Source organism: Pristiophorus japonicus, unplaced genomic scaffold, assembly GCF_044704955.1.
Source record: "Pristiophorus japonicus isolate sPriJap1 unplaced genomic scaffold, sPriJap1.hap1 HAP1_SCAFFOLD_484, whole genome shotgun sequence".
NCBI lineage: Eukaryota > Metazoa > Chordata > Chondrichthyes > Pristiophoridae > Pristiophorus > Pristiophorus japonicus.
Window position 1 is genome coordinate 318,521 of NW_027254389.1, and position 71,646 is coordinate 390,166.

A 71,646-nucleotide genomic window follows, 5' to 3' on the forward strand; every position below is an offset into this window, starting at 1 on the left:
CAGTTTACAGGGAGCTTTACTCTGTATCTAACCCCCTGCTGTACCTGCCCGACGAGTGTTTGATGGGACAGTGTAGAGGGAGCTTTACTATGTATCTAACCCCGTGCTGTACATGACCTGAGATTGTTTGATGAGACAGTGTAGAGTGCGCTTTATTCTGTATCTAACCCCGTGCTGTACCTGCCCTGGGAGTGTTTGATGGGGACAGTATAGAGGGAGCTTTACTCTGTATCTAACCCCGTGCTGTACCTGCCCTGGGAGTGTTTGATGAGACAGTGCAGAGGGAGCTTTACTCTGGATCTAACCCATGCTGTACCTGCCCTGGGAGTGTTTGATTGGACAGTGTAGAGGGAGCTTTACTCTGTATCTAACCCCGTGCTGTACCTGCCCTGGGAGTATTTGATGGGACAGTGTAGAGGGAGCTTTACTCTGTATCTAACACCGTGCTGTACCTGCCCTGGGAGTTTTTGATGGGATAGTGTTGAGGGAGCTTTACTCTGTATCTAACCCCTGCTGTACCTGCCCTGGGAGTGTTTGATGGGACAGTGTAGAGGGAGCTTTACTCTGTATCTCACCCCATGCTGTACCTGCCCTGGGAGTGTTTGATGGGGACAGTGTAGAGGGAGCTTTACTCTGTATCTAACCCCCTGTACCTGCCCTGGGAGTGTTTGACGGGACAGTGTAGAAGGAGCTTTACTCTGTATCTAACCCCGTTCTGTACCTGCCCTGAGAGTGTTTGATAGGACAGTGAAGAGGGAGCTTTACTCTGTATCTAAACCCGTGCTGTACCTTCCCTGGGAGTGTTTGATGGGGACAGTGTAGAGGGAGCTTTACGCTGTATCTAACCCCCTGGACCTGCCCTGGGAGTGTTTGATGGGACAGTGTGGAGGGAGCTTTACTCTGTATCTAACCCCGTGCTGTACCTGCCCTGGGAGTGTTTGATGGAACAGTGTAGAGGGAGCTTTCCTCTGTATCTAAACCCATGCTGTACCTGCCCTGGGACTATTTGATGGGACAGTGTAGAGGGAGCTTTACTCTGGATCTAACCCTTGCTGTACCTGCCCTGGGAGTATTTGATGGGACAGTGTAGAGGGAGATTTATTCTGTATCTAACCTGTGCTGTACTGGTCCTGTGAGTGTTTGATGGGACAATGTTGAGGGAGCTTTACTCTGTATCTAACCCTTGATGTACCTTCCGTGGGAGTGTTTGATGGGACAGTGTAGAGCGAGCTTTACTCTGTATCTAACCCCGTTCTGTACCTGCCCTGGGAGTGTTTGATGGGACAGTGTAGAGCGAGCTTTACTATGTATCTAACCCCTGCTGTACCTGCCCTGGGAGTCTTTGATGGGACAATGTAGAGGGAGCTTTACTCTGTATCTAACCCCCTGTTCGTGCCCTGGGAGTGTTTGATGGGACAGTGTAGAGGGAACTTTACGATGTATCTAACCCTGTGCTGTACATGACCTGAGAGTGTTTGATGAGACAGTGTAGAGGGAGCTTTACTCTGTATCTATCCCCCTGCTGTACCTGCCCGACGAGTGTTTGATGGGACAGTGTAGAGGGAGCTTTACTATGTATCTAACCCCGTGCTGGACATGACCTGAGATTGTTTGATGAGACAGTGTAGAGTGCGCTTTATTCTGTATCTAACCCCGTGCTGTACCTGCCCTGGGAGTGTTTGATGGGGACAGTGTAGAGGGAGCTTTACTCTGTATCTAACCCCGTGCTATACTTGCCCTGGGAGTGTTTGATGAGACAGTGCAGAGGGAGCTTTACTCTGGATCTAACCCATGCTGTACCTGCCCTGGGAGTGTTTGATTGGACAGTGTAGAGGGAGCTTTACTCTGTATCTAACCCCGTGCTGTACCTGCCCTGGGAGTGTTTGATGGGACAGTGTAGAGGGAGCTTTACTCTGTATCTAACCCCGTGCTGTACCTGCCCTGGGAATGTTTGATGGGATAGTGTTGAGGGAGCTTTACTCTGTATCTAACCCCTGCTGTACCTGCCCTGGGAGTGTTTGATGGGACAGTGTAGAGGGAGCTTTACTCTGGATCTAACCCTTGCTGTACCTGCCCTGGGAGTATTTGATGGGACAGTGTAGAGGGAGATTTATTCTGTATCTAACCTGTGCTGTACTGGTCCTGTGAGTGTTTGATGGGACAATATTGAGGGAGCTTTACTCTGTATCTAACCCTTGCTGTACCTGCCGTGGGAGTGTTTGATGGGACAGTGTAGAGCGAGCTTTACTCTGTATCTAACCCCGTTCTGTACCTGCCCTGGGAGTGTTTGATGGGACAGTGTAGAGCGAGCTTTACTCTGTATCTAACCCCTGCTGTACCTGCCCTGGGAGTGTTTGATGGGACAATGTAGAGGGAGCTTTACTCTGTATCTAACCCACTGTTCCTGCCCTGGGAGTGTTTGATGGGACAGTGTAGAGGGAACTTTACGATGTATCTAACCCCGTGCTGTACATGACCTGAGAGTGTTTGATGAGACAGTGTAGAGGGAGCTTTACTCTGTATCTAACCCCATGCTGTACCTGCCCTGAGATAGTTTGATGGGACAGTGTAGAGGGAGCTTTACTCTGTATCTAACACCGTGCTTAACCTGCCCTGGGGGTGTTTGATGCGACAGTGTTGAGGGAGCTTTACTCCATATCTAACTCCATGCTGTACCTGCCCTGGGAGTGTTTGATGAGACAGTGTAGAGGGAGCTTTACTCTGGATCTAACCAGTGCTGTACCTGCCCTGGGAGTGTTTGATGGGACAGTATAGAGGGAGCTGTACTCCAGATCTAACACCATGCTGTACCTGCCCTGGGAGTATTTGATGGGACAGTTTCGAGGGAGATTTACTCTGTATCTGATCCCGTGCTGTACCTGCCCTGCGAGTGTTTGATAGGACAGTGCGCAGGGAGCTTTACTCTGTATCTAACCCTGTGCTGTTCCTGCCCTGGGAGTGTTTGATGGAACAGTGTAGAGGGAGCTTTGCTCTGTATCTAATCCCGTGCTGTACCTGCCCTGCGAGTGTTTTATGGAACAGTGTAGAGGGAGCTTTACTCTGTATCTCACCCCGTTCTGTACCTGCCCTGGGAGTGTTTGATGGGACAGTGTAGAGCGAGCTTTACTCTGTATCTCACCCCGTTCTGTACCTGCCCTGGGAGTGTTTGATGGGACAGTGTAGAGGGAGCTTTACTCTGTATCTAACCCCATGCTGTACCTGCCCTGGGAGTGTTTTATGGGGCAGTGTCGAGGGTGCTTTACTCTGCATCTAGCCCGTTGCTGTCCCTGACATGGGAGTGTTTGATGAAACTGTGCAGAGGGAGCTTTACTCTGTATCTAAACAATGCTGCACCTGCCCTGGGAGTGTTTAATGGGACAGTGTAGAGGGAGCTTTACTCTCTATCTAACCCCCTGTTCCTGCCCTGGGAGTGTTTGACGGGACAGTGTAGAGCGAGCTTTACTCTGTATCTAACCCCATTCTGTACCTGCCCTGGGAGTGTTTGATGGGACAGTGTAGAGCGAGCTTTACTTTGTATCTAACCCCGTGCTGTACCTGCCCTGGGAGTGTTTTATGGGGCAGTGTCGAGGGTGCTTTACTCTGCATCTAGCCCGTTGCTGTCCCTGACATGGGAGTGTTTGATGAAACTGTGCAGAGGGAGCTTTACTCTGTATCTAAACCAGGCTGCACCTGCCCTGGGAGTGTTTAATGGGACAGTGTAGAGGGAGCTTTACTCTCTATGTAACCCCCTGTTCCTGCCCTGGGATTGTTTGACGGGACAGTACAGAGCGAGCTTTACTCTATATCTAACTCTGTTCTGTACCTGCCCTGCAAGTGATTGATGGGACAGTGTACAGAGAGCTTTACTCTGTATCTAACCCCCTGTACCTGCCCTGGGAGTGTTTGATGGGACAGTGTAGAGGGAGCTTTACTCTGTATATAACCCCATGCTGTACCTGCCCTGAGAGTGTTTGATAGGACAGTGTAGAGTGAGCTTTACTCTGTATCTAACCCCGTGCTGTACCTGCAATGGGAGTGTTTGATTGGACAGTGTCGAGGGAGCATTACTCTGTATCTAACCCGTGCTGTACCTGCCCTGGGATAGTTTGATGGAACAGTGTCGAGGGAGCTTTACACTGTATCTAAACCCATGCTGTACCTGCCCTGGGAGTGTTTGATGAGACAGTGTAGAGGGAGCTTTACTCTGTATCTAACCCCGTGCTGCACTTGCACTGGGAGTGATGGATGGGACAGTGTAGAGTGAGCTTTACTCTGTATCTAACCCCATGCTGTACCTGCCCTGGGAGTGTTTGATGGGACAGTGTAGAGGGAGCTTCACTCTGTATCTAACCCCGTGCTGTACCTGCCCTGGGAGTGTTTGATGGGATAGTGTAGAGTGAGCTTTACTCTGTATCTAACCCCATGCTGTACCTGCCCTGAGCTAGTTTGATGGGACAGTATAGAGGGAGGTTTACTCTGTATCTAACTCCGTGCTTTACTTGCCCTGAGAGTGTTTGATGGGACATTGAAGAGGGAGCTTTACTCTGATTTTCACCCCGTGCTGCACCTGACCTGAGAGTGTTTGATGGGACAGTGTAGAGGGAGCTTTACTATGTATCTAACCACGTGCTCTACATGACCTGAGAGTGTTTGATGGGGACAGTGTAGACTGCACTTTATTCTGTCTCTAACCCCGTATTGTACCTTCCCTGGGAGTGTTTGATGAGACAATGTAGAGTGAGATTTACTCTAGATCTAACACCATGCTGTACCTGCCTGGGAGTATTTGATGGGACAGTTTAGAGGGAGATTTACTCTGTATCTAATCCCGTGCTGTACCTGCCCTGGGAGTGTTTGATGGGACAGTGTAGAGGGAGCTTTACTCTGTATCTAATCCCGTTCTGTACCTGCCCTGGGAGTGTTTGATGGGACAGTGTACAGAGAGCTTTACTCTGTATCTAACCCCGTGCTGCACTTGCACTGGGAGTGATGGATGGGACAGTGTAGAGTGAGCTTTACTCTGTATCTAACCCCATGCTGTACCTGCCCTGAGATAGTTTGATGGGATAGTGTACAGAGAGCTTTACTCTGTATCTAACCCCATGCTGTACCTGCCCTGGGAGTGTTTGATGGGACAGTGTAGAGGGAGCTTCACTCTGTATCTAACTCCATGCTGTACCTGCCCTGGGAGTGTTGGATGGGACAGTGTAGAGGGAGCTTTACTCTGTATCGAACCCGTGCTGTAACTGCCCTGGGAGTGTTTGATGGGACAGTGTAGAGGGAGCTTTGCTCTGTATCTAAACCCATGCTGTACCTGCCCTGAGATAGTTTGATGGGACAGTGTAGAGTGAGCTTTACTCTAGATCTAACACCATGCTGTACCTGTCCTGGGAGTATTTGATGGGACAGTTTAGAGGGAGATTTACTCTGTATCTAATCCCGTGCTGTACCTGCCCTGGGAGTGTTTGATGGGACAGTGTAGAGGGAGCTTTACTCTGTATCTAACCCCGTGCTGTACCTGCCCTACGAGTGTTTGATGGGACTGGGTAGAGGGAGCTTTACTCTGTTTCTAACCCCGTGCTGTACCTCCCCTGGGAGTGTTTGATGGGGCAGTGTAGAGGGAGCTTTATTCCGTATCTAACCCCGTGCTATACCTGCCCTGCGAGTGTTTGATGAGACAGTGTAGAGGGAGCTTTATGCCGTATCTAACCCCGTGTTGCACTTGCACTGGGAGTGATGGATGGGACAGTGTAGAGTGAGCTTTACTCTGTATCTAACCCCATGGTGTACCTGCCCTGAGATAGTTTGATGGGACAGTGTACAGAGAACTTGACTCTGTATCTAACCCCGTGCTGTACTTGCCCTGGGAGTGTTTGAAGGGACAGTGTAGAGGGAGCTTTACTCTGCAGCTAACCCCGTGCTGTACCAGCCCTGGGAGTGTTTCATGGGGACAGTGCAGAGTGAGCTTTACTCTGTATCTAACCCTGTGCTGTACCTGCCCTGGGAGTGTTTGATGGGGCAGTGTAGAGGGAGCTTTACTCTGTATTAACCCCATGCTGTACCTGCCCTGGGAGTGTTTGATGGGATATTATTGAGGGAGCTTTACTCTGTATCTAACCCCGTGCTGTACCTGCCCTGGGAGTGTTTGATGGGACAGTGCAGAGGGAGCTTTACTCTGTATCTAACCCCATGCTGTACCTGCCCTGGGAGTGTTTGATGGGACAGTGTCGAGGGAGCTTTACTCTGTATCTAACCCCATGCTGTACCTGCCCAGGGAGTGTTTGATGGGACAGTGTAGAGGGAGCTTTGCTTTGTATCCAACCTCGTGCTGTACCTGCCCTGGGAGTGTTTGATGGGACAGTGTAGAAGGAGCTTTACTCTGTATCTAACCCCGTTCTGTACCTGCCCTGAGAGTGTTTGATAGGACAGTGAAGAGGGAGCTTTACTCTGTATCTAACCCCGTGCTGTACCTGCCCTGGCAGTGTTTGATGGGACAGTGTAGAGGGAGCTTAACTCTGTATCGAACCCGTGCTGTAACTGCCCTGGGAGTGTTTGATGGGACAGTGTAGAGGGAGCTTTGCTCTGTATCTAAACCCATGCTGTACCTGCCCTGAGATAGTTTGATGGGACAGTGTAGAGTGAGCTTTACTCTAGATCTAACACCATGCTGTACCTGTCCTGGGAGTATTTGATGGGACAGTTGAGAGGGAGCTTTGCACTGTTTCTAACCCCATGCTGTACCTGCCCTGGGAGTGTTTGATGGGGCAGTGCAGAGGGAGCTTTATTCCGTATCTAACCCCGTGCTGTACCTGCCCTGCGAGTGTTTGATGGAACAGTGTAGAGGGAGCTTTATTCCGTATCTAACCCCGTGCTGCACTTGCACTGGGAGTGATGGATGGGACAGTGTAGAGGAAGCTTTACTCTGTATCTAACCCCATGCTGTACCTGCCCTGAGATAGTTTGATGGGACAGTGTACAGAGAGCTTTACTCTGTATCTAACCCCGTGGTGTCCTTGCCCTGCGAGTGGTTGATGGGACAGTGTAGAGGGAGCTTTACTCTGTATCTAACGCCGTGCTGTACCTGCCCTGCGAGTGTTTGATGGAACAGTGTAGAGGGAGCTTTACTCTGTATCTAACCCCGTGCTGTACTGGTCCTGTGACTGTTTGATGAGACAATGTAGAGGGAGCTTTACTCTGTATCTAACCCCGTGCTGTGCCTGCCCTGGGAGTGTTTTATGGGGCAGTGTCGAGGGTGCTTTACTCTGCATCTAGCCCGTTGCTGTCCCTGACATGGGAGTGTTTGATGAAACTGTGCAGAGGGAGCTTTACTCTGTATCTAAACAATGCTGCACCTGCCCTGGGAGTGTTTAATGGGACAGTGTAGAGGGAGCTTTACTCTCTATCTAACCCCCTGTTCCTGCCCTGGGAGTGTTTGACGGGACAGTGTAGAGCGAGCTTTACTCTGTATCTAACCCCATTCTGTACCTGCGCTGGGAGTGTTTGATGGGACAGTGTAGAGGGAGCTTTACTCTGTATCTAACCCCGTGCTGTACCTGCAATGGGAGTGTTTTATGGGGCAGTGTCGAGGGTGCTTTACTCTGCATCTAGCCCGTTGCTGTCCCTGACATGGGAGTGTTTGATGAAACTGTGCAGAGGGAGCTTTCCTCTGTATCTAAACCCATGCTGCACCTGCTCTGAGATAGTTTGATGGGGACAGTGTCGAGGGAGCATAACTCTATATCTAAACTCGTGCTGCACCTGCCCTGGGAGTGTTTGATGGGACAGTGTAGAGGGAGCTTTACTCTATATCTACCCCCGTGTTGGACCTGCACTGGGAGTGTTTGACGGGACAGTGTAGAGGGAGCTTTACTGTGTATCTAACCCTGTGCTGTACATGACCTGGGAGTGTTTGATGGGACAGTGTAGAGGGAGCTTCACTCTGTATCTAACCCCGTGCTGTACCTGCCCTGGGAGTGTTTGATGGGATAGTGTAGAGTGAGCTTTACTCTGTATCTAACCCCATGCTGTACCTGCCCTGAGCTAGTTTGATGGGACAGTATAGAGGGGGGTTTACTCTGTATCTAACTCCGTGCTTTACTTGCCCTGAGAGTGTTTGATGGGACATTGAAGAGGGAGCTTTACTCTGATTTTCACCCCGTGCTGCACCTGACCTGAGAGTGTTTGATGGGACAGTGTAGAGGGAGCTTTACTATGTATCTAACCACGTGCTCTACATGACCTGAGAGTGTTTGATGGGGACAGTGTAGACTGCACTTTATTTTGTCTCTAACCCCGTGTTGTACCTTCCCTGGGAGTGTTTGATGAGACAGTGTAGAGTGAGCTTTACTCTAGATCTAACACCATGCTGTACCTGCCTGGGAGTATTTGATGGGACAGTTTAGAGGGAGATTTACTCTGTATCTAATCCCGTGCTGTACCTGCCCTGGGAGTGTTTGATGGGACAGTGTAGAGGGAGCTTTACTCTGTATCTAATCCCGTTCTGTACCTGCCCTGGGAGTGTTTGATGGGACAGTGTACAGAGAGCTTTACTCTGTATCTAACCCCGTGCTGCACTTGCACTGGGAGTGATGGATGGGACAGTGTAGAGTGAGCTTTACTCTGTATCTAACCCCATGCTGTACCTGCCCTGAGATAGTTTGATGGGATAGTGTACAGAGAGCTTTACTCTGTATCTAACCCCATGCTGTACCTGCCCTGGGAGTGTTTGATGGGACAGTGTAGAGGGAGCTTCACTCTGTATCTAACTCCATGCTGTACCTGCCCTGGGAGTGTTTGATGGGACAGTGTAGAGGGAGCTTTGCTCTGTATCTAAACCCATGCTGTACCTGCCCTGAGATAGTTTGATGGGACAGTGTAGAGTGAGCTTTACTCTAGATCTAACACCATGCTGTACCTGCCCTGGGAGTGTTTGATGGGACAGTGTTGAGGTAGCTTTACTCTGTTTCTAACCCCGTGCTGTACCTGCCCTGCGAGTGTTTGATGGGACAGTGCAGAGGGAGATTTACTCTGTAGCTAACCCCGTGCTGTACCTGACCTGGGAGTGTTTGATGGGACAGTGTAGAGGGAGCTTTACTTTGTATCCAACCTCGTGCTGTACCTGCCCTGGGAGTGTTTGATGGGACTGTGCAGAGGGAGATTTACTCTGTAGCTAACCCCGTGCTGTACCTGACCTGGGAGTGTTTGATGGGACAGTGTAGAGGGAGCTTTACTTTGTATCCAACCTCGTGCTGTACCTGCCCTGGGAGTGTTTGATGGGACTGTGTAGAGGGAGTTTTACTCTGTATCTAACCCAGGCTGTACCTGCCCTGGGAGTGTTTAATGGGACAGTGTAAATGGAGCTTTACTCTGTATCTAACCCCGTGCTGTACCTGCCCTGGGAGTGTTTGATGGGACAGTGTAGAGGGAGCTTTACTCTGTATCTAACCCCGTGCTGTACCTGCCCTACGAGTGTTTGATGGGACTGGGTAGAGGGAGCTTTACTCTGTTTCTAACCCCGTGCTGTACCTGCCCTGGGAGTGTTTGATGGGGCAGTGTAGAGGGAGCTTTATTCCGTATCTAACCCCGTGCTATACCTGCCCTGCGAGTGTTTGATGAGACAGTGTAGAGGGAGCTTTATTCCGTATCTAACCCCGTGTTGCACTTGCACTGGGAGTGATGGATGGGACAGTGTAGAGTGAGCTTTACTCTGTATCTAACCCCATGGTGTACCTGCCCTGAGATAGTTTGATGGGACAGTGTACAGAGAGCTTGACTCTGTATCTAACCCCGTGCTGTACTTGCCCTGGCAGTGTTTGAAGGGACAGTGTAGAGGGAGCTTTACTCTGCAGCTAACCCCTGCTGTACCAGCCCTGGGAGTGTTTCATGGGGACAGTGCAGAGTGAGCTTTACTCTGTATCTAACCCTGTGCTGTACCTTCCCTGGGAGTGTTTGATGGGGCAGTGTAGAGGGAGCTTTACTCTGTATTAACCCCATGCTGTACCTGCCCTGGGAGTGTTTGATGGGATATTATTGAGGGAGCTTTACTCTGTATCTAACCCCGTGCTGTACCTGCCCTGGGAGTGTTTGATGGGACAGTGCAGAGGGAGCTTTACTCTGTATCTAACCCCATGCTGTACCTGCCCTGGGAGTGTTTGATGGGACAGTGTCGAGGGAGCTTTACTCTGTATCTAACCCCATGCTGTACCTGCCCAGGGAGTGTTTGATGGGACAGTGTAGAGGGAGCTTTGCTTTGTATCCAACCTCGAGCTGTACCTGCCCTGGGAGTGTTTGATGGGACAGTGTAGAAGGAGCTTTACTCTGTATCTAACCCCGTTCTGTACCTGCCCTGAGAGTGTTTGATAGGACAGTGAAGAGGGAGCTTTACTCTGTATCTAACCCCGTGCTGTACCTGCCCTGGCAGTGTTTGATGGGGACAGTGTAGAGTGAGCTTTACTCTGTATCTAACCACATGCTGTCCCTGTCCTGGGAGTTTTTGATGGGACAGTGCAGAGGGAGCTTTACTCTGTATCTAACCCGTGCTGTACCGGCCCATGGAGTGTTTGATGGGACAGTGTAGAGGGAGCTTAACTCTGTATCGAACCCGTGCTGTAACTGCCCTGGGAGTGTTTGATGGGACAGTGTAGAGGGAGCTTTGCTCTGTATCTAAACCCATGCTGTACCTGCCCTGAGATAGTTTGATGGGACAGTGTAGAGTGAGCTTTACTCTAGATCTAACACCATGCTGTACCTGTCCTGGGAGTATTTGATGTGACAGTTGAGAGGGAGCTTTGCACTGTTTCTAACCCCATGCTGTACCTGCCCTGGGAGTGTTTGATGGGGCAGTGCAGAGGGAGCTTTATTCCGTATCTAACCCCGTGCTGTACCTGCCCTGCGAGTGTTTGATGGAACAGTGTAGAGGGAGCTTTATTCCGTATCTAACCCCGTGCTGCACTTGCACTGGGAGTGATGGATGGGACAGTGTAGAGGAAGCTTTACTCTGTATCTAACCCCATGCTGTACCTGCCCTGAGATAGTTTGATGGGACAGTGTACAGAGAGCTTTACTCTGTATCTAACCCCGTGGTGTCCTTGCCCTGCGAGTGGTTGATGGGACAGTGTAGAGGGAGCTTTACTCTGTATCTAACGCCGTGCTGTACCTGCCCTGCGAGTGTTTGATGGAACAGTGTAGAGGGAGCTTTACTCTGTATCTAACCCCGTGCTGTACTGGTCCTGTGACTGTTTGATGAGACAATGTAGAGGGAGCTTTACTCTGTATCTAACCCCGTGCTGTGCCTGCCCTGGGAGTGTTTTATGGGGCAGTGTCGAGGGTGCTTTACTCTGCATCTAGCCCGTTGCTGTCCCTGACATGGGAGTGTTTGATGAAACTGTGCAGAGGGAGCTTTACTCTGTATCTAAACAATGCTGCACCTGCCCTGGGAGTGTTTAATGGGACAGTGTAGAGGGAGCTTTACTCTCTATCTAACCCCCTGTTCCTGCCCTGGGAGTGTTTGACGGGACAGTGTAGAGCGAGCTTTACTCTGTATCTAACCCCATTCTGTACCTGCCCTGGGAGTGTTTGATGGGACAGTGTAGAGGGAGCTTTACTCTGTATCTAACCCCGTGCTGTACCTGCAATGGGAGTGTTTTATGGGGCAGTGTCGAGGGTGCTTTACTCTGCATCTAGCCCGTTGCTGTCCCTGACATGGGAGTGTTTGATGAAACTGTGCAGAGGGAGCTTTCCTCTGTATCTAAACCCATGCTGCACCTGCTCTGAGATAGTTTGATGGGGACAGTGTCGAGGGAGCATAACTCTATATCTAAACTCGTGCTGCACCTGCCCTGGGAGTGTTTGATGGGACAGTGTAGAGGGAGCTTTACTCTATATCTACCCCCGTGTTGGACCTGCACTGGGAGTGTTTGACGGGACAGTGTAGAGGGAGCTTTACTATGTATCTAACCCTGTGCTGTACATGACCTGAGAGTGTTTGATGGGGACAGTGTAGACTGCACTTTATTCTGTCTCTAACCCCGTGCTGTACCTGCCCTGGGAGTGTTTGATGAGACAGTGTAGAGTGAGCTTTACTCTAGATCTAACACCATGCTGTACCTGCCTGGGAGTATTTGATGGGACAGTTTAGAGGGAGATTTACTCTGTATCTAATCCCGTGCTGTACCTGCCCTGGGAGTGTTTGATGGGACAGTGTAGAGGGAGCTTTACTCTGTATCTAACCCCGTGCTGCACTTGCACTGGGAGTGATGGATGGGACAGTGTAGAGTGAGCTTTACTCTGTGTCTAACCCCATGCTGTACCTGCCCTGGGAGTGTTTGATGGGACAGTGTAGAGGGAGCTTCACTCTGTATCTAACCCCGTGCTGTACCTGCCCTGGGAGTGTTTGATGGGACAGTGTTGAGGGAGCTTTACTCCATATCGAACACCGTGCTGTACCTGCCCTGAGATAGTTTGATGTGACAGTGCAGAGGGAGCGTTACTCTGTAGCTAACCCCATGCTGTACCTGCCCTGGGAGTGTTTGATGGGACTGTGTAGAGGGAGTTTTACTCTGTATCTAACCCAGGCTGTACCTGCCCTGGGAGTGTTTAATGGGACAGTGTAGAGAGAGCTTTACTCTCTATCTAATCCCGAGCTGTATCTGCCCTGGGAGTGTTTGATGGGACATTGCAGAGTGAGCTTTACTCTGTAACTAACCCCATGCAGTCCCTGCCCTGGGAGTGTTGGATGGGACTGTGTAGAGTGAACTTTACTCGAAATCTAACCCCGTGCTGTACCTGCCCTGGGAGTGTTTGATGGGACAGTGTAGAGGGAGCTTTACTCTGTATCTAACCCACGCTGTATCTGCCCTGGGAGTGTTTGATGGGACAGTGTAGAGGGAGCTTTACTCTGTATCTAACCCCGTGCTGCACCTGACCTGGGAGTGTTTTATGGGGCAGTGTAAATGGAGCATTACTCTGTATCTAACCCCGTGCTGTACCTGCCCTGGGAGTGTTTGATGGGACAGTGTAGAGGGAGCTTTACTCTGTATCTAACCCCATGCTGTACCTGCCCTGAGATAGTTTGATGGGACAGTATAGAGGGAGGTTTACTCTGTATCTAACTCCGTGCTTTACTTGCCCTGAGAGTGTTTGATGGGACATTGAAGAGGGAGCTTTACTCTGTATTTAGCCCCGTGCTGTACCTGACCTGAGAGTGTTTGATGGGACAGTGCAGAGGGAGCTTTACTATGTATCTAACCACGTGCTCTACATGACCTGAGAGTGTTTGATGGGGACAGTGTAGACTGCACTTTATTCTGTCTCTAACCCCGTGCTGTACCTTCCCTGGGAGTGTTTGATGAGACAGTGTAGAGTGAGCTTTACTCGAGATCTAACACCATGCTGTATCTGCCTGGGAGTATTTGATGGGACAGTTTAGAGGGAGATTTACTCTGTATCTAATCCCGTGCTGTACCTGCCATGGCAGTGTTTGATGGGACAGTGTAGAGGGAGCTTTACTCTGTATCTAATCCCGTTCTGTACCTGCCCTGGGAGTGTTTGATGGGACAGTGTACAGAGAGCTTTACTCTGTATCTAACCCCGTGCTGTACCTGCCCTGGGAGTGTTTGATGGGATAGTGTTGAGGGAGCTTTATTCTGAATCTAACCCCGTGCTGTACCTGCCCTGGGAGTGTTTGATGGGACAGTGTAGAGGGAGCTTCACTCTGTATCTAACTCCATGCTGTACCTGCCCTCGGAGTGTTTGATGGGATAGTGTAGACGGAGCTTTACTCTGTATCTAACCCCGTTCTGTACCTGCCCTGAGAGTGTTTGATAGGACAGTGAAGAGGGAGCTTTACTCTGTATCTAACCCCGTGCTGTACCTGACGTGGGAGTGTTGGATGGGACAGTATAGAGTGTGCTTTACTCTGTATCTAACACCATGCTGTACCTGTCCTGGGAGTATTTGATGGGACAGTTTAGAGGGAGATTTACTCTGTATCTTATCCCGTGCTGTACCTGCCCTGGGAGTGTTTGATGGGACAGTGTCGAGGGAGCTTTACTCTGTTTCTAACCCCAAGCTGTACCTGCCCTGGGAGTGTTTGATGGGGCAGTGCAGAGGGAGCTTTATTCCGTATCTAACCCCGTGCTGTACCAGCCCTGCGAGTGTTTGATGGGACAGTGTAGAGGGAGCTTTATTCTGTATCTAACCCCGTGCTGTACCTGCCCTGAGATAGTTTGATGTGACAGTGCAGAGGGAGCGTTACTCTGTAGCTAACCCCATGCTGTACCTGCCCTGGGAGTGTTTGATGGGACAGTGTAGAGGGAGCTTTACTTTGTATCCATCCTCGTGCTGTACCTGCCCTGGGAGTTTTTGATGGGACTGTGTAGAGGGAGTTTTACTCTGTATCTAACCCAGGCTGTACCTGCCCTGGGAGTGTTTAATGGGACAGTGTAGAGAGAGCTTTACTCTCTATCTAATCCCGAGCTGTATCTGCCCTGGGAGTGTTTGATGGGACATTGCAGAGTGAGCTTTACTCTGTAACTAACCCCATGCAGTCCCTGCCCTGGGAGTGTTGGATGGGACTGTGTAGAGTGAACTTTACTCGAAATCTAACCCCGTGCTGTACCTGCCCTGGGAGTGTTTGATGGGACAGTGTAGAGGGAGCTTTACTCTGTATCTAACCCACGCTGTATCTGCCCTGGGAGTGTTTGATGGGACAGTGTAGAGGGAGCTTTACTCTGTATCTAACCCCGTGCTGCACCTGACCTGGGAGTGTTTTATGGGGCAGTGTAAATGGAGCATTACTCTGTATCTAACCCCGTGCTGTACCTGCCCTGGGAGTGTTTGATGGGACAGTGTAGAGGGAGCTTTACTCTGTATCTAACCCCGTGCTGCACCTGCTCTGGGAGTGTTTAATGGGGACAGCGTAGAGGGAGCTTTACTATGTATCTAACCCTGTGCTGTATCAGTCCATTGAGTGGTTGATGGGACAATGTAGAGGGAGCTTTACTCTGTATCTAACCCCGTGCTGTACCTGCCCTGGGAGTGTTTGATGGGACAGTGTAGAGGGAGCTTTACTCTGTATCTAACACCGTGCTGCACCTGCCCTGGGAATGTTTGATGGTGCAGTGCAGAGGGAGCTTTACTCTGTATCTAACCCCGTGCTGTACCTGCCCTACGAGTGTTTGATGGGACTGGGTAGAGGGAGCTTTATTCTGTTTCTAACCCCGTGCTCTACCTGCCCTGGGAGTGTTTGATGGGGCAGTGTAGAGGGAGCTTTATTCCGTATCTAACCCCGTGCTGTACCTGCCCTGCGAGTGTTTGATGGGACAGTGTAGAGGGAGCTTTATTCCGTATCTAACCCCGTGTTGCACTTGCACTGGGAGTGATGGATGGGACAGTGTAGAGTGAGCTTTACTCTGTATCTAACCCCATGGTGTACCTGCCCTGAGATAGTTTGATGGGACAGTGTACAGAGAGCTTGACTCTGTATCTAACCCCGTGCTGTACATGCCCTGGGAGTGTTTGAAGGGACAGTGTAGAGGGAGCTTTACTCTGTATCTAACCCCGTGCTGTACCTGCCCTGGGAGTATTTGATGGGATAGTGTCGAGGGAGCTTTACTCTGTGGCTAACCCCGTGCTGTACCAGCCCTGGGAGTGTTTGATGGGGACAGTGCAGAGTGAGCTTTACTCTGTATCTAACCCCGTGCTGTACCTGCCCTGGGAGTGTTTGATGGGGCAGTGTAGAGGGAGCTTTACTCTGTATTAACCCCATGCTGTACCTGCCCTGGGAGTGTTTGATGGGATATTATTGAGGGAGCTTTACTCTGTATCTAACCCCGTGCTGTACCTGCCCTGGGAGTGTTTGATGGGACAGTGCAGAGGGAGCTTTACTCTGTATCTAACCCCATGCTGTAACTGCCCTGGGAGTGTTTGATGGGACAGTGTCGAGGGAGCTTTACTCTGTATCTAACCCCATGCTGTACCTGCCCAGGGAGTGTTTGATGGGACAGTGTAGAGGGAGCTTTGCTTTGTATCCAACCTCGTGCTGTACCTGCCCTGGGAGTGTGTGATGGGACTGTATAGAGGGAGTTTTACTCTGTATCTAACCCAGGCTGTACCTGTCCTGGGAGTATTTAATGGGAAAGTTTAGAGAGAGCTTTACTCTCTGTCTAATCCCGAGCTGTACCTGCCCTAGGAGTGTTTGATGGGACATTGCAGAGTGACCTTTACTCTGTAACTAAACCCATGCAGTACCTGCTCTGAGAGTGTTGGATGGGACAGTGTAGAGTGAACTTTAGTCGAAATCTAACCCCGTGCTGTACCTGCCCTGGGAGTGTTTGATGGGACAGTGTAGAGGGAGCTTTACTCTGTATCTAACCCCGTTCTGTACCTGCCCTGAGTGTGTTTGATAGGACAGTGAAGAGGGAGCTTTACTCTGTATCTAACCCCGTGCTGTACCTGACGTGGGAGTGTTGGATGGGACAGTATAGAGTGTGCTTTACTCTGTATCTAACCCCGTGCTGTACCTGCCCTGGCAGTGTTTGATCGGGACAGTGTAGAGTGAGCTTTACTCTGTATCTAACCCCATGCTGTCCCTGTCCTGGGAGTTTTTGATGGGACAGTGTCGAGGGAGCTTTACTCTGTATCGAACCCGTGCTGTAACTGCCCTGGGAGTGTTTGATGGGACAGTGTAGAGGGAGCTTTGCTCTGTATCTAAACCCATGCTGTACCTGCCCTGAGATAGTTTGATGGGACAGTGTAGAGTGAGCTTTATTCCGTATCTAACCCCGTGCTGTACCAGCCCTGCGAGTGTTTGATGGGACAGTGTCGACGGAGCTTTATTCTGTATCTAACCCCGTGCTGTACCTGCCCTGAGATAGTTTGATGTGACAGTGTAGAGGGAGCTTTATTCTGTATCTAACCCCGTGCTGTACCTGCCCTGAGATAGTTTGATGTGAGAGTGCAGAGGGAGCGTTACTCTGTAGCTAACCCCGTGCTGTACCTGACCTGGGAGTGTTTGATGGGACAGTGTAGAGGGAGTGTTATCTGTTTCTAACCCCATGCTGTACCTGCCCTGGGAGTGTTTGATGGGACAGTGTAGAGGGAGCTTTACTTTGTATCCATCCTCGTGCTGTACCTGCCCTGGGAGTGTTTGATGGGACTGTGTAGAGGGAGTTTTACTCTGTATCTAACCCAGGCTGTACCTGCCCTGGGAGTGTTTAATGGGACAGTGTAGAGAGAGCTTTACTCTCTATCTAATCCCGAGCTGTATCTGCCCTGGGAGTGTTTGATGGGACATTGCAGAGTGAGCTTTACTCTGTAACTAACCCCATGCAGTACCTGCCCTGGGAGTGTTGGATGGGACTGTGTCGAGTGAACTTTACTCGAAATCTAACCCCGTGCTGTACCTGCCCTGGGAGTGTTTGATGGGACAGTGTAGAGGGAGCTTTACTCTGTATCTAACCCACGCTGTACCTGCCCTGGGAGTGTTTGATGGGACAGTGTACAGAGAGCTTTACTCTGTATCTAACCCCGTGGTGTCCTTGCCCTGCGAGTGTTTGATGGGACAGTGCAGAGGGAGCTTTACTCTGTATCTAACCCCGTGCTGTACTGGTCCTGTGACTGTTTGATGAGACAATGTAGAGGGAGCTTTACTCTGTATCTAACCCCGTGCTGTACCTGCCCTGGGAGTGTTTTATGGGGCAGTGTCGAGGGTGCTTTACTCTGCATCTAGCCCGTTGCTGTCCCTGACATGGGAGTGTTTGATGAAACTGTGCAGAGGGAGCTTTACTCTGTATCTAAACAATGCTGCACCTGCCCTGGGAGTGTTTAATGGGACAGTGTAGAGGGAGCTTTACTCTCTATCTAACCCCCTGTTCCTGCCCTGGGAGTGTTTGACGGGACAGTGTAGAGCGAGCTTTACTCTGTATCTAACCCCATTCTGTACCTGCCCTGGGAGTGTTTGATGGGACAGTGTAGAGCGAGCTTTACTCTGTATCTAACCCCGTGCTGTACCTGCCCTGGGAGTGTTTTATGGGGCAGTGTCGAGGGTGCTTTACTCTGCATCTAGCCCGTTGCTGTCCCTGACATGGGATTGTTTGATGAAACTGTGCAGAGGGAGCTTTACTCTGTATCTAAACCAGGCTGCACCTGCCCTGGGAATGTTTAATGGGACAGTGTAGAGGGAGCTTTACTCTCTATTTAACCCCCTGTTCCTGCCCTGGGATTGTTTAACGGGACAGTACAGAGCGAGCTTTACTCTGTATCTAACTCTGTTCTGTACCTGCCCTGCAAGTGATTGATGGGACAGTGTACAGAGAGCTTTACTCTGTATCTAACCCCCTGTACCTGCCCTGGGAGTGTTTGATGGGACAGTGTAGAGGGAGCTTTACTCTGTATATAACCCCATGCTGTACCTGCCCTGAGAGTGTTTGATAGGACAGTGTCGAGTGAGCTTTACTCTGTATCTAACCCCGTGCTGTACCTGCAATGGGAGTGTTTGATTGGACAGTGTCGAGGGAGCTTTACTGTGTATCTAACCCGTGCTGTACCTGCCTTGGGACTGTTTGATGGAACAGTGTAGAGGGAGCTTTACTCTGTATCTCAACCCATGCTGCACCTGCTCTGAGATAGTTTGATGGGGACAGTGTAGAGGGAGCATAACTCTATATCTAAACTCGTGCTGCACCTGCCCTGGGAGTGTTTGATGGGACAGTGTAGAGGGAGCTTTACTCTGTATCTACCCCCGTGTTGGACCTGCACTGGGAGTGTTTGACGGGACAGTGTAGAGGGAGCTTTACTATGTATCTAACCCTGTGCTGTACATGACCTGAGAGTGTTTGATGGGGACAGTGTAGACTGCACTTTATTCTGTCTCCAACCCCGTGCTGTACCTGCCCTGGGAGTGTTTGATGAGACAGTGTAGAGTGAGCTTTACTCTAGATCTAACACCATGCTGTACCTGTCTGGGAGTATTTGATGGGACAGTTTAGAGGGAGATTTACTCTGTAACTAATCCCGTGCTGTACCTGCCCTGGGAGTGTTTGATGGGACAGTGTAGAGGGAGCTTTACTCTGTATCTAACCCCGTGCTGCACTTGCACTGGGAGTGATGGATGGGACAGTGTAGAGTGAGCTTTACTCTGTATCTAACCCCATGCTGTACCTGCCCTGGGAGTGTTTGATGGGACAGTGTAGAGGGAGCTTCACTCTGTATCTAACCCCGTGCTGTACCTGCCCTGGGAGTGTTTGATGGGATAGTGTTGAGGGAGCTTTATTCTGTATCTAACCCCGTGCTGTACCTGCCCTGGGAGTGTTTGATGGGACAGTGTCGAGGGAGCTTCACTCTGTATCTAACCCCGTGCTGTACCTGCCCTGGGAGTGTTTGATGGGATAGTGTTGAGGGAGCTTTATTCTGTATCTAACCCCGTGCTGTACCTGCCCTGGGAGTGTTTGATGGGACAGTGTAGAGGGAGCTTTAATCCATATCTAACACCGTGCTGTACCTGCCCTGGGAGTGTTTGATGGGACAGTGTTGAGGGAGCTTTACTCCATATCGAACACCGTGCTGTACCTGCCCTGGGGGTGTTTGATGGGACAGTGCAGAGGGAGCTTTACTCCATATCGAATACCGTGCTGTACCTGCCCTGGGAGTGTTTGATGGGATAGTGTTGAGGGAGCTTTATTCTGTATCTAACCCCGTGCTGTACCTGCCCTGAGATAGTTTGATGGGATAGTGTACAGAGAGCTTTACTCTGTATCTAACCCCATGCTGTACCTGCCCTGGGAGTGTTGGATGGGACTGTGTAGAGTGAACTTTACTCGAAATCTAACCCCGTGCTGTACCTGCCCTGGGAGTGTTTGATGGGACAGTGTAGAGGGAGCTTTACTCTGTATCTAACCCACGCTGTATCTGCCCTGGGAGTGTTTGATGGGACAGTGTAGTGGGAGCTTTACTCTGTATCTAACCCCGTGCTGCACCTGACCTGGGAGTGTTTTATGTAGCAGTGTAAATGGAGCATTACTCTGTATCTAACCCCGTGCTATACCTGCCCTGGGAGTGTTTGATGGGACAGTGTAGAGGGAGCTTTACTCTGTATCTAACCCCGTGCTGCACCTGCTCTGGGAGTGTTTAATGGGGACAGCGTAGAGGGAGCTTTACTATGTATCTAACCCTGTGCTGTATCAGTCCATTGAGTGGTTGATGGGACAATGTAGAGGGAGCTTTACTCTGTATCTAACCCCGTGCTGCACCTGCTCTGGGAGTGTTTAATGGGGACAGCGTAGAGGGAGCTTTACTATGTATCTAACCCTGTGCTGTATCAGTCCATTGAGTGGTTGATGGAACAATGTAGAGGGAGCTTTACTCTGTATCTAACCCCGTGCTGTACCTGCCCTGGGAGTGTTTGATGGGACAGTGTAGTGGGAGCTTTACTCTGTATCTAACACCGTGCTGCACCTGCCCTGGGAATGTTTGATGGTGCAGTGCAGAGGGAGCTTTACTCTGTATCTAACCTCGTGCTGTACCTGCCCTACGAGTGTTTGATGGGACTGGGTAGAGGGAGCTTTATTCTGTTTCTAACCCCGTGCTCTACCTGCCCTGGGAGTGTTTGATGGGGCAGTGTAGAGGGAGCTTTATTCCGTATCTAACCCCGTGCTGTACCTGCCCTGCGAGTGTTTGATGGGACAGTGTAGAGGGAGCTTTATTCCGTATCTAACCCCGTGTTGCACTTGCACTGGGAGTGATGGATGGGACAGTGTAGAGTGAGCTTTACTCTGTATCTAACCCCATGGTGTACCTGCCCTGAGATAGTTTGATGGGACAGTGTACAGAGAGCTTGACTCTGTATCTAACCCCGTGCTGTACATGCCCTGGGAGTGTTTGAAGGGACAGTGTAGAGGGAGCTTTACTCTGTATCTAACCCCGTGCTGTACCTGCCCTGGGAGTATTTGATGGGACAGTGTCGAGGGAGCTTTACTCTGTGGCTAACCCCGTGCTGTACCAGCCCTGGGAGTGTTTGATGGGGACAGTGCAGAGTGAGCTTTACTCTGTATCTAACCCCGTGCTGTACCTGCCCTGGGAGTGTTTGATGGGGCAGTGTAGAGGGAGCTTTACTCTGTATTAACCCCATGCTGTACCTGCCCTGGGAGTGTTTGATGGGATATTATTGAGGGAGCTTTACTCTGTATCTAACCCCGTGCTGTACCTGCCCTGGGAGTGTTTGATGGGACAGTGCAGAGGGAGCTTTACTCTGTATCTAACCCCATGCTGTAACTGCCCTGGGAGTGTTTGATGGGACAGTGTCGAGGGAGCTTTACTCTGTATCTAACCCCATGCTGTACCTGCCCAGGGAGTGTTTGATGGGACAGTGTAGAGGGAGCTTTGCTTTGTATCCAACCTCGTGCTGTACCTGCCCTGGGAGTGTGTGATGGGACTGTATAAAGGGAGTTTTACTCTGTATCTAACCCAGGCTGTACCTGTCCTGGGAGTATTTAATGGGAAAGTTTAGAGAGAGCTTTACTCTCTGTCTAATCCCGAGCTGTACCTGCCCTGGGAGTGTTTGATGGGACATTGCAGAGTGACCTTTACTCTGTAACTAAACCCATGCAGTACCTGCTCTGAGAGTGTTGGATGGGACAGTGTAGAGTGAACTTTACTCGAAATCTAACCCCGTGCTGTACCTGCCCTGGGAGTGTTTGATGGGACAGTGTAGAGGGAGCTTTACTCTGTATCTAACCCCGTTCTGTACCTGCCCTGAGAGTGTTTGATAGGACAGTGAAGAGGGAGCTTTACTCTGTATCTAACCCCGTGCTGTACCTGACGTGGGAGTGTTGGATGGGACAGTATAGAGTGTGCTTTACTCTGTATCTAACCCCGTGCTGTACCTGCCCTGGCAGTGTTTGATCGGGACAGTGTAGAGTGAGCTTTACTCTGTATCTAACCCCATGATGTCCCTGTCCTGGAAGTTTTTGATGGGACAGTGTCGAGGGAGCTTTACTCTGTATCGAACCCGTGCTGTAACTGCCCTGGGAGTGTTTGATGGGACAGTGTAGAGGGAGCTTTGCTCTGTATCTAAACCCATGCTGTACCTGCCCTGAGATAGTTTGATGGGACAGTGTAGAGTGAGCTTTATTCCGTATCTAACCCCGTGCTGTACCAGCCCTGCGAGTGTTTGATGGGACAGTGTCGAGGGAGCTTTATTCTGTATCTAACCCCGTGCTGTACCTGCCCTGAGATAGTTTGATGTGACAGTGTAGAGGGAGCTTTATTCTGTATCTAACCCCGTGCTGTACCTGCCCTGAGATAGTTTGATGTGAGAGTGCAGAGGGAGCGTTACTCTGTAGCTAACCCCGTGCTGTACCTGACCTGGGAGTGTTTGATGGGACAGTGTAGAGGGAGTGTTATCTGTTTCTAACCCCATGCTGTACCTGCCCTGGGAGTGTTTGATGGGACAGTGTAGAGGGAGCTTTACTTTGTATCCATCCTCGTGCTGTACCTGCCCTGGGAGTGTTTGATGGGACTGTGTAGAGGGAGTTTTACTCTGTATCTAACCCAGGCTGTTTCTGCCCTGGGAGTGTTTGATGGGACATTGCAGAGTGAGCTTTACTCTGTAACTAACCCCATGCAGTACCTGCCCTGGGAGTGTTGGATGGGACTGTGTCGAGTGAACTTTACTCGAAATCTAACCCCGTGCTGTACCTGCCCTGGGAGTGTTTGATGGGACAGTGTAGAGGGAGCTTTACTCTGTATCTAACCCACGCTGTACCTGCCCTGGGAGTGTTTGATGGGACAGTGTACAGAGAGCTTTACTCTGTATCTAACCCCGTGGTGTCCTTGCCCTGCGAGTGTTTGATGGGACAGTGTAGAGGGAGCTTTACTCTGTATCTAACGCCGTGCTGTACCTGCCCTGCGAGTGTTTGATGGAACAGTGTAGAGGGAGCTTTACTCTGTATCTAACCCCGTGCTGTACTGGTCCTGTGACTGTTTGATGAGACAATGTAGAGGGAGCTTTACTCTGTATCTAACCCCGTGCTGTACCTGCCCTGGGAGTGTTTGATGGGACAGTGTAGAGCGAGCTTTACTCTGTATCTAACCCCGTGCTGTACCTGCCCTGGGAGTGTTTTATGGGGCAGTGTCGAGGGTGCTTTACTCTGCATCTAGCCCGTTGCTGTCCCTGACATGGGAGTGTTTGATGAAACTGTGCAGAGGGAGCTTTACTCTGTATCTAAACCAGGCTGCACCTGCCCTGGGAATGTTTAATGGGACAGTGTAGAGGGAGCTTTACTCTCTATTTAACCCCCTGTTCCTGCCCTGGGATTGTTTAACGGGACAGTACAGAGCGAGCTTTACTCTGTATCTAACTCTGTTCTGTACCTGCCCTGCAAGTGATTGATGGGACAGTGTACAGAGAGCTTTACTCTGTATCTAACCCCCTGTACCTGCCCTGGGAGTGTTTGATGGGACAGTGTAGAGGGAGCTTTACTCTGTATAGAACCCCATGCTGTACCTGCCCTGAGAGTGTTTGATAGGACAGTGTAGAGTGAGCTTTACTCTGTATCTAACCCCGTGCTGTACCTGCAATGGGACTGTTTGATGGAACAGTGTAGAGGGAGCTTTACTCTGTATCTCAACCCATGCTGCACCTGCTCTGAGATAGTTTGATGGGGACAGTGTAGAGGGAGCATAACTCTATATCTAAACTCGTGCTGCACCTGCCCTGGGAGTGTTTGATGGGACAGTGTAGAGGGAGCTTTACTCTGTATCTACCCCCGTGTTGGACCTGCACTGGGAGTGTTTGACGGGACAGTGTAGAGGGAGCTTTACTCTGTATCTAACCCCGTGCTGCACTTGCACTGGGAGTGATGGATGGGACAGTGTAGAGTGAGCTTTACTCTGTATCTAACCCCATGCTGTACCTGCCCTGGGAGTGTTTGATGGGACAGTGTAGAGGGAGCTTCACTCTGTATCTAACCCCGTGCTGTACCTGCCCTGGGAGTGTTTGATGGGATAGTGTTGAGGGAGCTTTATTCTGTATCTAACCCCGTGCTGTACCTGCCCTGGGAGTGTTTGATGGGACAGTGTCGAGGGAGCTTCACTCTGTATCTAACCCCGTGCTGTACCTGCCCTGGGAGTGTTTGATGGGATAGTGTTGAGGGAGCTTTATTCTGTATCTAACCCCGTGCTGTACCTGCCCTGGGAGTGTTTGATGGGACAGTGTAGAGGGAGCTTTAATCCATATCTAACACCGTGCTGTACCTGCCCTGGGAGTGTTTGATGGGACAGTGTTGAGGGAGCTTTACTCCATATCGAACACCGTGCTGTACCTGCCCTGGGGGTGTTTGATGGGACAGTGCAGAGGGAGCTTTACTCCATATCGAATACCGTGCTGTACCTGCCCTGGGAGTGTTTGATGGGACAGTGTTGAGGGAGCTTTACTCGAGATCTAACACCATGCTGTACCTGCCTGGGAGTATTTGATGGGACAGTTTAGAGGGAGATTTACTCTGTATCTAATCCCGTGCTGTACCTGCCCTGGGAGTGTTTGATGGGACAGTGTAGAGGGAGCTTTACTCTGTATCTAATCCCGTTCTGTACCTGCCCTGGGAGTGTTTGATGGGACAGTGTACAGAGAGCTTTACTCTGTATCTAACCCCGTGCTGCACTTGCACTGGGAGTGATGGATGGGACAGTGTAGAGTGAGCTTTACTCTGTATCTAACACCATGCTGTACCTGCCCTGAGATAGTTTGATGGGATAGTGTACAGAGAGCTTTACTCTGTATCTAACCCCGTGCTGCACCTGACCTGGGAGTGTTTTATGGGGCAGTGTAAATGGAGCATTACTCTGTATCTAACCCCGTGCTGTACCTGCCCTGGGAGTGTTTGATGGGACAGTGTAGAGGGAGCTTTACTCTGTATCTAACCCCGTGCTGCACCTGCTCTGGGAGTGTTTAATGGGGACAGCGTAGAGGGAGCTTTACTATGTATCTAACCCTGTGCTGTATCAGTCCATTGAGTGGTTGATGGGACAATGTAGAGGGAGCTTTACTCTGTATCTAACCCCGTGCTGCACCTGCTCTGGGAGTGTTTAATGGGGACAGCGTAGAGGGAGCTTTACTATGTATCTAACCCTGTGCTGTATCAGTCCATTGAGTGGTTGATGGGACAATGTAGAGGGAGCTTTACTCTGTATCTAACCCCGTGCTGCACCTGCTCTGGGAGTGTTTGATGGGACAGTGTCGAGGGAGCTTCACTCTGTATCTAACCCCGTGCTGTACCTGCCCTGGGAGTGTTTGATGGGATAGTGTTGAGGGAGCTTTATTCTGTATCTAACCCCGTGCTGTACCTGCCCTGGGAGTGTTTGATGGGACAGTGTAGAGGGAGCTTTAATCCATATCTAACACCGTGCTGTACCTGCCCTGGGAGTGTTTGATGGGACAGTGTTGAGGGAGCTTTACTCCATATCGAACACCGTGCTGTACCTGCCCTGGGGGTGTTTGATGGGACAGTGCAGAGGGAGCTTTACTCCATATCGAATACCGTGCTGTACCTGCCCTGGGAGTGTTTGATGGGATAGTGTTGAGGGAGCTTTATTCTGTATCTAACCCCGTGCTGTACCTGCCCTGAGATAGTTTGATGGGATAGTGTACAGAGAGCTTTACTCTGTATCTAACCCCATGCTGTACCTGCCCTGGGAGTGTTTGATGGGATAGTGTTGAGGGAGCTTTATTCTGAATCTAACCCCGTGCTGTACCTGCCCTGAGAGTGTTTGATAGGACAGTGTAGAGGGAGCTTTACTCTGTATCTAACCCCGTGCTGTACCTGCCCTGGCAGTGTTTGATCGGGACAGTGTAGAGTGAGCTTTACTCTGTATCTAACCCCATGCTGTCCCTGTCCTGGGAGTTTTTGATGGGACAGTGTCGAGGCAGCTTTACTCTGTATCGAACCCGTGCTGCAACTGCCCTGGGAGTGTTTGATGGGACAGTGCAGAGGGAGCTTTACTCTGTATCGAACCCGTGCTGTACCTGCCCTGGGAGTGTTTGATGGGACAGTGCAGAGGGAGCTTTGCTCTGTATCTAAACCCATGCTGTACCTGCCCTGAGATAGTTTGATGGGACAGTGTAGAGTGAGCTTTACTCTAGATCTAACACCATGCCGTACCTGTCCTGGGAGTATTTGATGGGACAGTTTAGAGGGAGATTTACTCTGTATCTAATCCCGTGCTGTACCTGCCCTGGGAGTGTTTGATGGGACAGTGTCGAGGGAGCTTTACTCTGTTTCTAACCCCATGCTGTACCTGCCCTGGGAGTGTTTGATGGGGCAGTGCAGAGGGAGCTTTATTCCGTATCTAACCCCGTGCTGTACCAGCCCTGCGAGTGTTTGATGGGACAGTGTAGAGGGAGCTTTATTCTGTATCTAACCCCGTGCTGTACCTGCCCTGAGATAGTTTGATGTGACAGTGCAGAGGGAGCGTTACTCTGTCGCTAACCCCATGCTGTACCTGACCTGGGAGTGTTTGATGGGACAGTGTAGAGGGAGTGTTACTCTGTTTCTAACCCCATGCTGTACCTGCCCTGGGAGTGTTTGATGGGACTGTGTAGAGGGAGTTTTACTCTGTATCTTACCCAGGCTGTACCTGCCCTGGGAGTGTTTAATGGGACAGTGTAGAGAGAGCTTTACTCTCTATCTAATCCCGAGCTGTACCTGCCCTGGGAGTGTTTGATGGGACAGTGTAGAGGGAGCTTTACTCTGTATCTAATCCCGTTCTGTACCTGCCCTGGGAGTGTTTGATGGGACAGTGTACAGAGAGCTTTACTCTGTATCTAACCCCGTGCTGCACTTGCACTGGGAGTGATGGATGGGACAGTGTAGAGTGAGCTTTACTCTGTATCTAACACCATGCTGTACCTGCCCTGAGATAGTTTGATGGGATAGTGTACAGAGAGCTTTACTCTGTATCTAACCCCGTGCTGCACCTGACCTGGGAGTGTTTTATGGGGCAGTGTAAATGGAGCATTACTCTGTATCTAACCCCGTGCTGTACCTGCCCTGGGAGTGTTTGATGGGACAGTGTAGAGGGAGCTTTACTCTGTATCTAACCCCGTGCTGCACCTGCTCTGGGAGTGTTTAATGGGGACAGCGTAGAGGGAGCTTTACTATGTATCTAACCCTGTGCTGTATCAGTCCATTGAGTGGTTGATGGGACAATGTAGAGGGAGCTTTACTCTGTATCTAACCCCGTGCTGCACCTGCTCTGGGAGTGTTTAATGGGGACAGCGTAGAGGGAGCTTTACTATGTATCTAACCCTGTGCTGTATCAGTCCATTGAGTGGTTGATGGGACAATGTAGAGGGAGCTTTACTCTGTATCTAACCCCGTGCTGTACCTGCCCTGGGAGTGTTTGATGGAACAGTGTAGAGGGAGCTTTACTCTGTATCTAACCCCGTGCTGTACTGGTCCTGTGACTGTTTGATGAGACAATGTAGAGGGACCTTTACTCTGTATCTAACCCCGTGCTGTACCTGCCCTGGGAGTGTTTTATGGGGCAGTGTCGAGGGTGCTTTACTCTGCATCTAGCCCGTTGCTGTCCCTGACATGGGAGTGTTTGATGAAACTGTGCAGAGGGAGCTTTACTCTGTATCTAAACAATGCTGCACCTGCCCTGGGAGTGTTTAATGGGACAGTGTAGAGGGAGCTTTACTCTCTATCTAACCCCCTGTTCCTGCCCTGGGAGTGTTTGACGGGACAGTGTAGAGCGAGCTTTACTCTGTATCTAACCCCATTCTGTACCTGCCCTGGGAGTGTTTGATGGGACAGTGTAGAGGGAGCTTTACTCTGTATCTAACACCGTGCTGCACCTGCCCTGGGAATGTTTGATGGTGCAGTGCAGAGGGAGCTTTACTCTGTATCTAACCCCGTGCTGTACCTGCCCTACGAGTGTTTGATGGGACTGGGTAGAGGGAGCTTTACTCTGTTTCTAACCCCGTGCTCTACCTGCCCTGGGAGCGTTTGGTGGGGCAGTGTAGAGGGAGCTTTATTCCGTATCTAACCCCGTGCTGTACCTGCCCTGGGAGTGTTTGATGGGACAGTGTAGAGGGAGCTTTAATCCATATCTAACACCGTGCTGTACCTGCCCTGGGAGTGTTTGATGGGACAGTGTTGAGGGAGCTTTACTCCATATCGAACACCGTGCTGTACCTGCCCTGGGGGTGTTTGATGGGACAGTGCAGAGGGAGCCTTACTCCATATCGAATACCGTGCTGTACCTGCCCTGGGAGTGTTTGATGGGATAGTGTTGAGGGAGCTTTATTCTGTATCTAACCCCGTGCTGTACCTGCCCTGAGATAGTTTGATGGGATAGTGTACAGAGAGCTTTACTCTGTATCTAACCCCATGCTGTACCTGCCCTGGGAGTGTTTGATGGGATAGTGTTGAGGGAGCTTTATTCTGAATCTAACCCCGTGCTGTACCTGCCCTGAGAGTGTTTGATAGGACAGTGTAGAGGGAGCTTTACTCTGTATCTAACCCCGTGCTGTACCTGCCCTGGCAGTGTTTGATCGGGACAGTGTAGAGTGAGCTTTACTCTGTATCTAACCCCATGCTGTCCCTGTCCTGGGAGTTTTTGATGGGACAGTGTCGAGGGAGCTTTACTCTGTATCGAACCCGTGCTGCAACTGCCCTGGGAGTGTTTGATGGGACAGTGTAGAGGGAGCTTTACTCTGTATCGAACCCGTGCTGTACCTGCCCTGGGAGTGTTTGATGGGACAGTGTAGAGGGAGCTTTGCTCTGTATCTAAACCCATGCTGTACCTGCCCTGAGATAGTTTGATGGGACAGTGTAGAGTGAGCTTTACTCTAGATCTAACACCATGCCGTACCTGTCCTGGGAGTATTTGATGGGACAGTTTAGAGGGAGATTTACTCTGTATCTAATCCCGTGCTGTACCTGCCCTGGGAGTGTTTGATGGGACAGTGTCGAGGGAGCTTTACTCTGTTTCTAACCCCATGCTGTACCTGCCCTGGGAGTGTTTGATGGGGCAGTGCAGAGGGAGCTTTATTCCGTATCTAACCCCGTGCTGTACCAGCCCTGCGAGTGTTTGATGGGACAGTGTAGAGGGAGCTTCATTCCGTATCTAACCCCGTGCTGTACCAGCCCTGCGAGTGTTTGATGGGACAGTGTAGAGGGAGCTTTATTCTGTATCTAACCCCGTGCTGTACCTGCCCTGAGATAGTTTGATGTGACAGTGCAGAGGGAGCGTTACTCTGTCGCTAACCCCATGCTGTACCTGACCTGGGAGTGTTTGATGGGACAGTGTAGAGGGAGTGTTACTCTGTTTCTAACCCCATGCTGTACCTGCCCTGGGAGTGTTTGATGGGACTGTGTAGAGGGAGTTTTACTCTGTATCTTACCCAGGCTGTACCTGCCCTGGGAGTGTTTAATGGGACAGTGTAGAGAGAGCTTTACTCTCTATCTAATCCCGAGCTGTACCTGCCCTGGGAGTGTTTGATGGGACAGTGTAGAGGGAGCTTTACTCTGTATCTAATCCCGTTCTGTACCTGCCCTGGGAGTGTTTGATGGGACAGTGTACAGAGATCTTTACTCTGTATCTAACCCCGTGCTGCACTTGCACTGGGAGTGATGGATGGGACAGTGTAGAGTGAGCTTTACTCTGTATCTAACACCATGCTGTACCTGCCCTGAGATAGTTTGATGGGATAGTGTACAGAGAGCTTTACTCTGTATCTAACCCCGTGCTGCACCTGACCTGGGAGTGTTTTATGGGGCAGTGTAAATGGAGCATTACTCTGTATCTAACCCCGTGCTGTACCTGCCCTGGGAGTGTTTGATGGGACAGTGTAGAGGGAGCTTTACTCTGTATCTAACCCCGTGCTGCACCTGCTCTGGGAGTGTTTAATGGGGACAGCGTAGAGGGAGCTTTACTATGTATCTAACCCTGTGCTGTATCAGTCCATTGAGTGGTTGATGGGACAATGTAGAGGGAGCTTTACTCTGTATCTAACCCCGTGCTGCACCTGCTCTGGGAGTGTTTAATGGGGACAGCGTAGAGGGAGCTTTACTATGTATCTAACCCTGTGCTGTATCAGTCCATTGAGTGGTTGATGGGACAATGTAGAGGGAGCTTTACTTTGTATCTAACCCCGTGCTGTACCTGCCCTGGGAGTGTTTGATGGAACAGTGTAGAGGGAGCTTTACTCTGTATCTAACCCCGTGCTGTACTGGTCCTGTGACTGTTTGATGAGACAATGTAGAGGGACCTTTACTCTGTATCTAACCCCGTGCTGTACCTGCCCTGGGAGTGTTTTATGGGGCAGTGTCGAGGGTGCTTTACTCTGCATCTAGCCCGTTGCTGTCCCTGACATGGGAGTGTTTGATGAAACTGTGCAGAGGGAGCTTTACTCTGTATCTAAACAATGCTGCACCTGCCCTGGGAGTGTTTAATGGGACAGTGTAGAGGGAGCTTTACTCTCTATCTAACCCCCTGTTCCTGCCCTGGGAGTGTTTGACGGGACAGTGTAGAGCGAGCTTTACTCTGTATCTAACCCCATTCTGTACCTGCCCTGGGAGTGTTTGATGGGACAGTGTAGAGGGAGCTTTACTCTGTATCTAACACCGTGCTGCACCTGCCCTGGGAATGTTTGATGGTGCAGTGCAGAGGGAGCTTTACTCTGTATCTAACCCCGTGCTGTACCTGCCCTACGAGTGTTTGATGGGACTGGGTAGAGGGAGCTTTACTCTGTTTCTAACCCCGTGCTCTACCTGCCCTGGGAGCGTTTGGTGGGGCAGTGTAGAGGGAGCTTTATTCCGTATCTAACCCCGTGCTGTACCTGCCCTGGGAGTGTTTGATGGGACAGTGTAGAGGGAGCTTTAATCCATATCTAACACCGTGCTGTACCTGCCCTGGGAGTGTTTGATGGGACAGTGTTGAGGGAGCTTTACTCCATATCGAACACCGTGCTGTACCTGCCCTGGGGGTGTTTGATGGGACAGTGCAGAGGGAGCCTTACTCCATATCGAATACCGTGCTGTACCTGCCCTGGGAGTGTTTGATGGGATAGTGTTGAGGGAGCTTTATTCTGTATCTAACCCCGTGCTGTACCTGCCCTGAGATAGTTTGATGGGATAGTGTACAGAGAGCTTTACTCTGTATCTAACCCCATGCTGTACCTGCCCTGGGAGTGTTTGATGGGATAGTGTTGAGGGAGCTTTATTCTGAATCTAACCCCGTGCTGTACCTGCCCTGAGAGTGTTTGATAGGACAGTGTAGAGGGAGCTTTACTCTGTATCTAACCCCGTGCTGTACCTGCCCTGGCAGTGTTTGATCGGGACAGTGTAGAGTGAGCTTTACTCTGTATCTAACCCCATGCTGTCCCTGTCCTGGGAGTTTTTGATGGGACAGTGTCGAGGGAGCTTTACTCTGTATCGAACCCGTGCTGCAACTGCCCTGGGAGTGTTTGATGGGACAGTGTAGAGGGAGCTTTACTCTGTATCGAACCCGTGCTGTACCTGCCCTGGGAGTGTTTGATGGGACAGTGTAGAGGGAGCTTTGCTCTGTATCTAAACCCATGCTGTACCTGCCCTGAGATAGTTTGATGGGACAGTGTAGAGTGAGCTTTACTCTAGATCTAACACCATGCCGTACCTGTCCTGGGAGTATTTGATGGGACAGTTTAGAGGGAGATTTACTCTGTATCTAATCCCGTGCTGTACCTGCCCTGGGAGTGTTTGATGGGACAGTGTCGAGGGAGCTTTACTCTGTTTCTAACCCCATGCTGTACCTGCCCTGGGAGTGTTTGATGGGGCAGTGCAGAGGGAGCTTTATTCCGTATCTAACCCCGTGCTGTACCAGCCCTGCGAGTGTTTGATGGGACAGTGTAGAGGGAGCTTTATTCTGTATCTAACCCCGTGCTGTACCTGCCCTGAGATAGTTTGATGTGACAGTGCAGAGGGAGCGTTACTCTGTCGCTAACCCCATGCTGTACCTGACCTGGGAGTGTTTGATGGGACAGTGTAGAGGGAGTGTTACTCTGTTTCTAACCCCATGCTGTACCTGCCCTGGGAGTGTTTGATGGGACTGTGTAGAGGGAGTTTTACTCTGTATCTTACCCAGGCTGTACCTGCCCTGGGAGTGTTTAATGGGACAGTGTAGAGAGAGCTTTACTCTCTATCTAATCCCGAGCTGTACCTGCCCTGGGAGTGTTTGATGGGACAGTGTAGAGGGAGCTTTACTCTGTATCTAATCCCGTGCTGCACTTGCACTGGGAGTGATGGATGGGACAGTGTAGAGTGAGCTTTACTCTGTATCTAACACCATGCTGTACCTGCCCTGAGATAGTTTGATGGGATAGTGTACAGAGAGCTTTACTCTGTATCTAACCCCGTGCTGCACCTGACCTGGGAGTGTTTTATGGGGCAGTGTAAATGGAGCATTACTCTGTATCTAACCCCGTGCTGTACCTGCCCTGGGAGTGTTTGATGGGACAGTGTAGAGGGAGCTTTACTCTGTATCTAACCCCGTGCTGCACCTGCTCTGGGAGTGTTTAATGGGGACAGCGTAGAGGGAGCTTTACTATGTATCTAACCCTGTGCTGTATCAGTCCATTGAGTGGTTGATGGGACAATGTAGAGGGAGCTTTACTCTGTATCTAACCCCGTGCTGCACCTGCTCTGGGAGTGTTTAATGGGGACAGCGTAGAGGGAGCTTTACTATGTATCTAACCCTGTGCTGTATCAGTCCATTGAGTGGTTGATGGGACAATGTAGAGGGAGCTTTACTCTGTATCTAACCCCGTGCTGTACCTGCCCTGGGAGTGTTTGATGGAACAGTGTAGAGGGAGCTTTACTCTGTATCTAACCCCGTGCTGTACTGGTCCTGTGACTGTTTGATGAGACAATGTAGAGGGACCTTTACTCTGTATCTAACCCCGTGCTGTACCTGCCCTGGGAGTGTTTTATGGGGCAGTGTCGAGGGTGCTTTACTCTGCATCTAGCCCGTTGCTGTCCCTGACATGGGAGTGTTTGATGAAACTGTGCAGAGGGAGCTTTACTCTGTATCTAAACAATGCTGCACCTGCCCTGGGAGTGTTTAATGGGACAGTGTAGAGGGAGCTTTACTCTCTATCTAACCCCCTGTTCCTGCCCTGGGAGTGTTTGACGGGACAGTGTAGAGCGAGCTTTACTCTGTATCTAACCCCATTCTGTACCTGCCCTGGGAGTGTTTGATGGGACAGTGTAGAGGGAGCTTTACTCTGTATCTAACACCGTGCTGCACCTGCCCTGGGAATGTTTGATGGTGCAGTGCAGAGGGAGCTTTACTCTGTATCTAACCCCGTGCTGTACCTGCCCTACGAGTGTTTGATGGGACTGGGTAGAGGGAGCTTTACTCTGTTTCTAACCCCGTGCTCTACCTGCCCTGGGAGCGTTTGGTGGGGCAGTGTAGAGGGAGCTTTATTCCGTATCTAACCCCGTGCTGTACCTGCCCTGCGAGTGTTTGATGGGACAGTGTAGAGGGAGCTTTATTCCGTATCTAACCCCGTGTTGCACTTGCACTGGGAGTGATGGATGGGACAGTGTAGAGTGAGCTTTACTCTGTATCTAACCCCATGGTGTACCTGCCCTGAGATAGTTTGATGGGACAGTGTACAGAGAGCTTGACTCTGTATCTAACCCCGTGCTGTACATGCCCTGGGAGTGTTTGAAGGGACAGTGTAGAGGGAGCTTTACTCTGTATCTAACCCCGTGCTGTACCTGCCCTGGGAGTATTTGATGGGACAGTGTCGAGGGAGCTTTACTCTGTGGCTAACCCCGTGCTGTACCAGCCCTGGGAGTGTTTGATGGGGACAGTGCAGAGTGAGCTTTACTCTGTATCTAACCCCGTGCTGTACCTGCCCTGGGAGTGTTTGATGGGGCAGTGTAGAGGGAGCTTTACTCTGTATTAACCCCATGCTGTACCTGCCCTGGGAGTGTTTGATGGGATATTATTGAGGGAGCTTTACTCTGTATCTAACCCCGTGCTGTACCTGCCCTGGGAGTGTTTGATGGGACAGTGTAGAGGGAGCTTTGCTTTGTATCCAACCTCGTGCTGTACCTGCCCTGGGAGTGTGTGATGGGACTGTATAGAGGGAGTTTTACTCTGTATCTAACCCAGGCTGTACCTGTCCTGGGAGTATTTAATGGGAAAGTTTAGAGAGAGCTTTACTCTCTGTCTAATCCCGAGCTGTACCTGCCCTGGGAGTGTTTGATGGGACATTGCAGAGTGACCTTTACTCTGTAACTAAACCCATGCAGTACCTGCTCTGAGAGTGTTGGATGGGACAGTGTAGAGTGAACTTTACTCGAAATCTAACCCCGTGCTGTACCTGCCCTGGGAGTGTTTGATGGGACAGTGTAGAGGGAGCTTTACTCTGTATCTAACCCCGTTCTGTACCTGCCCTGAGAGTGTTTGATAGGACAGTGAAGAGGGAGCTTTACTCTGTATCTAACCCCGTGCTGTACCTGACGTGGGAGTGTTGGATGGGACAGTGTAGAGTGAGCTTTACTCTGTATCTAACCCCATGATGTCCCTGTCCTGGAAGTTTTTGATGGGACAGTGTCGAGGGAGCTTTACTCTGTATCGAACCCGTGCTGTAACTGCCCTGGGAGTGTTTGATGGGACAGTGTAGAGGGAGCTTTGCTCTGTATCTAAACCCATGCTGTACCTGCCCTGAGATAGTTTGATGGGACAGTGTAGAGTGAGCTTTATTCCGTATCTAACCCCGTGCTGTACCAGCCCTGCGAGTGTTTGATGGGACAGTGTCGAGGGAGCTTTATTCTGTATCTAACCCCGTGCTGTACCTGCCCTGAGATAGTTTGATGTGACAGTGTAGAGGGAGCTTTATTCTGTATCTAACCCCGTGCTGTACCTGCCCTGAGATAGTTTGATGTGAGAGTGCAGAGGGCGCGTTACTCTGTAGCTAACCCCGTGCTGTACCTGACCTGGGAGTGTTTGATGGGACAGTGTAGAGGGAGTGTTATCTGTTTCTAACCCCATGCTGTACCTGCCCTGGGAGTGTTTGATGGGACAGTGTAGAGGGAGCTTTACTTTGTATCCATCCTCGTGCTGTACCTGCCCTGGGAGTGTTTGATGGGACTGTGTAGAGGGAGTTTTACTCTGTATCTAACCCAGGCTGTACCTGCCCTGGGAGTGTTTAATGGGACAGTGTAGAGAGAGCTTTACTCTCTATCTAATCCCGAGCTGTATCTGCCCTGGGAGTGTTTGATGGGACATTGCAGAGTGAGCTTTACTCTGTAACTAACCCCATGCAGTACCTGCCCTGGGAGTGTTGGATGGGACTGTGTCGAGTGAACTTTACTCGAAATCTAACCCCGTGCTGTACCTGCCCTGGGAGTGTTTGATGGGACAGTGTAGAGGGAGCTTTACTCTGTATCTAACCCACGCTGTACCTGCCCTGGGAGTGTTTGATGGGACAGTGTACAGAGAGCTTTACTCTGTATCTAACCCCGTGGTGTCCTTGCCCTGCGAGTGTTTGATGGGACAGTGTAGAGGGAGCTTTACTCTGTATCTAACGCCGTGCTGTACCTGCCCTGCGAGTGTTTGATGGAACAGTGTAGAGTGAGCTTTACTCTGTATCTAACCCCGTGCTGTACCTGCCCTGCGAGTGTTTGATGGAACAGTGTAGAGGGAGCTTTACTCTGTATCTAACCCCGTGCTGTACTGGTCCTGTGACTGTTTGATGAGACAATGTAGAGGGAGCTTTACTCTGTATCTAACCCCGTGCTGTACCTGCCCTGGGAGTGTTTTATGGGGCAGTGTCGAGGGTGCTTTACTCTGCATCTAGCCCGTTGCTGTCCCTGACATGGGAGTGTTTGATGAAACTGTGCAGAGGGAGCTTTACTCTGTATCTAAACAATGCTGCACCTGCCCTGCGAGTGTTTAATGGGACAGTGTAGAGGGAGCTTTACTCTCTATCTAACCCCCTGTTCCTGCCCTGGGAGTGTTTGACGGGACAGTGTAGAGCGAGCTTTACTCTGTATCTAACCCCATTCTGTACCTGCCCTGGGAGTGTTTGATGGGACAGTGTAGAGCGAGCTTTACTCTGTATCTAACCCCGTGCTGTACCTGCCCTGGGAGTGTTTTATGGGGCAGTGTCGAGGGTGCTTTACTCTGCATCTAGCCCGTTGCTGTCCCTGACATGGGAGTGTTTGATGAAACTGTGCAGAGGGAGCTTTACTCTGTATCTAAACCAGGCTGCACCTGCCCTGGGAATGTTTAATGGGACAGTGTAGAGGGAGCTTTACTCTCTATTTAACCCCTGTTCCTGCCCTGGGATTGTTTAACGGGACAGTACAGAGCGAGCTTTACTCTGTATCTAACTCTGTTCTGTACCTGCCCTGCAAGTGATTGATGGGACAGTGTACAGAGAGCTTTACTCTGTATCTAACTCCCTGTACCTGCCCTGGGAGTGTTTGATGGGACAGTGTAGAGGGAGCTTTACTCTGTATATAACCCCATGCTGTACCTGCCCTGAGAGTGTTTGATAGGACAGTGTAGAGTGAGCTTTACTCTGTATTTAACCCCGTGCTGTACCTGCAATGGGAGTGTTTGATTGGACAGTGTCGAGGGAGCTTTACTGTGTATCTAACCCGTGCTGTACCTGCCTTGGGACTGTTTGATGGAACAGTGTAGAGGGAGCTTTACTCTGTATCTCAACCCATGCTGCACCTGCTCTGAGATAGTTTGATGGGGACAGTGTAGAGGGAGCATAACTCTATATCTAAACTCGTGCTGCACCTGCCCTGGGAGTGTTTGATGGGACAGTGTAGAGGGAGCTTTACTCTGTATCTACCCCCGTGTTGGACCTGCACTGGGAGTGTTTGACGGGACAGTGTAGAGGGAGCTTTACTATGTATCTAACCCTGTGCTGTACATGACCTGAGAGTGTTTGATGGGGACAGTGTAGACTGCACTTTATTCTGTCTCCAACCCCGTGCTGTACCTGCCCTGGGAGTGTTTGATGGGACAGTGTGGAGGGAGCTTTACTTTGTATCCATCCTCGTGCTGTACCTGCCCTGGGAGTGTTTGATGGGACTGTGTAGAGGGAGTTTTACTCTGTATCTAACCCAGGCTGTACCTGCCCTGGGAGTGTTTAATGGGACAGTGTAGAGAGAGCTTTACTCTCTATCTAATCCCGAGCTGTATCTGCCCTGGGAGTGTTTGATGGGACATTGCAGAGTGAGCTTTACTCTGTAACTAACCCCATGCAGTACCTGCCCTGGGAGTGTTGGATGGGACTGTGTCGAGTGAACTTTACTCGAAATCTAACCCCGTGCTGTACCTGCCCTGGGAGTGTTTGATGGGACAGTGTAGAGGGAGCTTTACTCTGTATCTAACCCACGCTGTACCTGCCCTGGGAGTGTTTGATGGGACAGTGTACAGAGAGCTTTACTCTGTATCTAACCCCGTGGTGTCCTTGCCCTGCGAGTGTTTGATGGGACAGTGTAGAGGGAGCTTTACTCTGTATCTAACGCCGTGCTGTACCTGCCCTGCGAGTGTTTGATGGAACAGTGTAGAGGGAGCTTTACTCTGTATCTAACCCCGTGCTGTACTGGTCCTGTGACTGTTTGATGAGACAATGTAGAGGGAGCTTTACTCTGTATCTAACCCCGTGCTGTACCTGCCCTGGGAGTGTTTTATGGGGCAGTGTCGAGGGTGCTTTACTCTGCATCTAGCCCGTTGCTGTCCCTGACATGGGAGTGTTTGATGAAACTGTGCAGAGGGAGCTTTACTCTGTATCTAAACCAGGCTGCACCTGCCCTGGGAATGTTTAATGGGACAGTGTAGAGGGAGCTTTACTCTCTATTTAACCCCCTGTTCCTGCCCTGGGATTGTTTAACGGGACAGTACAGAGCGAGCTTTACTCTGTATCTAACTCTGTTCTGTACCTGCCCTGCAAGTGATTGATGGGACAGTGTACAGAGAGCTTTACTCTGTATCTAACCCCCTGTACCTGCCCTGGGAGTGTTTGATGGGACAGTGTAGAGGGAGCTTTACTCTGTATATAACCCCATGCTGTACCTGCCCTGAGAGTGTTTGATAGGACAGTGTAGAGTGAGCTTTACTCTGTATCTAACCCCGTGCTGTACCTGCAATGGGAGTGTTTGATTGGACAGTGTCGAGGGAGCTTTACTGTGTATCTAACCCGTGCTGTACCTGCCTTGGGACTGTTTGATGGAACAGTGTAGAGGGAGCTTTACTCTGTATCTCAACCCATGCTGCACCTGCTCTGAGATAGTTTGATGGGGACAGTGTAGAGGGAGCATAACTCTATATCTAAACTCGTGCTGCACCTGCCCTGGGAGTGTTTGATGGGACAGTGTAGAGGGAGCTTTACTCTGTATCTACCCCCGTGTTGGACCTGCACTGGGAGTGTTTGACGGGACAGTGTAGAGGGAGCTTTACTATGTATCTAACCCTGTGCTGTACATGACCTGAGAGTGTTTGATGGGGACAGTGTAGACTGCACTTTATTCTGTCTCCAACCCCGTGCTGTACCTGCCCTGGGAGTGTTTGATGAGACAGTGTAGAGTGAGCTTTACTCTAGATCTAACACCATGCTGTACCTGCCTGGGAGTATTTGATGGGACAGTTTAGAGGGAGATTTACTCTGTAACTAATCCCGTGCTGTACCTGCCCTGGGAGTGTTTGATGGGACAGTGTAGAGGGAGCTTTACTCTGTATCTAACCCCGTGCTGCACTTGCACTGGGAGTGATGGATGGGACAGTGTAGAGTGAGCTTTACTCTGTATCTAACCCCATGCTGTACCTGCCCTGGGAGTGTTTGATGGGACAGTGTAGAGGGAGCTTCACTCTGTATCTAACCCCGTGCTGTACCTGCCCTGGGAGTGTTTGATGGGATAGTGTTGAGGGAGCTTTATTCTGTATCTAACCCCGTGCTGTACCTGCCCTGGGAGTGTTTGATGGGATAGTGTTGAGGGAGCTTTATTCTGTATCTAACCCCGTGCTGTACCTGCCCTGGGAGTGTTTGATGGGACAGTGTAGAGGGAGCTTTAATCCATATCTAACACCGTGCTGTACCTGCCCTGGGAGTGTTTGATGGGACAGTGTTGAGGGAGCTTTACTCCATATCGAACACCGTGCTGTACCTGCCCTGGGGGTGTTTGATGGGACAGTGCAGAGGGAGCTTTACTCCATATCGAATACCGTGCTGTACCTGCCCTGGGAGTGTTTGATGGGACAGTGTTGAGGGAGCTTTACTCGAGATCTAACACCATGCTGTACCTGCCTGGGAGTATTTGATGGGACAGTTTAGAGGGAGATTTACTCTGTATCTAATCCCGTGCTGTACCTGCCCTGGGAGTGTTTGATGGGACAGTGTAGAGGGAGCTTTACTCTGTATCTCATCCCGTTCTGTACCTGCCCTGGGAGTGTTTGATGGGACAGTGTACAGAGAGCTTTACTCTGTATCTAACCCCGTGCTGCACTTGCACTGGGAGTGATGCATGGGACAGTGTAGAGTGAGCTTTACTCTGTATCTAACACCATGCTGCACCTGCCCTGAGATAGTTTGATGGGATAGTGTACAGAGAGCTTTACTCTGTATCTAACCCCTTGCTGCACCTGACCTGGGAGTGTTTTATGGGGCAGTGTAAATGGAGCATTACTCTGTATCTAACCCCGTGCTGTACCTGCCCTGGGAGTGTTTGATGGGACAGTGTAGAGGGAGCTTTACTCTGTATCTAACCCCGTGCTGCACCTGCTCTGGGAGTGTTTAATGGGGACAGCGTAGAGGGAGCTTTACTATGTATCTAACCCTGTGCTGTATCAGTCCATTGAGTGGTTGATGGGACAATGTAGAGGGAGCTTTACTCTGTATCTAACCCCGTGCTGTACCTGCCCTGGGAGTGTTTGATGGGACAGTGTAGAGGGAGCTTTACTCTGTATCTAACACCGTGCTGCACCTGCCCTGGGAATGTTTGATGGTGCAGTGCAGAGGGAGCTTTACTCTGTATCTAACCCCGTGCTGTACCTGCCCTACGAGTGTTTGATGGGACTGGGTAGAGGGAGCTTTACTCTGTTTCTAACCCCGTGCTCTACCTGCCCTGGGAGTGTTTGATGGGGCAGTGTAGAGGGAGCTTTATTCCGTATCTAACCCCGTGCTGTACCTGCCCTGCGAGTGTTTGATGGGACAGTGTAGAGGGAGCTTTATTCCGTATCTAACCCCGTGTTGCACTTGCACTGGGAGTGATGGATGGGACAGTGTAGAGTGAGCTTTACTCTGTATCTAACTCCATGGTGTACCTGCCCTGAGATAGTTTGATGGGACAGTGTACAGAGAGCTTGACTCTGTATCTAACCCCGTGCTGTACATGCCCTGGGAGTGTTTGAAGGGACAGTGTAGAGGGAGCTTTACTCTGTATCTAACCCCGTGCTGTACCTGCCCTGGGAGTATTTGATGGGACAGTGTCGAGGGAGCTTTACTCTGTGGCTAACCCCGTGCTGTACCAGCCCTGGGAGTGTTTGATGGGGACAGTGCAGAGTGAGCTTTACTCTGTATCTAACCCCGTGCTGTACCTGCCCTGGGAGTGTTTGATGGGGCAGTGTAGAGGGAGCTTTACTCTGTATTAACCCCATGCTGTACCTGCCCTGGGAGTGTTTGATGGGATATTATTGAGGGAGCTTTACTCTGTATCTAACCCCGTGCTGTACCTGCCCTGGGAGTGTTTGATGGGGCAGTGCAGAGGGAGCTTTACTCTGTATCTAACCCCATGCTGTAACTGCCCTGGGAGTGTTTGATGGGACAGTGTCGAGGGAGCTTTACTCTGTATCTAACCCCATGCTGTACCTGCCCAGGGAGTGTTTGATGGGACAGTGTAGAGGGAGCTTTGCTTTGTATCCAACCTCGTGCTGTGCCTGCCCTGGGAGTGTGTGATGGGACTGTATAGAGGGAGTTTTACTCTGTATCTAACCCAGGCTGTACCTGTCCTGGGAGTATTTAATGGGAAAGTTTAGAGAGAGCTTTACTCTCTGTCTAATCCCGAGCTGTACCTGCCCTGGGAGTGTTTGATGGGACATTGCAGAGTGACCTTTACTCTGTAACTAAACCCATGCAGTACCTGCTCTGAGAGTGTTGGATGGGACAGTGTAGAGTGAACTTTACTCGAAATCTAACCCCGTGCTGTACCTGCCCTGGGAGTGTTTGATGGGACAGTGTAGAGGGAGCTTTACTCTGTATCTAACCCCGTTCTGTACCTGCCCTGAGAGTGTTTGATAGGACAGTGAAGAGGGAGCTTTACTCTGTATCTAACCCCGTGCTGTACCTGACGTGGGAGTGTTGGATGGGACAGTATAGAGTGTGCTTTACTCTGTATCTAACCCCGTGCTGTACCTGCCCTGGCAGTGTTTGATCGGGACAGTGTAGAGTGAGCTTTACTCTGTATCTAACCCCATGCTGTCCCTGTCCTGGGAGTTTTTGATGGGACAGTGTCGAGGGAGCTTTACTCTGTATCGAACCCGTGCTGTAACTGCCCTGGGAGTGTTTGATGGGACAGTGTAGAGGGAGCTTTGCTCTGTATCTAAACCCATGCTGTACCTGCCCTGAGATAGTTTGATGGGACAGTGTAGAGTGAGCTTTATTCTGTATCTAACCCCGTGCTGTACCTGCCCTGAGATAGTTTGATGTGAGAGTGCAGAGGGAGCGTTACTCTGTAGCTAACCCCGTGCTGTACCTGACCTGGGAGTGTTTGATGGGACAGTGTAGAGGGAGTGTTATCTGTTTCTAACCCCATGCTGTACCTGCCCTGGGAGTGTTTGATGGGACAGTGTAGAGGGAGCTTTACTTTGTATCCATCCTCGTGCTGTACCTGCCCTGGGAGTGTTTGATGGGACTGTGTAGAGGGAGTTTTACTCTGTATCTAACCCAGGCTGTACCTGCCCTGGGAGTGTTTAATGGGACAGTGTAGAGAGAGCTTTACTCTCTATCTAATCCCGAGCTGTATCTGCCCTGGGAGTGTTTGATGGGACATTGCAGAGTGAGCTTTACTCTGTAACTAACCCCATGCAGTACCTGCCCTGGGAGTGTTGGATGGGACTGTGTCGAGTGAACTTTACTCGAAATCTAACCCCGTGCTGTACCTGCCCTGGGAGTGTTTGATGGGACAGTGTACAGAGAGCTTTACTCTGTATCTAACCCCGTGGTGTCCTTGCCCTGCGAGTGTTTGATGGGACAGTGTAGAGGGAGCTTTACTCTGTGTCTAACGCCGTGCTGTACCTGCCCTGCGAGTGTTTGATGGAACAGTGTAGAGGGAACTTTACTCTGTATCTAACCCCGTGCTGTACTGGTCCTGTGACTGTTTGATGAGACAATGTAGAGGGAGCTTTACTCTGTATCTAACCCCGTGCTGTACCTGCCCTGGGAGTGTTTTATGGGGCAGTGTCGAGGGTGCTTTACTCTGCATCTAGCCCGTTGCTGTCCCTGACATGGGAGTGTTTGATGAAACTGTGCAGAGGGAGCTTTACTCTGTATCTAAACAATGCTGCACCTGCCCTGGGAGTGTTTAATGGGACAGTGTAGAGGGAGCTTTACTCTCTATCTAACCCCCTGTTCCTGCCCTGGGAGTGTTTGACGGGACAGTGTAGAGCGAGCTTTACTCTGTATCTAACCCCATTCTGTACCTGCCCTGGGAGTGTTTGATGGGACAGTGTAGAGCGAGCTTTACTCTGTATCTAACCAAGGGCTGTACCTGCCCTGGGAGTGTTTTATGGGGCAGTGTCGAGGGTGCTTTACTCTGCATCTAGCCCGTTGCTGTCCCTGACATGGGAGTGTTTGATGAAACTGTGCAGAGGGAGCTTTACTCTGTATCTAAACCAGGCTGCACCTGCCCTGGGAATGTTTAATGGGACAGTGTAGAGGGAGCTTTACTCTCTATTTAACCCCCTGTTCCTGCCCTGGGATTGTTTAACGGGACAGTACAGAGCGAGCTTTACTCTGTATCTAACTCTGTTCTGTACCTGCCCTGCAAGTGATTGATGGGACAGTGTACAGAGAGCTTTACTCTGTATCTAACCCCCTGTACCTGCCCTGGGAGTGTTTGATGGGACAGTGTAGAGGGAGCTTTACTCTGTATATAACCCCATGCTGTACCTGCCCTGAGAGTGTTTGATAGGACAGTGTAGAGTGAGCTTTACTCTGTATCTAACCCCGTGCTGTACCTGCAATGGGAGTGTTTGATTGGACAGTGTCGAGGGAGCTTTACTGTGTATCTAACCCGTGCTGTACCTGCCTTGGGACTGTTTGATGGAACAGTGTAGAGGGAGCTTTACTCTGTATCTCAACCCATGCTGCACCTGCTCTGAGATAGTTTGATGGGGACAGTGTAGAGGGAGCATAACTCTATATCTAAACTCGTGCTGCACCTGCCCTGGGAGTGTTTGATGGGACAGTGTAGAGGGAGCTTTACTCTGTATCTACCCCCGTGTTGGACCTGCACTGGGAGTGTTTGACGGGACAGTGTAGAGGGAGCTTTACTATGTATCTAACCCTGTGCTGTACATGACCTGAGAGTGTTTGATGGGGACAGTGTAGACTGCACTTTATTCTGTCTCCAACCCCGTGCTGTACCTGCCCTGGGAGTGTTTGATGAGACAGTGTAGAGTGAGCTTTACTCTAGATCTAACACCATGCTGTACCTGCCTGGGAGTATTTGATGGGACAGTTTAGAGGGAGATTTACTCTGTAACTAATCCCGTGCTGTACCTGCCCTGGGAGTGTTTGATGGGACAGTGTAGAGGGAGCTTTACTCTGTATCTAACCCCGTGCTGCACTTGCACTGGGAGTGATGGATGGGACAGTGTAGAGTGAGCTTTACTCTGTATCTAACCCCATGCTGTACCTGCCCTGGGAGTGTTTGATGGGACAGTGTAGAGGGAGCTTCACTCTGTATCTAACCCCGTGCTGTACCTGCCCTGGGAGTGTTTGATGGGATAGTGTTGAGGGAGCTTTATTCTGTATCTAACCCCGTGCTGTACCTGCCCTGGGAGTGTTTGATGGGACAGTGTCGAGGGAGCTTCACTCTGTATCTAACCCCGTGCTGTACCTGCCCTGGGAGTGTTTGATGGGATAGTGTTGAGGGAGCTTTATTCTGTATCTAACCCCGTGCTGTACCTGCCCTGGGAGTGTTTGATGGGACAGTGTAGAGGGAGCTTTAATCCATATCTAACACCGTGCTGTACCTGCCCTGGGAGTGTTTGATGGGACAGTGTTGAGGGAGCTTTACTCCATATCGAACACCGTGCTGTACCTGCCCTGGGGGTGTTTGATGGGACAGTGCAGAGGGAGCTTTACTCCATATCGAATACCGTGCTATACCTGCCCTGGGAGTGTTTGATGGGACAGTGTTGAGGGAGCTTTACTCGAGATCTAACACCATGCTGTACCTGCCTGGGAGTATTTGATGGGACAGTTTAGAGGGAGATTTACTCTGTATCTAATCCCGTGCTGTACCTGCCCTGGGAGTGTTTGATGGGACAGTGTAGAGGGAGCTTTACTCTGTATCTAATCCCGTTCTGTACCTGCCCTGGGAGTGTTTGATGGGACAGTGTACAGAGAGCTTTACTCTGTATCTAACCCCGTGCTGCACTTGCACTGGGAGTGATGGATGGGACAGTGTAGAGTGAGCTTTACTCTGTATCTAACACCATGCTGTACCTGCCCTGAGATAGTTTGATGGGATAGTGTACAGAGAGCTTTACTCTGTATCTAACCCCGTGCTGCACCTGACCTGGGAGTGTTTTATGGGGCAGTGTAAATGGAGCATTACTCTGTATCTAACCCCGTGCTGTACCTGCCCTGGGAGTGTTTGATGGGACAGTGTAGAGGGAGCTTTACTCTGTATCTAACCCCGTGCTGCACCTGCTCTGGGAGTGTTTAATGGGGACAGCGTAGAGGGAGCTTTACTATGTATCTAACCCTGTGCTGTATCAGTCCATTGAGTGGTTGATGGGACAATGTAGAGGGAGCTTTACTCTGTATCTAACCCCGTGCTGCACCTGCTCTGGGAGTGTTTAATGGGGACAGCGTAGAGGGAGCTTTACTATGTATCTAACCCTGTGCTGTATCAGTCCATTGAGTGGTTGATGGGACAATGTAGAGGGAGCTTTACTGTGTATCTAACCCCGTGCTGTACCAGCCCTGGGAGTGTTTGATGGGGACAGTGCAGAGTGAGCTTTACTCTGTATCTAACCCCGTGCTGTACCTGCCCTGGGAGTGTTTGATGGGGCAGTGTAGAGGGAGCTTTACTCTGTATTAACCCCATGCTGTACCTGCCCTGGGAGTGTTTGATGGGATATTATTGAGGGAGCTTTACTCTGTATCTAACCCCGTGCTGTACCTGCCCTGGGAGTGTTTGATGGGACAGTGCAGAGGGAGCTTTACTCTGTATCTAACCCCATGCTGTAACTGCCCTGGGAGTGTTTGATGGGACAGTGTCGAGGGAGCTTTACTCTGTATCTAACCCCATGCTGTACCTGCCCAGGGAGTGTTTGATGGGACAGTGTAGAGGGAGCTTTGCTTTGTATCCAACCTCGTGCTGTACCTGCCCTGGGAGTGTGTGATGGGACTGTATAGAGGGAGTTTTACTCTGTATCTAACCCAGGCTGTACCTGTCCTGGGAGTATTTAATGGGAAAGTTTAGAGAGAGCTTTACTCTCTGTCTAATCCCGAGCTGTACCTGCCCTGGGAGTGTTTGATGGGACATTGCAGAGTGACCTTTACTCTGTAACTAAACCCATGCAGTACCTGCTCTGAGAGTGTTGGATGGGACAGTGTAGAGTGAACTTTACTCGAAATCTAACCCCGTGCTGTACCTGCCCTGGGAGTGTTTGATGGGACAGTGTAGAGGGAGCTTTACTCTGTATCTAACCCCGTTCTGTACCTGCCCTGAGAGTGTTTGATAGGACAGTGTAGAGTGAGCTTTACTCTGTATCTAACCCCATGCTGTCCCTGTCCTGGGAGTTTTTGATGGGACAGTGTCGAGGGAGCTTTACTCTGTATCGAACCCGTGCTGTAACTGCCCTGGGAGTGTTTGATGGGACAGTGTAGAGGGAGCTTTGCTCTGTATCTAAACCCATGCTGTACCTGCCCTGAGATAGTTTGATGGGACAGTGTAGAGTGAGCTTTATTCCGTATCTAACCCCGTGCTGTACCAGCCCTGCGAGTGTTTGATGGGACAGTGTCGAGGGAGCTTTATTCTGTATCTAACCCCGTGCTGTACCTGCCCTGAGATAGTTTGATGTGACAGTGTAGAGGGAGCTTTATTCTGTATCTAACCCCGTGCTGTACCTGCCCTGAGATAGTTTGATGTGAGAGTGCAGAGGGAGCGTTACTCTGTAGCTAACCCCGTGCTGTACCTGACCTGGGAGTGTTTGATGGGACAGTGTAGAGGGAGTGTTATCTGTTTCTAACCCCATGCTGTACCTGCCCTGGGAGTGTTTGATGGGACAGTGTAGAGGGAGCTTTACTTTGTATCCATCCTCGTGCTGTACCTGCCCTGGGAGTGTTTGATGGGACTGTGTAGAGGGAGTTTTACTCTGTATCTAACCCAGGCTGTACCTGCCCTGGGAGTGTTTAATGGGACAGTGTAGAGAGAGCTTTACTCTCTATCTAATCCCGAGCTGTATCTGCCCTGGGAGTGTTTGATGGGACATTGCAGAGTGAGCTTTACTCTGTAACTAACCCCATGCAGTACCTGCCCTGGGAGTGTTGGATGGGACTGTGTCGAGTGAACTTTACTCGAAATCTAACCCCGTGCTGTACCTGCCCTGGGAGTGTTTGATGGGACAGTGTAGAGGGAGCTTTACTCTGTATCTAACCCACGCTGTACCTGCCCTGGGAGTGTTTGATGGGACAGTGTACAGAGAGCTTTACTCTGTATCTAACCCCGTGGTGTCCTTGCCCTGCGAGTGTTTGATGGGACAGTGTAGAGGGAGCTTTACTCTGTATCTAACGCCGTGCTGTACCTGCCCTGCGAGTGTTTGATGGAACAGTGTAGAGGGAACTTTACTCTGTATCTAACCCCGTGCTGTACTGGTCCTGTGACTGTTTGATGAGACAATGTAGAGGGAGCTTTACTCTGTATCTAACCCCGTGCTGTACCTGCCCTGGGAGTGTTTTATGGGGCAGTGTCGAGGGTGCTTTACTCTGCATCTAGCCCGTTGCTGTCCCTGACATGGGAGTGTTTGATGAAACTGTGCAGAGGGAGCTTTACTCTGTATCTAAACAATGCTGCACCTGCCCTGGGAGTGTTTAATGGGACAGTGTAGAGGGAGCTTTACTCTCTATCTAACCCCCTGTTCCTGCCCTGGGAGTGTTTGACGGGACAGTGTAGAGCGAGCTTTACTCTGTATCTAACCCCATTCTGTACCTGCCCTGGGAGTGTTTGATGGGACAGTGTAGAGCGAGCTTTACTCTGTATCTAACCCCGTGCTGTACCTGCCCTGGGAGTGTTTTATGGGGCAGTGTCGAGGGTGCTTTACTCTGTATCTAGCCCGTTGCTGTCCCTGACATGGGAGTGTTTGATGAAACTGTGCAGAGGGAGCTTTACTCTGTATCTAAACAATGCTGCACCTGCCCTGGGAGTGTTTAATGGGACAGTGTAGAGGGAGCTTTACTCTCTATCTAACCCCCTGTTCCTGCCCTGGGAGTGTTTGACGGGACAGTGTAGAGCGAGCTTTACTCTGTATCTAACCCCATTCTGTACCTGCCCTGGGAGTGTTTGATGGGACAGTGTAGAGGGACCTTTACTCTGTATCTAACCCCGTGCTGTACCTGCCCTGGGAGTGTTTTATGGGGCAGTGTCGAGGGTGCTTTACTCTGCATCTAGCCCGTTGCTGTCCCTGACATGGGAGTGTTTGATGAAACTGTGCAGAGGGAGCTTTACTCTGTATCTAAACCAGGCTGCACCTGCCCTGGGAATGTTTAATGGGACAGTGTAGAGGGAGCTTTACTCTCTATTTAACCCCCTGTTCCTGCCCTGGGATTGTTTAACGGGACAGTACAGAGCGAGCTTTACTCTGTATCTAACTCTGTTCTGTACCTGCCCTGCAAGTGATTGATGGGACAGTGTACAGAGAGCTTTACTCTGTATCTAACCCCCTGTACCTGCCCTGGGAGTGTTTGATGGGACAGTGTAGAGGGAGCTTTACTCTGTATATAACCCCATGCTGTACCTGCCCTGAGAGTGTTTGATAGGACAGTGTAGAGTGAGCTTTACTCTGTATCTAACCCCGTGCTGTACCTGCAATGGGAGTGTTTGATTGGACAGTGTCGAGGGAGCTTTACTGTGTATCTAACCCGTGCTGTACCTGCCTTGGGACTGTTTGATGGAACAGTGTAGAGGGAGCTTTACTCTGTATCTCAACCCATGCTGCACCTGCTCTGAGATAGTTTGATGGGGACAGTGTAGAGGGAGCATAACTCTATATCTAAACTCGTGCTGCACCTGCCCTGGGAGTGTTTGATGGGACAGTGTAGAGGGAGCTTTACTCTGTATCTACCCCCGTGTTGGACCTGCACTGGGAGTGTTTGACGGGACAGTGTAGAGGGAGCTTTACTATGTATCTAACCCTGTGCTGTACATGACCTGAGAGTGTTTGATGGGGACAGTGTAGACTGCACTTTATTCTGTCTCCAACCCCGTGCTGTACCTGCCCTGGGAGTGTTTGATGAGACAGTGTAGAGTGAGCTTTACTCTAGATCTAACACCATGCTGTACCTGCCTGGGAGTATTTGATGGGACAGTTTAGAGGGAGATTTACTCTGTAACTAATCCCGTGCTGTACCTGCCCTGGGAGTGTTTGATGGGACAGTGTAGAGGGAGCTTTACTCTGTATCTAACCCCGTGCTGCACTTGCACTGGGAGTGATGGATGGGACAGTGTAGAGTGAGCTTTACTCTGTATCTAACCCCTGCTGTACCTGCCCTGGGAGTGTTTGATGGGACAGTGTAGAGGGAGCTTCACTCTGTATCTAACCCCGTGCTGTACCTGCCCTGGGAGTGTTTGATGGAACAGTGTAGAGGGAGCTTTACTCTGTTTCTAACCCCATGCTGTACCTGACCTGGGAGTGTTTGATGGGACAGTGTAGAGGGAGTGTTACTCTGTTTCTAACCCCATGCTGTACCTGCCCTGGGAGTGTTTGATGGGACTGTGTAGAGGGAGTTTTACTCTGTATCTTACCCAGGCTGTACCTGCCCTGGGAGTGTTTGATGGGACAGTGTAGAGGGAGCTTTACTCTGTATCTAATCCCGTTCTGTACCTGCCCTGGGAGTGTTTGATGGGACAGTGTACAGAGAGCTTTACTCTGTATCTAACCCCGTGCTGCACTTGCACTGGGAGTGATGGATGGGACAGTGTAGAGTGAGCTTTACTCTGTATCTAACCCCATGCTGTACCTGACCTGGGAGTGTTTTATGGGGCAGTGTAAATGGAGCATTACTCTGTATCTAACCCCGTGCTGTACCTGCCCTGGGAGTGTTTGATGGGACAGTGTAGAGGGAGCTTTACTCTGTATCTAACCCCGTGCTGCACCTGCTCTGGGAGTGTTTAATGGGGACAGCGTAGAGGGAGCTTTACTATGTATCTAACCCTGTGCTGTATCAGTCCATTGAGTGGTTGATGGGACAATGTAGAGTCAGCTTTACTCTGTATCTAACCCCGTGCTGCACCTGCTCTGGGAGTGTTTAATGGGGACAGCGTAGAGGGAGCTTTACTATGTATCTAACCCTGTGCTGTATCAGTCCATTGAGTGGTTGATGGGACAATGTAGAGGGAGCTTTACTCTGTATCTAACCCCGTGCTGTACCTGCCCTGGGAGTGTTTGATGGGACAGTGTAGAGGGAGCTTTACTCTGTATCTAACCCCGTGCTGCACTTGCACTGGGAGTGATGGATGGGACAGTGTAGAGTGAGCTTTACTCTGTATCTAACCCCATGCTGTACCTGCCCTGGGAGTGTTTGATGGGACAGTGTAGAGGGAGCTTCACTCTGTATCTAACCCCGTGCTGCACCTGCCCTGGGAGTGTTTGATGGGATAGTGTTGAGGGAGCTTTATTCTGTATCTAACCCCATGCTGTACCTGCCCTGGGAGTGTTTGATGGGACAGTGTCGAGGGAGCTTCACTCTGTATCTAACCCCGTGCTGTACCTGCCCTGGGAGTGTTTGATGGGATAGTGTTGAGGGAGCTTTATTCTGTATCTAACCCCGTGCTGTACCTGCCCTGGGAGTGTTTGATGGGACAGTGTAGAGGGAGCTTTAATCCATATCTAACACCGTGCTGTACCTGCCCTGGGAGTGTTTGATGGGACAGTGTTGAGGGAGCTTTACTCCATATCGAACACCGTGCTGTACCTGCCCTGGGGGTGTTTGATGGGACAGTGCAGAGGGGGCCTTACTCCATATCGAATACCGTGCTGTACCTGCCCTGGGAGTGTTTGATGGGATAGTGTTGAGGGAGCTTTATTCTGTATCTAACCCCGTGCTGTACCTGCCCTGAGATAGTTTGATGGGATAGTGTACAGAGAGCTTTACTCTGTATCTAACCCCATGCTGTACCTGCCCTGGGAGTGTTTGATGGGATAGTGTTGAGGGAGCTTTATTCTGAATCTAACCCCGTGCTGTACCTGCCCTGAGAGTGTTTGATAGGACAGTGTAGAGGGAGCTTTACTCTGTATCTAACCCCGTGCTGTACCTGCCCTGGCAGTGTTTGATCGGGACAGTGTAGAGTGAGCTTTACTCTGTATCTAACCCCATGCTGTCCCTGTCCTGGGAGTTTTTGATGGGACAGTGTCGAGGGAGCTTTACTCTGTATCGAACCCGTGCTGCAACTGCCCTGGGAGTGTTTGATGGGACAGTGTAGAGGGAGCTTTACTCTGTATCGAACCCGTGCTGTACCTGCCCTGGGAGTGTTTGATGGGACAGTGTAGAGGGAGCTTTGCTCTGTATCTAAACCCATGCTGTACCTGCCCTGAGATAGTTTGATGGGACAGTGTAGAGTGAGCTTTACTCTAGATCTAACACCATGCCGTACCTGTCCTGGGAGTATTTGATGGGACAGTTTAGAGGGAGATTTACTCTGTATCTAATCCCGTGCTGTACCTGCCCTGGGAGTGTTTGATGGGACAGTGTCGAGGGAGCTTTACTCTGTTTCTAACCCCATGCTGTACCTGCCCTGGGAGTGTTTGATGGGGCAGTGCAGAGGGAGCTTTATTCCGTATCTAACCCCGTGCTGTACCAGCCCTGCGAGTGTTTGATGGGACAGTGTAGAGGGAGCTTTATTCTGTATCTAACCCCGTGCTGTACCTGCCCTGAGATAGTTTGATGTGACAGTGCAGAGGGAGCGTTACTCTGTCGCTAACCCCATGCTGTACCTGACCTGGGAGTGTTTGATGGGACAGTGTAGAGGGAGTGTTACTCTGTTTCTAACCCCATGCTGTACCTGCCCTGGGAGTGTTTGATGGGACTGTGTAGAGGGAGTTTTACTCTGTATCTTACCCAGGCTGTACCTGCCCTGGGAGTGTTTAATGGGACAGTGTAGAGAGAGCTTTACTCTCTATCTAATCCCGAGCTGTATCTGCCCTGGGAGTGTTTGATGGGACATTGCAGAGTGAGCTTTACTCTGTAACTAAACCCCATGCAGTACCTGCCCTGGGAGTGTTGGATGGGACTGTGTAGAGTGAACTTTACTCGAAATCTAACCCCGTGCTGTACCTGCCCTGGGAGTGTTTGATGGGACAGTGTAGAGGGAGCTTTAATCCATATCTAACACCGTGCTGTACCTGCCCTGGGAGTGTTTGATGGGACAGTGTTGAGGGAGCTTTACTCCATATCGAACACCGTGCTGTACCTGCCCTGGGGGTGTTTGATGGGACAGTGCAGAGGGAGCTTTACTCCATATCGAACACCGTGCTGTACCTGCCCTGGGGGTGTTTGATGGGACAGTGCAGAGGGAGCTTTGCTCCATATCGAACACCGTGCTGTACCTGCCCTGGGAGTGTTTGATGGGACAGTGTTGAGGGAGCTTTACTCCATATCGAACACCGTGCTGTACCTGCACTGGGAGTGTTTGATGGGATAGTGTTGAGGGAGCTTTAATCTGTAACTAACCCGTGAGGTTCTTGCCCTTTGAGTGTTTGACGGGACAGTGTAGAAGGAGCTTTACTCTGTATCTAACCCCGTTCTGTACCTGCCCTGAGAGTGTTTGATAGGACAGTGAAGAGGGAGCTTTACTCTGTATCTAACCCCGTGCTGTACCTGACGTGGGAGTGTTGGATGGGACAGTATAGAGTGTGCTTTACTCTGTATCTAACCCCGTGCTGTACCTGCCCTGGCAGTGTTTGATCGGGACAGTGTAGAGTGAGCTTTACTCTGTATCTAACCCCATGCTGTCCCTGTCCTGGGAGTTTTTGATGGGACAGTGTAGAGGGAGCTTTACTCTGTATCGAACCCGTGCTGTAACTGCCCTGGGAGTGTTTGATGGGACAGTGTAGAGGGAGCTTTGCTCTGTATCTAAACCCATGCTGTACCTGCCCTGAGATAGTTTGATGGGACAGTGCAGAGTGAGATTTACTCTAGATCTAACACCATGCTGTACCTGTCCTGGGAGTATTTGATGGGACAGTTTAGAGGGAGATTTACTCTGTATCTAATCCCGTGCTGTACCTGCCCTGGGAGTGTTTGATGGGACAGTGTCGAGTGAGCTTTACTCTGTTTCTAACCCCATGCTGTACCTGCCCTGGGAGTGTTTGATGGGGCAGTGCAGAGGGAGCTTTATTCCGTATCTAACCCCGTGCTGTAACAGCCCTGCGAGTGTTTGATGGGACAGTGTAGAGGGAGCTTTATTCTGTATCTAACCCCGTGCTGTACCTGCCCTGAGATAGTTTGATGTGACAGTGCAGAGGGAGCGTTACTCTGTAGCTAACCCCGTGCTGTACCTGACCTGGGAGTGTTTGATGGGACAGTGTAGAGGGAGTGTTATCTGTTTCTAACCCCATGCTGTACCTGCCCTGGGAGTGTTTGATGGGACAGTGTAGAGGGAGCTTTACTTTGTATCCATCCTCGTGCTGTACCTGCCCTGGGAGTGTTTGATGGGACTGTGTAGAGGGAGTTTTACTCTGTATCTAACCCAGGCTGTACCTGCCCTGGGAGTGTTTAATGGGACAGTGTAGAGAGAGCTTTACTCTCTATCTAATCCTGAGCTGTATCTGCCCTGGGAGTGTTTGATGGGACATTGCAGAGTGAGCTTTACTCTGTAACTAACCCCATGCAGTACCTGCCCTGGGAGTGTTGGATGGGACAGTGTAGAGGGAGCTTTACTCTGTATCTAACCCACGCTGTACCTGCCCTGGGAGTGTTTGATGGGACAGTGTAGAGGGAGCTTTACTCTGTATCTAACCCACGCTGTACCTGCCCTGGGAGTGTTTGATGGGGACAGCGTAGAGGGAGCTTTACTATGTATCTAACCCCGTGCTGCACCTGCTCTGGGAGTGTTTAATGGGGACAGCGTAGAGGGAGCTTTACTATGTTTCTAACCCCGTGCTGTACCTGCCCTGGGAGTGTTTGATGGGGCAGTGTAGAGGGAGCTTTATTCCGTATCTAACCCCGTGCTGTACCTGCCCTGGGAGTGTTGGATGGGACAGTGTCAAAGAAGCTTTACACAGTATCTACCCCCGTGTTGGACCTGGCCTGGGAGTGCTTGACGGGACAGTGTAGAGGGAGCTTTACTTTGTATGTAACCCCGTGCTGTACCTGCTGTGGGAGTGTTGGATGGGACAGTGTAGAGGGAGCTTTAATCTGTATCTAACCCCGTGCTGTATCTGCCCTGGGAGTGTTTTATGGGGCAGTGTTGAGGGAGCTTTACTCTGCATCTAGCCCGTTGCTGTACCTGACATGGGAGTGTTTGATGGGACAGTGTAGAGTGAGCTTTACTCTAGATCTAACACCATGCTGTACCTGCCCTGGGAGTATTTGATGGGACAGTTTGGAGGGAGATTTACTCTGTATCTAATCCCGTTGTGTACCTGCCCTGGGAGTGTGTGATGGGACAGTGTAGAGGGAGCTTTACTCTGTATCTAATCCCGTGCTGTACCTGCCCTGGGAGTGTTTGATGGGACACTGTAGAGGGAGCTTTACTCTGTATCTAATCCCGTGCTGTACCTGCTCTGGGAGTGTTTGATGGGACAGTGTAGAGGGAGCTTTGCTCTGTATCTAACCACATGCTGTACCTGCCCTGGGAGTGTTTGATGGGACAGTGTAGAGGGAGCTTTGCTCTGTATCTAACCACATGCTGTACCTGCCCTGAGATAGTTTCATGGGACAGTGAAGAGGGAGCTTTATTCTGTATCTAACCCCGTGCTGTACCTGACCTGAGAGTGTTTGATGGGGACAATGCAGAGTGCGCTTTACTCTGTTTCTAACCCCGTGCTGTACGTGCCCTGGAAGTATTTGATGGGATAGTGTTGAGGGAGATTTACTCTGTATCTAACCCCGTGCTGTACCTGCTCTGGGAGCATTTGTTGGGACAGTGTAGAGGGAGCTTTACTCTGTATCTAACCCCGTGCTGTACCTGCCCTGGGAGTCTTTGATGGGACAGTGTTGAGGGAGCTTTACTCTGTATCTAACACCGTGCTGTACCTGCCCTGGGAGTCTTTGATGGGACAGTGTTGAGGGAGCTTCACTCTGTATCTAACCCGTGCTGTACCTGCAATGGGAGTGTTTGATTGGACAGTGTAGAGGGAGCTTTACTCTGTATCTAACCCCGTGCTGTACCTGCTCTGGGAGCGATTGTTGGGACAGTGTAGAGGGAGCTTTACTCTGTATCTAACCCCGTGCTGTACCTGTCCTGGGAGTGTTTGATGGGACAGTGCAGAGTGAGCTTTACTCTGTATCTAACCCCGTGCTGTACCTGCCCTAGGAGTGTTTGATGAGACAGTGTGGAGGGAGCTTTACTCTGGATCTAACCCTTGCTGTACCTGCCCTGGGAGTGTTTGATGGGACAGTGTAGAGTGAGCTTAACTCTGTATCTAACCCGTGCTGTACCTGCAATGGGAGTGTTTGATTGGACAGTGTAGAGGGAGCTTTACTCTGTATGAAACCCCGTGCTGTACCTGCCCTGGGAGTCTTTGATGGGACAGTGTTGAGGGAGCCTTACTCTGTATCTAACACCGTGCTGTACCTGCCCTGGGAGTCTTTGATGGGACAGTGTTGAGGGAGCTTAACTCTGTATCTAACCCGTGCTGTACCTGCCCTGGGAGTGTTTGATTGGACAGTGTAGAGCGAGCTTTACTCTGTATCTAACCCCATGTACCTGCCCTGGGAGTGTTTGATGGGACAGTGTAGGGGGAGCTTAACTCTGTATCTAACCCGTGCTGTACCTGCCCTGGGAGTGTTTGATTGGACAGTGTAGAGGGAGCTTTACTCTGTATCTAACCCCGTGCTGTACCTGCTCTGGGAGCGTTTGTTGGAACAGTGTAGAGGGAGCTTTACTCTGTATCTAACCCCGTGCTGTACCTGTCCTGGGAGTGTTTGATGGGACAGTGCAGAGGGAGCTTTGCTCTGTATCTAACCCCGTGCTGTACCTGCCCTGGGAGTGTTTGATGGGACAGTGTTGAGGGAGTTTTACTCTGAATCTAACCCCATGCTGTACCTGCCCTGAGATAGTTTCATGGGACAGTGAAGAGGGAGCTTTATTCTGTATCTAACCCCGTGCTGTACCTGCCCTGAGAGTGTTTGATGGGAAAAGTGTAGAGTGAGCTTTACTCTGTATCTAACCCCGTGCTGTACCTGCAATGGGAGTGTTTGACGGGACAGTGTAGAAGGAGCTTTACTCTGTATCCAACCCGTGCTGTACCGGCCCTGGGAGTGTTTGATGGGACAGTGTAGAGGGAACTTTACTCTGTATCTAACCCCGTGCTGTACCTCCCCTGGGAGTGTTTGATGGGACAATGTAGAGGGAGCTTTACTCTGCATCTAACCCTGTGCTGTACCTGCCCTGGGAGTGTTTGATGGGACAGTGTAGAAGGAGCTTTACTCTGTATCCAACCCGTGCTGTACCGGTCCTGTGAGTGTTTGATGGGTCAGTGGAGAGGGAGCTTTAATCCGTTTCTACCCCCGTGTTGGACCTGGCCTGGGAGTGTTTGACGGGACAGTGTAGAGGGAGCTTTACTTTGTCTCTAACCCCGTCTTGTACCTGCCTTGGGAGTGTTTTATGGGGCAGTGTCGAGGGAGCTTTACTCTGCATCTAGCCCGTTGCTGTACCTGACATGGGAGTGTTTGATGGGACTGTGTAGAGAGAGCTTTACTCTGTATCTAACCCAGGCTGCACCTGCCCTGGGAGTGTTTAATGGGACAGTGTAGAGAGAGCTTTACTCTGTAACTAACCCCATGCAGTACCTGCCCTGGGAGTGTTTGATGGGACATTGTAGAGTGAGCTTTACTCTGTAACTAACCCCATGCTGTACCTGCCCTGGGAGTGTTCGATGGGACAGTGTAGAGGGAGCTTTACTCTGTATCTAACCCCGTGCTGTACCTGCCCTGAGATAGTTTGATAGGATAGTGTACAGAGAGCTTTACTCTGTGTCTAACCCCGTGCTGCACTTGCACTGGGAGTGATGGATGGGACAGTGTAGAGTGAGCTTTACTCTGTATCTAACCCCATGCTGTACCTGCCCTGAGATAGTTTGATGGGATAGTGTACAGAGAGCTTTACTCTGTATCTAACCCCGTTCTGTACCTGTCCTGTGAGTGTTTGATGGGACAGTGTAGAGGGATCTTTACTCTGTATCTAACCCCGTTCTGTACCTGCCCTGTGAGTGTTTGATGGGACAGTGTAGAGGGAGCTTTACTCTGTAGCTAACCCCATGCTGTACCTGCCCTGCGAGTGTTTGATGGGACAGTGTGGAGGGAGCTTTACTCTGTATCTAACCCCATGCTGTACCTGCCCTGGGAGTGTTTGATGGGACAGTGTAGAGGGAGCTTTACTCTGTATCTAACCCCATGCTGTACGTGCCCTGGGAGTGTTTGACGGGACAGTGTAGAAGGAGCTTTACTCTGTATCTAACCCCGTGCTGTACCTGACGTGGGAGGGTTGGATGGGACAGTGTAGAGGGTGCTTTACTCTGTCTCTAACCCCGTGCTGTACCTGCCCTGGCAGTGTTTGATGGGAACAGTGTAGAGTGAGCTTTACTCTGTATCTAACCCCATGCTGTCCCTGTCCTGGGAGTGTTTGATGGGACAGTGTAGAGTCGGCTTTACTCTGTATTTAACCCCCTGTACCTGCAATGGGAGTGTTTGATGGGACAGTGTAGAGGGAGCTTTACTCTGTATCTAACCCGTGCTGTTCCTGCAATGGGAGTCTTTGATTGGACAGTGTAGAGGGAGCTTTACTCTGAATCTAACACGTGCTGTACCTGCCCTGGGAGTGTTTGATGGGACAGTGTAGAGGGAACTTTACTCTGTAGCTAACCCCATGCTGTACCTGCCTGCGAGTGTTTGATGGGACAGTGTGGAGGGAGCTTTACTCTGTATCTAACCCCGTGCTGTACCTGACGTGGGAGGGTTGGATGGGACAGTGTAGAGGGTGCTTTACTCTGTCTCTAACCCCGTGCTGTACCTGCCCTGGGAGTGTTGGATGGGACAGTGTAGAGGGAGCTTTAATCTGTATTTAACCCCGTGCTGTACCTGCCCTGGCAGTGTTTGATGAGAACAGTGTAGAGTGAGCTTTACTCTGTATCTAACCCCATGCTGTCCCTGTCCTGGGAGTGTTTGATGGGACAGTGTAGAGTCAGCTTTACTCTGTATCTAACCCCGTGCTGTACCTGCAATGGGAGTGTTGGATGGGACAGTGTAGAGGGAGCTTTAATCTGTATTTAACCCCGTGCTGTATCTGCCCTGGGAGTGTTGGATGGGACAGTGTAGAGGGAGCTTTACTCTGTAACTAACCCCATGCAGTACCTGCCCTGGGAGTGTTTGATGGGACATTGTAGAGTGAGCTTTACTCTGTAACTAACCCAATGCAGTACCTGCCCTGGGAGTGTTGGATGGGACAGTGTAGAGGGAGTTTTACTCTGTATTTAACCCCGTGCTGTATCTGCCCTGGGAGTGTTTTATGGGGCAGTGTCGAGGGAGCTTTGCTCTGCATCTCGCCCGTTGCTGTACCTGACATGGGAGTGTTTGATGGGACTGTGTAGAGGGAGCTTTACTCTGTATCTAACCCACTGTACCTGCCCTGGGAGTGTTTGATGAGACAGTGTAGAGGGAGCTTTACTCTGTATCTAACCCCGTGCTGTACCTGCCCTGGAAGTGTTTGATGGGACAGTGTAGAGGGAGCTTTACTCTGTATCTAACCCCGTGCTGCACCTGCTCTGGAAGTATTTGATGGGACAGTGTCGAGGGAGCTTTACTCTGGATCTAACCGTTGCTGTACCTGCCCAGAGAGTGTTTGATGGGACAGTGTAGAAGGAGCTTTACTCTGTATCTAACCCCCTGTACCTGCCCTGGGAGTGTTTGATGAAGCAGTGTAGAGGGAGCTTTACTCTGTATCTAACCCGTGCTGTACCTCCCCTGAGAGTGTTTGATGGGGAAAGTGTAGAGTGAGCTTTACTCTGTAACTAACCCCATGCAGTACCTGCCCTGAGATAGTTTGATGGGACAGTGTAGAGGGAGCTTTACTCAAGATCTAACCCCGTGCTGTACCGGTCCTGTGAGTGTTTGATGGGTCAGTGTAGAGGGAGCTTTACTCTGTATCTAGCCCCGTGTTGGACCTGCCCTGGGAGTGTTTAATGGGACAGTGTAGAGAGAGCTTTACTCTCTATCTAATCCCGAGCTGTACCTGCCCTGGAAGTGTTTGATGGGGCATTGTAGAGTGAGCTTTACTCTGTAACTAACCCCGTGCTGTACCTGACGTGGGAGTGTTGGATGGGACAGTGTAGAGGGAGCTTTACTCTGTATCTAACCCCATGCTGTACCTGCCCTGAGATAGTTTGATGGGATAGTGTACAGAGAGCTTTACTCTGTATCTAACCCCGTTCTGTACCTGTCCTGTGAGTGTTTGATGGGACAGTGTAGAGGGAGCTTTACTCTGTATCTAACCCCGTTCTGTACCTGCCCTGTGAGTGTTTGATGGGACAGTGTGGAGGGAGCTTTACTCTGTAACTAACCCCGTGCTGTACCTGACGTGGGAGTGTTGGATGGGACAGTGTAGAGGGAGCTTTACCCAGTATCTAACCGCGTGCTGCACCTGACCTGGGAGTGTTTGACGGGACAGTGTAGAAGGAGCTTTACTCTGTATCTAACCCTGTGCTGTACCAGTCCTGTGAGTGGTTGATGGGACAGTGTGGAGGGAGCTTTACTCTGTATCTATCCCCATGCTGTACCTGCCCTGGGAGTGTTTGATGGGACAGTGCAGAGGGAGCTTTACTCTGTATCTAACCCCGTGCTGTACCTGCCCTGGGAGTGTTTGATGGGACAGTGTAGAGGGAGCTTTATTCTGAATTTAACCCCGTGCTTTACCTGACTGAGAGTGTTTGATGGGACAGTGTAGAGGGAGCTTTACTCTGTATCTAACCCCGTGCTTACCTGACCTGGGAGTGTTGGATGGGACAGTGTAGAGGGAGCTTTACTCTGTCTCTAACCCCGTGCTGTACCTGACCTGGGAGTGTTGGATGGGACAGTGCAGAGGGAGCTTTACTCTGTATCTCACCCCGTTGCTGTACCTGACATGGGAGTGTTTAATGGGACAGTGTAGAGAGAGCTTTACTCTGTAACTAACCCCATGCAGTTCCTGCCCTGGGAGTGTTTGATGGGACATTGTAGAGTGAGCTTTACTCTGTAACTAACCCAATGCAGTACCTGCCCTGGGAGTGTTGGATGGGACAGTGTAGAGGGAGCTTTACTCTGTATCGAACCCCGTGCTGTACCTGCCCTGGGAGTGTTTGATGGGACAGTGTAGAGGGAGCTTTACTCTGTATCTAACCCCGTGCTGTACCTGCCCTGAGATAGTTTGATGGGATAGTGTACAGAGAGCTTTACTCTGTATCTAACCCCGTTCTGTACCTGTCCTGTGAGTGTTTGATGGGACAGTGTAGAGGGAGCTTTACTCTGTAGCTAACCCCATGCTGTACCTGCCCTGGGAGGGTTGGATGGGACAGTGTAGAGGGTGCTTTACTCTGTCTCTAACCCCGTGCATTATCTTCCCTGGCAGTGTTTGATGGGAACAGTGTAGAGTGAGCTTTACTCTGTATCTAACCCCATGCTGTCCCTGTCCTGGGAGTGTTTGATGGGACAGTGTAGAGTCAGCTTTACTCTGTATCTAACCCCGTGCTGTTCCTGCCCTGGGAGTGTTGGATGGGGCAGTGTCGAGGGAGCTTTACTCTGTATCTAACCAACTGTACCTGCCCTGGGAGTGTTTGATGGGACAGTGTAGAGAGAGCTTTAATTTGTATCTAACCAAGGCTGTACCTGCCCTGGGAGTGTTGGATGGGACAGTAGTCTCTGTAACTAACCCCGTGCTGTACCTGCCCTGGGAGTGTTGGATGGGACAGTAGTCTCTGTAACTAACCCCGTGCTGTACCTGCCCTGGGAGTGTTTGATGGGACAGTGTCGAGGGAGCTTTACTCTGGATCTAACCGTTGCTGTACCTGCCCAGAGAATGTTTGATGGGACAGTGTAGAGGGAGCTTTACTCTGTATCTAACCCCCTGTACCTGCCCTGGGAGTGTTTGATGAAGCAGTGTAGAGGGAGCTTTACTCTGTATCTAACCCCGTGCCGTACCTGCCCTGAGATAGTTTGATGGGACAGTGTAGAGGGAGCTTTACTCAAGATCTAACCCCGTGCTGTACCTGCCCTGTGAGTTATGACGGGACAGTGTAGAGGGAGCTTTACTCTGTATCTAACCCCGTGCCGTACCTGCCCTGAGATAGTTTGATGGGACAGTGTAGAGGGAGCTTTACTCAAGATCTAACCCCGTGCTGTACCTGCCCTGTGAGTGTATGACGGGACAGTGTAGAGGGAGCTTTACTCTGTATCTAACCCCGTGCTGTACCTGCCCTGGGAGTGTTTGATGGGTCAGTGTAGAGGGAGCTTTACTCTGTATCTAGCCCCGTGTTGGACCTGCCCTGGGAGTGTTTGATGGGACTGTGTGGAGGGATCTTTACTCTGTATCTAACCCAGGCTGTACCTGCCCTGGGAGTGTTTAATGGGACAGTGTAGAGAGAGCTTTACTCTCTATCTAATCCCGAGCTGTACCTGCCCTGGAAGTGTTTGATGGGGCATTGTAGAGGGAGCTTTACCCAGTATCTAACCGCGAGCTGCACCTGCCCTGGGAGTGTTTGACGGGACAGTGTAGAAGGAGCTTTACTCTGTATCTAACCCTGTGCTGTACCAGTCCTGTGAGTGGTTGATGGGACAGTGTAGAGGGAGCTTTACTCTGTATCTATCCCCATGCTGTACCTGCCCTGGGAGTGTTTGATGGGACAGTGTAGAGTGAGCTTTACTCTGAATTTAACCCCGTGCTTTACCTGACCTGAGAGTGTTTGATGGGACAGTGTAGAGGGAGCTTTACTCTGTCTCTAACCCCGTGCTGTATCTGACCTGGGAGTGTTGGATGGGACAGTGTAGAGGGAGTTTTACTCTGTATCTAACCCCGTGCTGTACCTGCCCTGGGAGTGTTTGATGGAACAGTGTAGAGGGAGCTTTACTCTGTATCTAACCCCGTGCTGTACCTGCCCTGAGATAGTTTGATGGGATAGTGTACAGAGAGCTTTACTCTGTATCTAACCCCGTGCTGCACCTGTGTTGGGAGTGTTTGATGGGACAATGTAGAGGGAGCTTTACTCTGTATCTAACCCCGTGCTGTACCTGCCCTGGGAGTGTTTGATGGGACAGTGTAGAGGGAGCTTTACTCTGTATCTACCCCCGTGATGTACCTGCCCTGGGAGTGTTGGATGGGACAATGTAGAGGGAGCTTTACTCAGTATCTAACCCCGTGCTGCACCTGTGTTGGGAGTGTTTGATGGGACAATGTAGAGGGAGCTTTACTCTGTATCTAACCCCGTGCTGTACCTGCCCTGGGAGTGTTTGATGGGACAGTGTAGAGTGAGATTTACTCTGTATCTAACATGTCTGTACCTGCCCTGGGAGTGTTTGATGGGACAGTGTGGAGGGAGCATTACTCTGTATCTAACATGTGCTGTACCTGCCCTGGGAGTGTTTGATGGGACAGTGTAGAGGGAGCTTTACTCTGTATCTAACCCCGTGCGGTACCTGCCCTGGGAGTGTTTGATGGGACAGTGTAGAGGGAGCTTTACTCTGTATCTAAACCCGTGCTGTACCTGCCCTGAGAGTGTTTGATGGGACAATGTAGAAGGAGCTTTACTCTGTATCTAAACCCTTGCTGTACCTGACCTGGGAGTGTTTGATGGGACAGTGTCGAGGGAGTTTTAATTTGTATCTAACCCCGTGCTGTACCTGCCCTGGGAGTGTTTGATGGGACAGTGTAGAGGGAGCTTTACTCTGTATCTAACGCCCTGTACCTGCCCTGGGAGTGTTTGATGGGACAGTGTAGAGTGAGCTTTACTCTGTATCTAACACCGTGCTGAACCTGCCCTGGGAGTATTTGATGGGACAGTGCAGAGGGAGTTTTAATCTGTATCTAACCCCGTGCTGTACCTGTCCTGGGAGTGTTTGATGGGAGAGTGTAGAGTGAGCTTTACTCTGTATCTAACCCCGTGCTGTACCTGCCCTGGGAGTTTTTGATCGGACAGCGTAGAGGGAGTTTTACTCTGTATCTAACCCCGTGCTGTACCTGGTCTGAGAGTGTTTGATGGGACAGTGTAGAGGGAGCTTTACTCTGTATCTAACCCCGTTCTGCACCTGCCCTGGGAGTATTGGACCCGACAGTCTCGAGGGAGCTTTACTCTGTATCTAACCCCGTGCTGTACCTGTGTTGGGAGTGTTTGATGGGAGAATGTAGAGGGAGCTTAATTCTGTGTCTAACCCGGTGCTGTAACTGTGTTGGGAGTGTTTGATGGGACAGTGTAGGGGGAGCTTTACTCTGTATCTAACCCGTGCTGTACCTGACCTGAGAGTGTTTGATGTGACAGTGTAGAGGGAGCTTTACTCTGTAACTAACCCCATGCAGTACCTGCCCTGGGACTGTTTGATGGGACATTGTAGAGTGAGCTTTACTCTGTAACCAACCCAATGCAGTACCTGCCCTGGGAGTGTTGGATGGGACAGTGTAGAGGGAGATTTACTCTGTATCTAACCCCGTGCTGTACCTGCCCTGGGAGTGTTTGATGGGACAGTGTAGAGGGAGCTTTACTCTGTATCTAACCCCGTGCTGTACCTGCCCTGGGAATGTTTGATGGGACAGTGTAGAGGGAGCTTTACTCTGTATCTAACCCCGTGCTGTACCTGCCCTGAGATAGTTGGATGGGATAGTGTACAGAGAGCTTTACTCTGTATCTAATCCCGTTCTGTACCTGTCCTGTGAGTGTTTGATGGGACAGTGTAGAGGGAGCTTTACTCTGTATCTAACCCCGTTCTGTACGTGCCCTGTGAGTGTTTGATGGGACAGTGTAGAGGGAGCTTTACTCTGTAGCTAACCCCATGCTATACCTGCCCTGCGAGTGTTTGATGGGACAGTGTGGAGGGAGCTTTACTCTGTATCTAACCCGATGCTGTACCTGCCCTGGGAGTGTTTGATGGGACAGTGTAGAAGGAGCTTTACTCTGTATCTAACCCCGTGCTGTACCTGACGTGGGAGGGTTGGATGGGACAGTGTAGAGTGAGCTTTACTCTGTATCTAACCCCATGCTGTCCCTGTCCTGGGAGTGTTTGATGGGAGAGTGTAGAGTGAGCTTTACTCTGTATCTAACCCCGTGCTGTACCTGACGTGGGAGGGTTGGATGGGACAGTGTAGAGGGTGCTTTACTCTGTCTCTAACCCTGTGCTGTACCTGCCCTGGGAGTGTTTGATGGGAACAGTGTAGAGTGAGCTTTACTCTGTATCTAACCCCATGCTGTCCCTGTCCTGGGAGTGTTTGATGGGACAGTGTAGAGTCAGCTTTACTCTGTATCTAACCCGATGCTGTACCTGCCCTGGGACTGTTTGATGGGACAGTGTAGAAGGAGCTTTACTCTGTATCTAACCCCGTGCTGTACCTGACGTGGGAGTGTTTGATGGGACAGTGTAGAGTGAGCTTTACTCTGAATTTAACCCCGTGCTTTACCTGACCTGAGAGTGTTTGATGGGACAGTGTAGAGGGAGCTTTACTCTGTCTCTAACCCCGTGCTGTACCTGACCTGGGAGTGTTGGATGGGACAGTGTAGAGGGAGCTTTACTCTGTATCTCACCCCGTTGCTGTACCTGACATGGGAGTGTTTGATGGGACAGTGTAGAGTGAGCTTTACTCAGTATCTAACCCCATGCAGTACCTGCCCTGGGAGTGTTTGATGGGACATTGTAGAGGGAGCTTTACTCTGCATCTAACCCCGTGCTGTACCTGCCCTGGGAGTGTTTGATGGAACAGTGTAGAGGGAGCTTTACTCTGTATCTAACCACGTGCTGTACCTGCCCTGAGAGTGTTTGATGGGCCAGTGTAGAGGGAGCCTTACTCTGTATCTAACCCAGTGCTGTACCTGCCCTGGGAGTGTTTGATGGGACAGTGTAGGGGAGCTTTACTCTGTATCTAACCCCGTGCGGTACCTGCCCTGAGAGTGTTTGATGGGCCAGTGTAGAGGGAGCTTTACTCTGTATCTAACCCCGTGCTGTACCTGCCCTGGGAATGTTTGATGGGACAGTGTAGAGGGAGCTTTACTCTGTATCTAACCCGTGCTGTACCTGCCCTGGGAGTGTTTGAAGAGACAGTTTCGTGGGAGCTTTACTCTGTATCTAACCCGTGCTGTACCTGACCTGAGAGTGTTTGATGCAACAGTGTAGAGGGAGCTTTACTCTGTATCCAACACCGTACTGTACCTGCCCTGGGAGTGTTTGATGGGACAGTGTAGAGGAAGCTTAACTCTGTATCTAACCCGGTGCTGTACCTGTGTTGGGAGTGTTTGATGGGACAATGTAGAGGGAGCTTAACTCTGTATCTAATCCTGTACTGTACCTGACCTGGGATTGTTTGATGGGGACAGCGTAGAGGGAGTTTTAATCTGTATCTAACCCCGTGCTGTACCTGCCCTGGGAGTGTTTGATGGGACAGTGTAGAGGGAGCTTTACTCTGTATCTAACCCCGTGCTGTACATGCCCTGGGAGTGTTGGATGGGACAGTGTAGAGGGAGCTTTACTCTGTATCTAACCCCGTGCTGCACCTGCCCTGGGAGTGTTGGAAGGGACAGTGTCGAGGGAGCTTTACTCTGTATCTAACACCTTGCTGTACCTGCCCTGGGAGTGTTTGATGGGACAGTGTAGAGGGAGCTTTACTCTGTATCTAACCCCGTGCTGTACCTGCCCTGGGAGTGTTGGATGGGACAGTGTAGAGGGAGCTTTACTCTGTATCTCACCCCGTGCTGCACCTGCCCTGGGATTGTTTGATGGGGACAGCGTAGAGGGAGTTTTAATCTGTATCTAACCCCGTGCTGTACCTGCCCTGGGAGTGTTTGATGGGACAGTGTAGAGGGAGCTTTACTCTGTATCTAACACCGTGCTGCACCTTCCCTGGGAGTGTTGGAAGGGACAGTGTAGACGGAGCTTTACTCTGTATCTAACCCCCTGTACCTGCCCTGGGTGTGTTTGATGGGACAGTGTAAAGGGAGCTTTACTCTGTATCTAACCCCGTGCTGTACCTGAGCTGGGAGTGTTTGATGGGACAGTGTCGAGGAAGCTTTACTCTGTATCTAATCCCATGCTGTCCCTGCCCTAGGAGTGTTTGATGGGGACAGTGTAGAGTGAGCTTTACTCTGTATCTAACCCCGTGCTGTACCTGTCCTGGGAGTGTTTGATGGGACAGTGTCGAGGGAGCTTTACTCTGTATCTAACCCCGTACTGTACCTGACCTGGGATTGTTTGATGGGGACAGCGTAGAGGGAGTTTTAATCTGTATCTAACCCCGTGCTGTACCTGCCCTGGGAGCGTTTGATGGGACAATGTAGAGGGAGCTTTACTCTGTATCTAACCCGTGCTGTACCTCCCCTGGGAGCGTTTGATGGGACAATGTAGAGGGAGCTTAACTCTGTATCTAACCCCGTGCTGCACCTGCCCTGGGAGTGTTTGATGGGAAAGTTTAGAGGGAGTTTTAATTTGTATCTAACCCCGTGCTGTACCTGCCCTGGGAGTGTTGGATGGGACAGTGTAGAGGGAGCTTTACTCTGTATCTAATATCTAACCCTGTGCTGTACCTGCCCTGGGAGTGTTTGATGGGACAGTGTCGAGGAAGCTTTACTCTGTATCTAATCCCATGCTGTCCCTGCCCTAGGAGTGTTTGATGGGGACAGTGTAGAGTGAGCTTTACTCTGTATCTAACCCCGTGCTGTACCTGTCCTGGGAGTGTTTGATGGGACAGTGTCGAGGGAGCTTTACTCTGTATCTAACCCCGTGCTGTACCTGCCCTGGGAGTGTTTGATGGGACAGTGTAGAGGGAGCTTTACTCTGTATCTAACCCCGTGCTGTACCTGCCCTGGGAGTGTTGGATGGGACAGTGTAGAGGGAGCTTTACTCTGTATCTAACCCCCTGTACCTGCCCTGGGAGTGCTTGATGGGACAGTGTAAAGGGAGCTTTACTCTGTATCTAACCCCGTGCTATAGCTGCCCTGGGAGTGTTTGAAGAGACAGTTTCGAGGGAGCTTTACTCTGTATCTAACCCGTGCTGTACCTGCCCTGGGAGTGTTTGATGGGACAGTGTAGAGGGAGCTTTACTCTGTATCTAACCCTGTGCTGTACCTGCCCTGGGAGTGTTTGATGGGACAGTGTAGAGGGAGCTTTACTCTGTATCTAACCCCCTGTACCTGCCCTGGGAGTGTTTGATGGGACAGTGTAGAGGAAGCTTTACTCTGTATCTAACCCCGTGCTGTACCTGCCCTGGGAGTGTTGGATGGGACAGTGTAGAGGGAGCTTTACTCTGTATCTAACCCCCTGTACCTGCCCTGGGAGTGCTTGATGGGACAGTGTAAAGGGAGCTTTACTCTGTATCTAACCCCGTGCTATAGCTGCCCTGGGAGTGTTTGAAGAGACAGTTTCGAGGGAGCTTTACTCTGTATCTAACCCGTGCTGTACCTGACCTGAGAGTGTTTGATGGGACAGTGTAGAGGGAGTTTTAACATGTATACCCTTACCCCCCAAAAACCCATCGATCCCGGTTATGAAAGCTCCAATTGCCCCCCAGGATCCACAGTGTTTTGGGGGAGAGAGTCCCAGATTCCCACTGCCCTGTGTGTGAAGAAGTGTTTCCCAACATCACCCCTGAACGGCCGGGCTCCAATGTGAAGGTGACGTCCCCTTGTTCTGGACTGCCCCCCACCAGAGGGAACAGTTTCTCTCGAGCCACCCGATCGAATCCTTTAATCCTCTCAAACCCTCAAAATCCCTCAATCAGATCGTCGCTTAATGTTCTACACTCGAGGGAACACAGGCCCGGTCTGTGCCACCTGTCGTCGGGATTTAAGTTTGCTGATGATACAAAGATGGGAGGAAAAGCAAGTTGTGAGGAGGACACAAAAAATCCTGCAAAAGGACACAGACAGGCTCAGTGAGTGGGCAAAAATTTGTCAGATGGAGTATAATGTTGGAAAGTGTGAGGTCATGCACTTTGGCAGAGAAAAATCAAAGAGAAGTTATTATTTAAATGGAGAAAGATTGCAAAGTGCTGCAGTACAGCGGGACCCGGGGGTTACTTGTGCATGAAACACAAAAGGTTAGTATGCAGGTACAGCAAGTGATCAGGAAGGCCAATGGTATCTTGGCCTTTATCGCAAAGGGGATGGAGTATAAAAGCAGGGAAGTCTTGCTCCAGTTATACAGGGTATCGGTGAGGCCACACCTGGAGTACTGCGTGCAGTTTTGGTTTCCATATTTACGAAAGGATATACTTGCTTTGGAGGCAGTTCAGAGAAGGTTCACTCGGTTGATTCCGGGGATGAGGGGGTTGACTTTTGAGGAAAGGTTGAGGAGGTTGGGCCTCTACTCATTGGAATTCAGAAGAATGAGAGGTGATCTTATCGAAACGTATAAGATTATGAGGGGGCTCGACAAGGTGGATGCAGAGAGGATGTTCCCACTGATGGGGGAGACTAGAACTAGGGGGCATGGTCTTAGAATAAGGGGCCGCCCATTTAAAACTGAGATGAGGAGGAATTTCTTCTCTCAGAGGGTTGTAAATCTGTGGAATTCGCTGCCTCAGAGAGCTGTGGAAGCCGGGACATTGAATATATTTAAGACAGAGATAGACAGTTTCTTAACCGATAAGGGGGCGGGCAGGAAAATGGAGCTGAGTCCATGATCGGATCAGCCATGATCGTATTAAATGGCGGAGCAGGCTCGAGGGGCCGAATGGCCGACTCCTGCTCCTATTTCTTATGTTCTTATGAAACATCCTAAGGCATAAATCAGACAACATTTAACTCAGAGCCACATGAGGAGATATGAGGGACAGGTGACCCAAAGCTTGGTCACAGAAGTCGGTTTTAAGGAGCGGCTTGAAGGAGGAGAGAGAGACGGAGAGGTTTAGGGAGGGAGTTCCAGAGCTTGGGGCCCAGGCAACAGAAGGCATGGCCACCGATGGTGGAGCGATTATAATCAGGGATGGTCAGGAGGGCAGAATTAGAGGAGTGCAGACATCTCGGGGGGTTGTGGGGTGGGGGTTTACAGGGATAGGGAGGGGTGTAGGGGTTGGAGAGGGTTAGCGAGATAGGGAGGGGTGTAGGGACTGGAGGAGGTGAGCGAGATAGGGAGGGGTGTCGGGGCTGGAGGGGATTTCAGAGATAGGGAGGAGTGTAGGGGCTGGAGGAGATTACAGAGATAGGGAGTGGTGTGGGGGCTGGAGGAGGTTACAGAGATAGGGAGGGTTGTAGGGGCTGGAGGAGATTACAGAGATAGGGAGGGGTGTCGGGGTTGGAGGGGGTTACAGAGATAGGGAGGGGTGTCAGGGCTGGAGGGGGTTACAGAGATAGGGAGCGGTGTAGGGATTGGAGGAGATTACAGAGATAGGGAGTGGTGTGGGGGCTGGAGGAGGTTACAGAGATAGGGAGGGGTGTAGGGGCTGGAGGGGGTTACAGAGATAGGGAGGGGTGTCGGGGCTGGAGGGGGTTACAGAGATAGGGAGGGGTGTCGGAGCTGGAGGGGGTTACAGAGATAGGGAGGGGTGTAGGGGCTGGAGGAGGTTACAGAGATAGGGAGGGATGTAGGGGCTGGAGGGGGTTCCAGAGATAGGGAGGGGTGTAGGGGCTGGAGGGGTTACAGAGATAGGGAGCGGTGTAGGGGCTGGAGGAGGTTACAGAGATAGGGAGGGATGTAGGGGCTGGAGGGGGTTCCAGAGATAGGGAGGGGTGTAGGGGCTGGAGGGGTTACAGAGATAGGGAGCGGTGTAGGGGCTGGAGGAGGTTACAGAGATAGGGAGGGATTTAGGGGCTGGAGGTGGTTACAGAGATAGGGAGGGGTGTCGGGGCTGGAGGGGGTTACAGAGATAGGGAGGGGTGGAGGGGCTGGAGGAGGTTACAGAGATAGGGAGGGGCGAGGGGAGATTTGTAGACGGGGAGGAGAATTTTTCAAGGGATGGGTTGCCGGACCGGGAGCGGATGTAGGTCGGTGTGTGCAGGGGGTACGGGTTGCGGGGGATTGGGGGGCCGGTTTGATGGGCAAATGGAGCTCGAACACGTTGAAGAACCCCCTTTAGGATGTCTTACTCCAGTTATACAGGGCCTTGGTGAGACCACACCTGGAGTATTGTGCACAGTTTGGGTCTCCTTACCTAAGGAAGGATATACTTGCCATAGAGGGAGTGCAGCGAAGGTTCACCAGACTGATTCCTGGGAGGGCAGGACTGTCGTATGAGGAGAGATCGGGTCGACTGGGCCTGTGTTCACTGGAGTTTAGAAGAATGAGAGGGGATCTCATCGAAAGGTATAAAATTCTGACGGGGTTGGACAGACTGGACGCGGGGAGGATGTTCCCCCCGGGGCTGGGAAGTCTAGAACAAGGGCTCACAGTCTCAGGATACGGGGCAGGAAATTTAGGAGCGAGATGAGGAGAAATGTTTTCACTCCGAGGGTGAACCTGTGGAATTCTCTACCACAGAAGGCTTTGGAGGCCAAGTCACTGAATATATTTAAGAGGAAGATAGATCGATTTCTAGACACAAAAGGCATCAAGGGGTATGGGGAGAAAGCGGGATTATGGTGTTGAGATAGAGGATCAGCCATGGTCATATTGAATGGTGCAGGCTCGAGGGGCCGAATGGCCGACTCCTGCTCCTATTTTTGATGTTTCCATGTTTCTAATGGTGGATAGTGGGCGATGTGCTCTGGCGAGGTTTGGGCTGATGGGGTTCGGCCTGGTCAAGTGCCAGCCTGCCGAAGGTAGCTGCGATGGTGGCTGTCTTGGGATCGCATGGTGGATGAATGTTCTTCGCGCTGGGGATTAAGGAGAGCCTGATTGCTTCTAACGCACGCAGTGCCCACAGAGAGACACAGTGGTTGGCTTCTGTCTCAAAGCAACTTCTATTTATATAGCGCCTTTAAGCTGGACCATTCCCCATACCTCGGGAGCCTCTCATCAACAAGGGCAGACATTGGCGACGAGGTCCAACACCGCCTCCAGTGCGCCAGTGCAGCCTTCGGTCGCCTGAGGAAAAGAGTGTTTGAAGACCAGGCCCTCAAATCTACCACCAAGCCCATGGTCTACAGGGCTGTAGTGATACCCGCCCTCCTGTATGGCTCAGAGACATGGACCATGTACAGTAGACACCTCAAGTCGCTGGAGAAATACCACCAACGATGTCTCCACAAGATCCTGCAAATCCCCCGGGAGGACAGACGCACCAACGTTAGCGTCCTCGACCAGGCCCAACATCCCCAGCATCGAAGCACTGACCACACTCGACCAGCTCCGCTGGGCAGGGCCACATTGTCCACATGCCCCAGACACGAGACTCCCAAAGCAAGCACTCTACTCGGAACTCCTTCACGGCAAACGAGCCAAAGGTGGGCAGAGGGAACGTTACAAGGGACCACCCTCAAAGCCTCCCTGATAAAGTGCAACATCCCCACCGACACCTGGGAGTCCCTGGGCCCAAAGACCAGTCCGCCCTAAGTGGAGGAAGTGCATCCGGGAGGGCGCTGAGCACCTCAAGTCTCGTCGCCGAGAGCGTGCAGAAACCAAGCGCAGGCAGCGGAAGGAGCGTGCGGCAAACCAGTCCCACCCTCCCCTTCCCTCAACCACTGTCTGTCCCACCTGTGACAGGGACTGTGGCTCCCGTATTGGACTGTTCAGCCACCTAAGGACTCGTGTTAAGAGTGGAAGCAAGTCTTCCTCGATTCCGAGGGACTGCCCGCGATGTGATGATGATGATAATGAAATATCCCAAGGTCCTTCACAGGAGTATTATGTCATAAAAATTTGAGACCAAACCGCAAAAG